This window comes from Miniopterus natalensis, chromosome 1 (genome assembly GCF_054644295.1).
Source record: "Miniopterus natalensis isolate mMinNat1 chromosome 1, mMinNat1.hap1, whole genome shotgun sequence".
NCBI lineage: Eukaryota > Metazoa > Chordata > Mammalia > Chiroptera > Miniopteridae > Miniopterus > Miniopterus natalensis.
This window is the reverse complement of record NC_142081.1, coordinates 19,483,145-19,544,092: the sequence shown is the minus strand read 5'-3', so window position 1 is coordinate 19,544,092 and position 60,948 is coordinate 19,483,145. Positions and strand designations below refer to the sequence as shown.

Below are 60,948 nucleotides of genomic sequence, written 5' to 3'. Positions count from 1 at the left end.
AAGCAGGTCAGCAAGCAGGGACCAGGCCTATGCCCCTCCCTAGCGCCCAATTTCCCGGCGAGAATAAAGCCAGCAAGGGGGCGCCCTTCCCCAGGCGGGCACCTCAGCCCCCCCGCCCCGCCCCGCCCTAACGCGGCCCCGCCTTGACCTCAGCGGGCTCCTTAAGCTTCCCCATGGCCCCGCCCTACTTGGGGCGGAAGTAGGTGCGGCCGCAGGCCGGAAGCGCTGCCTCTCAGGCAGGTAGCTCCTCCCACTCCACCGCCGCACCACCCCTCCGGCCCAGACCGGAAATGAGGTCAGACAGGGAAACCCCGGCGGGGAGACTCGGCCCCCAAAGCGGCGGCCGTTGGAGGTGCCTCTGGCAGCTGGTGAGGGGGAGATGCGGGTTGAGAGGGTCGGGGCCCAAGGGGCCGGCGGCAGCGGGGCTCCGTGCTCTGGGCCGTGACTGAGCCGCTAGAGGCTTCATGGGGCCGCGGCGGCCGGCGGGAGGGGCGAGGGTGACGGGGCCTTGTTTTTCAGGGCCCATCGCCTCCGACCCGGGGGTTGGTGGTCGGGTCGTGTCCTGGGCGACAGTCACCTCTTCTCTCTGGCTTTTTTGGGCTGGCGACAGCGTAAGGGCTTGGTGTCCCGAGCCGCGGTCGCTCTAGTCCTCGGGGGCGGGCCCGGGCGTAGGGGAGAGTCTTCGAAACACGCTTTTTTCATCACATATGTGGCCATGTTGCGACCCCTGATCGCGGAGAGAGCTTAGTCACCCGGACTTGCTTTTTCGCAGTTTCTCCGCTGGGGGGGACTGACCCCTTGCCCCCGGAGAGCAAGCAGGAAGGTCCCACCTTTCCCGCCGCCTCCGCCCCCAACCTCGTCTCCCCCTCGTCTCGTCGACCCTGCGCCTGCTTCTCTCCTTACTTCTACCAGTTCCCTCTTATTCCTTTGCCTAAATCAGACAGCCTTTCCTCTTCCCGAGCGCTTGCCTGAACCCGAGGGTCCTCCTGGACTGGAGGTGGAGTCCCAGGGTTCCTCGGTCACCCACTTTTCAAATTGCAATCTTGGAGGCAGGAAAGATTCTGAGCAGGCATTCGACTGCGAGTTGTTGGGTGACTTGGTTCCATGTTAAAGTTTGTGCAGTTTTGCCTGAGTTTTGAAAGCAGTAGTTCTTTATTTGGGAAGTAGGTGTAGACATGCCGTTGCCACTTGTTTATTTTGGTCTTTGGGACAGTCGCCTCCCAAACCCCAGTCTCAGCGTTTTAAACTACTTACTTTCTAAAGGGAAGTGATCCTTTTTGTGTGTGTGGCTTTTGACACTTTGAGAAGTTTTGTTTGGTTGGTAGTTTGGAACTACCGTAGATGTCTCCATTGCTCCCACCCGTGTGACAGAGAAGCCAGCCAACTGTTTTCCTGCCTTTGAGTTCGTTGGTCTTGGGACAGCATAAAAATAGGTTTTAGAAAGTCCTTTGTAGAATATAAACTACAAAAAGGGAAATATGGTCTGAGAGTGGCGCCACACAGAGATTTAAGCTCTAATTACGATCTTGAAATACTTTGGCCTTAACAAGGGCTAGGAAAAATGCTAATTTAATATGTATTTAATAGATGTACAAATTATATTAGACATTTCCGTTTAAAAGGGCATTTTGAAAATTGCTCTTACCACTTTCATCCCTTGGAAGGTTTGCCTTTGAAGTGATTCCTGAGGTGTGATGGTTTGATATTAATGAGTAGAAAAATAGGAAATTTTGGAAAGCAGTTAGCTAGAAATCTTAAGGACTCCCCATCCCTGTCATTTCAGTCTCAGTTATAGCCTGTTTCAGTGTGATGGTCTAGCGTGAAAGCACATAGTTAGGATGATCACTTATCTTCTAAAGGATGAGAGAAGAATTTAAAAGTTGCTAATTATTAAAAAATATATGATATACTCTTATAAGGTTCTTTACCTGGTAGCTTCCAGGTGGTAGTTGGGACCAGAATGGGTGTAAACTTAGTCTCTTTTTTCTGTTAAGAGTACAATCCTGGGTCACTGCAGATTCTTGGATCACTAAAACTGTAAGCAGTCTTCCTTAAAGTGGTCACTAAGGTTGTCTTTCTTTTCCCTTCCACAAGAATTCTTATCAGTGATGGCAGACCATAAAACAGTCCTTCATCTATGGTTTTGAAGTTGTTTTTCTGCTCCTGTCTGATGAGACCTCTTATCTTTTTAGATCTCGTCATCAGGTAATTTAGTGACAAGTTTAATTGGGGAAAACGGGGAAAGATTTACTCCCCTGAGTTTGCTTGTTTTTGCTAATATACTCGTCATTTGGTGAGTGAGTTTTTGTGCTTAAAAACATGTTGACTTCAGGCATTTAACAAGGGCCAACCAACTATTTTCAGTGGCCAAAGCGAGCATGGATGGTCGGATTCTAAGTGTAGCCAGATGAAAGGTGACTGTTTTCTATAGACAGGGTGGACTCTGCAGTGCCATTATCTATTTTGTACAATTATTCTAAAACAACAGATTCTATTCAAGCTCTCTTTTTCTTTTTGAATTTCCTTTTTTGCAGATGTGGCCTCATGGATGAGCTGGTACATGACTTAGCCTCAGCCTTGGAGCAGACATCTGAACAGAATAAGCTTGGTGAGCTGTGGGAAGAGATGGCCTTGAGCCCCCGGCAGCAGAGGCGGCAGCTTCGCAAACGGAGAGGCCGGAAGCGCCGTTCAGACTTCACTCACCTGACAGAGCATACCTGCTGCTACAGTGAGGCTTCTGAGTCCAGTCTGGATGAGGCCATTAAGGACTGTCGAGAAATGGCCCCAGTCACCAATTTTAGTGATTCTGATGACACAATGGTAGCCAAACGGCACTCAGCTCTCAACACCATTGTTAAGAGTAAGCAACATTCTTGGCATGAATCTGACTCCTTTACTGAAAATGCACCTTGCCGACCGCTCAGGCGCAGGCGGAAGGTGAAGCGAGTGACATCAGAGGTGGCTGCCAGCCTTCAGCAGAAGCTCAAGGTGTCAGATTGGAGCTATGAGAGAGGGTGTAGGTTCAAGTCTGCTAAGAAGCAGCGTCTGTCACGCTGGAAGGAGAATACTCCCTGGACCTCTTCAGGCCACGGATTGTGTGAATCAGTAGAAAACAGGACTTTTCTAAGCAAAACAGGAAGGAAAGAAAGGATGGAGTGTGAAGCAGATGAACAAAAACAGGGCTCTGATGAGAACATGTCAGAATGGTGAGATCTCTCTTACTTAGAGATTTTCCTGATTAATTTGGCCCAAAGTACAAATCCACAATCTTGATGAATTCAGCTTTCTTTCAAGCCAGCCACTGTAATATTGACTTTGTAGTTCTCATTTAACCAATCAGGTAGTGTTTATCTCGTTTTATTTATTTGTTTCTTATTGATTTTAGAGGGAGGAAGGGAGAGAGAGGGAAACATCAATCGGTTGCCTCCTGCATGCACCCTGAACGGGCATCGAACTGGCAACCTGGGTATGTGCCCTGATCGGGAATCAAACCCTCCACCTTTTGGTGTATGGGACGATGCTCCAGCCAACTGGGCCACACCGGCCAGGGCTATTTCTGGTTTTTTAAAGAACATTCATGATTCTATTTCCCTGTCAAGAAGGCTATAATGTAATAGAAACACATTTGTTTCTAAAATTGTTTAAAATGTGTGCCTCAAATATATAACCAGAATTTTAAGAACAGTTCGCTGCTGTTTATGCCGTGTAGTTCATACATAGGTATTGTTCTTTAGAACCAGGGTGTCTGCAGAGGCTGGTGTGTGTGTTTGTGTGTGTATTATTAATGCTGCCACCAGGCACATGGAGTTTGTAAATGTTAGTGGTACTGCCTTTACCCATTAAGAATCATGGCTTTAGATACTTCTGCTATAATTCTGTTCTCAGCTTCTTATAGTTTGACTGTACTGAGTTTATTTTTTATGGCTCATATACAAGTTGTCTGAACACATGGTAGGCTTTGAAAATAGTACTGAGCCCCATTAGTCTTATGCCAAATGTCACTGAGCCAGTATGTAATGGCTCAATTACATTAAGAATTTGTATGTAATGGGTGCATGTTTATAATATCAGCGTAGTTTTTATTTTTTAAAAACATCTCAGATAGGTAGTCCTAGGAACACTGAAACTCCCCTGCTTGATACTTTAACATTATTATTAATAATATGTGATATCTGTTTCTCCATGAGGATGCTGTTGGTGTTTTGGATGGGGCAGTCTTTGTGGTGAGGGATGGTCCTATGCCTTGCAGGATATTTGACATGTCTAGTTTGTTCCCACCTCTCACCCCCTCTTCATAGTACCAAGTTGTCTGAACACATGGTAGGCTTTGAAAATAACAGTACTGAATATGCCTCCATGGGTGTTCCCTAGGTGAGTTGAGTATATTCTGTTATTGATAACATTAGCTAGCATTTCTGAAGCACAGTGTGCCAGGCACTGTACTATTGTGCATAACATATATTCTTATTTGATGTTCACACCTCCACTGTATGGTCGCTACCACTATTTGTATTTTATAGAAGAAGAAATGGAGGTTAAGTGTGGTTAGATAATTTGCCCAAGGTGGCAAAACTGGAAATCAAACGTGATTCCTAAGCTCATACTTAACCACCATGTTTCCTACCCTTTGACTTTGCCTTTTCTGTGGCTTTTTTTCTCTCATCTTAACTTCTACAACCTTAGGATGTATGACCTTTCTTAGGACTTTGCTTCTTTTGAAGTTTGTCTGAAAAACAAAGACATAAATCTTGGGAACTCTGAGGTGAGGCTGTGTCAGTAACAGGAAAGGCTTTGTAGATCTGTATGCCGGTACCTTTTCCTGGATGTTTTTTAATCCAGCTGCACAACTAGGTAGGCTTATAATTTGGCCTTTTAAATATATCTTTATTGATTTCAGAGAGAGGAAAGGAGAGGGAGAGAGAGAGATAGAAACATCAATGATGAGAGAGTCATTGATCGAGCCTGCAACCCGGACATGTGCCCTGACTGGGAATCGAACCCTGATCGCCTGGATCCCAGGTCGACGCTCAGCCGCTGAGCCACGCTCGGCTGGGCTAATTTGGCCTTTTAATTTTCCTCCAATGTATTCTGAGGCCTATTTACCCAATTTATATGTAAATTTTGGATTATAAAGATTTCCCCCCCTCATCATGCTATTTTTAATTAAACAAGAAATACATAGACAATTTGTAACCTTTCACAATGTTGAAACCTTCAGTTGAGGTGTTCAAGTTTCTTTCAATGTTGAGCATACATACCAAATAGTAATCTTACTGTTGAGAATGGCTATTTAAAAAAGCAGCTTTTTGGTATGGTAGCTTGTGTATATTTATTCCCCAGAATTTCTTGTTAAACTATGGCATAATTGTGTGTGTGAGAGAGACTGTTAACTCTGTCTACTCTAACAGCTCATGTATGGTTCCAAATGTAGAGCCTATAATCCAGCAGTGAGGCACTTTGTTCTTTCTGGTTCCTTCTTACCCCATCTATTGCACATTACAGTCAGGTGGTGAGACTAAACCTTCTAGTTATCTGAGAGCCTGGACGTAGGCAGCAACTCTTAGAATTTCTTACTCTTTTCAGATTGAGTAGACCTTGTTTCCCCTTTTGGTCTGTCTCCCTAGTCCATGACTTGAGAGTTTTTCCAATAACGTGGACACCAAAGCTCTTGCAGCGGGCTATGAGGAAATAGTGGGTGGAGTAGTAGGAGAAATAGAAAAAAATCCTTTAGAATCTGATTATGTAGGAGGCTTAAATTTGCCTTGATTATGTTGATTCATCTGTAGTTATAAACAGAAGTGCTTTGTATTTCCCCCTTAAATTACTCTATGGGGAAAGAGGGCTGATTCTTGCTTATTCTTTGACTGCATTTTATGTTCATCCTCTCAGCAGTGAAGGTGAACTAAAATCTCCTGCCCTCAGTTGTTGAGCACACCTGATAGATGGGAGTAGCATTAGAATGTTTAAGTGATAATAGTGTATGGTTGGGATATTATACTGTCTGGGTGAGTTGGTTCTGTCAAAATTTTCTTAGTTTTTCTGTATTAAAAGAATTATTTCCAAGAATCCTCTTGGTTACTCTTTTCATAAATTTGTTTGGATGTGTCAGTTTATTCACAGATCAAAGTGTAGAACTTTACTTTTTATTGGTGGTATTGAGGGTTGTCAGAGTATATATGATCCAACTTTAAAATTATTAGGATGAATTGATCATTTAGCTTAGCCTAGTCAGTGGATAGAGTTCTTTTAAAAAGCATGCATTAGGTGTTTTAGGTTAGAAAATGTATGTTTCAATCAGAGATCTTTATTTCTAATTTCCTTAAATTCACTCTGCTAACTAAACATGGAGTCTTTTTAAGTGTAACCAATAATTCTTTTTACTTTTTCTCTTTCTATTCTTCAGCTCTATACCAACCGATAGCTTGAATTCTGAGGAACTGAAAGTGGTTATGATGTAATAGCTTTCTTATGCCTGCAAAAAGATCAACTGTTATTTTAATATTTTTCTGTGTATGTATGCTCCATTCTAAAAGGAGCAGCTCTTTTGTAACAGCTCTTTTCAGTACTTTCTACTGATCTTTATTCAAATTGCCTATATAGCAGTTATTAATTAGGTGATGCATAGCCTGATTTTGCTCTATTCTCCAATATGCCATTCATTTGTTCTCTTTGAATATAGTGTAGCTTCTTTTCTTTCATAAGTGAGTTGGTTTGGTGATGATCTGAGGTTGCAGTCAGGAACCTTCCTATGGTGATGTATTAGAGGCTGACCTTACAGGAGAGAAAATATTCCTTTCTCTTGGAAGGCAAGTGACAGAGATAGAGTGCTAAACCTTCCCCCTCCTTCTCCAGCCCGAGCTGACCTTCTGCGGCCCCTTGGTGCCTCTTGTTTTCTTATTTTTATAGAAAATCAATATCCCTTCTGACACAGACAATAGCTCAGAAGCAAGAATAAATGGCAGAAAGCTGAGATCTCTGTCTATCACCTCTCACTTTAACTCTCCCGAACTCTTTAATTATGAGTGGGCTTTGCTCCAGGTGTTTGTGACAGTGAAATTGCTAAATGAGGAGCATTTTAACCAAAGATTGGGTGATCAATAACACTCTATAGCAGTAGCTTGTTGGATCAATAGCATTCATTATTTCATGGTTAAGGTAAGTAGCCTCCTTTGCAAGTGGAGGTCATTAATCAGGGGTTACTGGAGCTGTGGAAAAGAATATATGTGGTAGGTTGAGGATGTTCTGTATTCTATTCTGTAAATAGGGATGCTGACCAACAGTATATTTACCATTGTTGCAAATGATACTCTTGCATTTGAGAGTATTGAATAGCTAGCATAGTGTGCTTATATGGATTTAGTCAAAGTTCTGCTAGCACAGCCTTAGGAACAACTGAAAAAGACAACTTGGAAGGTAGATTTGATACTGTTGAATTTGAGGATCTTGCTTGGAAAGAAATGTCTACCTCTTGAAAGAAATGCTAGGATTATTCTGTGTGGATCCAGAGAAAGGAACTTGGACTCATAGATGGAAAGTACAGAGAGTTAAATGTTGCCTCAGTATAAAATATAACATTCTAAACATTAGAACTGTATAAAAATGAAGTGAATTGTTTCACTAGGTATTGAGTTCTAGATCACTGGAGGGATTCAAGCCTGGACTTGGTGACCACTTACTATGTTATTGTAAAGTTGGAGAGTTTGAACTGAATGATGTCTAAAGTCCTTGCAACACTGAATCTATAATTCTTTTTAGTTACAACCTTCTTCCTATTACTTTAACTTCATTTTTAAAATAAAGCATCTGATAAGCAGTCTCCACTGCCCACTAAAATACTTACAAAGGCATAAAATATTGTAAACTCACATCACCAGAAACTAGGACTTACATTTGGCCTGTTGCCAAGGTTTCCCCAGACCATAACACTGATAGAGCTCCACTGGAGAGTGCAATTGGAAACCCTCCTCAGCAGTGCTGAACCTGCTCTGAAGCTGGACACTGAGGCCTTGCATCCTTTCTCTGTAGTCAGCTCTTGGTTCAGAAATGCAAGGTTAATTTTGGTCAGAAAATTGAGCAGCTGTAGTTTGAGCCAGTGTTGTTCTATCCTTTACTTCCCAAGCATTTTCCAGTTTCTTTGGAGGCTGTAACTCCCAGAATATACTTGAATAGGGAATCTTAGTGTTTTCTGTGTTTATATTTTTATTTGAGGGTAGAGGGAGGCAGTCATAGCATATCAAGTCGTAGGAAATACAGTCTCCAAAAATAAAGTTTACTGTTGGCATGGGCAGAGAAGAAAAAAGCACTCATAGTGTAGAGCGTTGTGGGAATTGTAGTGTTTTATATGCATTCATTTATTTCAGACTCCTAAAAATGGGGTCTGAGTCAGGCAGTGAGTGTTAGAAGATCCTGTCTCAGTCCAACATAGCTATATGAGCTAAAAGCCTGCCAGTGACACTGGCAATTAGTCTAGTGGCTCTGCACATCCTCTTGGCCAATTGTAGATGAGGTGAGAAGAGCATATTACTACCCATATCCAAGGGAATACAGAATGGGAAGGTAATTTACACACCCTTTCTGTTGGCAAATATCAGATTCTAGGTAAAGAAGTTGTCAGAAAGAGGTCATTGAACAAGTTCTGCAGAAGAAAGAAAAGAGAACGTCATCCTAAAAATTCAGAAGAAGAACACATCTTTGAAAGTGATTGCCAGTGGAAACCAGGAGAGCATTTTAGAAAATCTTCATTAGGATTCAAGGAGGTTAATCACCTTGGAACAGGAGCAGTAAGTCATAAGGATAGAAAGGTGGCTATTTGAAAACCCAGTGCTATGGGAGGAAAAATTGTAGGGAAATTTGAAATGTAATTTGAAATGTTAAAAGACAGTTTATCCTGCTGAACACTGAGTTGATGATGTGGAGAACTTCAGAAGCCCTCCCAAAATGCAGAGAGAAGCTAGAAGTGAGAGAGAAGATGATAGATCTGGAGGACAGAGAAGAGAGGTCCAGTCTGTGAGTATGTAATATTCCCAAGGAAGAAACCAAAGCATTGGAATAGAAGAATGATTTAAAAAATAGAACTGAAGAGAAAAAGTATTCCTTAAAAAAAAAAATTAAGTATAAAGATTAAAAGGGAAAACTAATGAAAAGAGACTTGTACCTAGATAGATCCTGGCAATACTTTTTGCATTCTGCGTTGGTGGTAGGGGCGGAACAAGTATAAAGAAAAAAGAGGGATGCAGAAAGGCTGGCATTCATTTCCACAGCACTAAATGCAAGGGGCCACATTTGTTTAGAGAGTCTAAGGTCGATTTCATACAGAAAGGAGCACAAAGACATCCTCAGATATGCAGGTCTCAGAAAGAATGTATGCCCTTTAAAAATTTACTCTGAAAAGATGTTTCATCTAACCAAAGATGAATCGCTATTAGCTCTAAGAAACGGTAAGTCTTAAAAGGATGGGTGGGCTTCTCTGAGGCACAGCCCCCAGCTCAGTAGCAGAGTCCTGAGCAAAATTATTATCTCTGCAAAGCATATCTGATTGCAGTGGCTGTAGTAATGAACCTGTGAAACTGGAGTGGTTGCTGCTTTCGTGGCTCCATCGGAATGAAAGTGAAAAACTCCATTATACATTCTCATAATTTATTATGGGAATAATTTTACAATTGATGTGAGATATTTCTCTGAAAAACCTCTCAGTCACGTTACTTTCATTCTCAGAAGTCTGATTACGTATGGTTACAAATGAATCACCTTGACCCAGGGAAAAGTTTAGCAAAGATGTCTTTGGACAGTGGATCTAGGAGTGATATTTTTTCATTCTGTTTTTCTGAATTCTAAGGTAATTTAAAATTTTTATTAAATACATCATTATTTAATTAAAAAATTAAAATTAAAACTCATTTTTTATTATGATGATGTAAGCTATAAACTATCCTGCTTATTTCTTTTAAAATTAGATGTAAGAGGCACCTTTTATTTGAGCTACTTGGTAACAATAATCTTAAATGAGTAAGAAACCTGGGTGCTAACTTATTGATACCAACTTTTGATTATAGATGATAAGCTTATTTGTACCTCCTTATTGTAATTGAGACAGGTTAAACTATTCTCATTCAGTTCTAAATTTATAGTCTTCTGTAGTTAGGAATATGAAAGAACTAGCAAGCTCTCAGGTTAGAGGACAGGCTGTTTTTTTCTCTCCCAGTTTGTGGGAATTTACTGAGATTTGTCATATTGAAAATAGAAGCTTCTCATTAGGGCTAGAAAGTAGGGAATTATTTTCAAAAAAGAATTCATAAAGATGCTGTATTATTTATTGCTGCAGAAAAATTGCCCTAAAGCATAGCAGCTTTAAATAACAAACATGTACAGTCTTATAGTTCCTGAAGTCAGGAATTGGGGAGCAGCTTAGCTGGGTGGTTCTGGTTCAGAGCCTCTCATACTGTTGCAGTCAAATTGTTAGCTTTCAACTGCTGAGGCTGCAGTTGCCTCAAGGCTCAACTAGAGCTGAAGGCTTTACTTCAAAGTTCAGCCACAGGACTGTTGGCAGATCTCATTTTCTTACATGCTGATAGGCCAAGAGTCTCAGTATCTTTCCACTTCCAAGCTTACTCACAGGGCTGTTCACAAGGGAGAGGTGGAGTGGGAGGGAATCTCCAGAGTGCCCAAGATGGAAGCCACAGTCTCTTATTAAACCTGTTCTCAGAAGTGAATAGGTTACTTCTGCCTATGCTGTTGGTTACACAGACCAACCAGGGTGTGAAATACCAGGAAGTGAGCCATCTGTGAGTTCAGATACCACAGATGGCTCTTGGTCTTCTGAATTTTTTTTCCTAACTTAGTGCGAAGCTAAATTTAGGAATAATTCAGACTAATATTTCCCCAGAACTTATCAGGAGAAGGTTTTTACTTCTATTTCAAAGAAAGGGCCTTCAGGAACTGTAAGTTATGCAAACAGGTATAGATCCCTGAGAGTATATTTTATTGTGTTTTAAGTAAGTATACTGAAGATGAATGTTTATTTTTTAGACTCAAGATATGGCATGAAGGGGGAGAGCCTTTCTCCTAAGTGAGTATGATGCATTTTTAGCTGATAAGCAGTAGTCAAAGCACAGCTAGAATTTCAGCCATGTCTGAATGTTTTAAGTAGCAAAATGCAAGGGACCACTCTTTTCTTAGTTCATTTAATCAGTTTGCATTTTCAGGAGAATGAAAATGAGAAGTGCTGAAATTCAAAAGAATCTTAATAGGATTGACATTTATTAAGTGAGGTGACTCTCTGTGCATCAGCCATGTTTTAGTGGCCATTCAGGGAGGACATGGGCTTAGGAGATACACCACCCTCGCTCTGATATTTGTTCACTGTGTAATGTTGGGCAAGTGCTTAACTTCTCTTAAGTATCATTCGTTTATCTGTGATACGACATTGACATAATTACCTCATAGAGTTTTGGGGCGGAACAAATGTAATAATGAATATATGGCACTTAGTACTTTGCCTGGCTGGTAGTAGAACTCCATAAATGATATTACTGGTATCAATAATTAATCGTAACCTTCTATATTAATAATTTCCCTAATAAACTCAATTCAAGTACCAAACCCTTTCTTGAGACATTTGAAGTTTAGATAATCTGTTGAGAGCAGTGTCTCTCTCTGTCTCTTGGATGAAATCCAGGTGCAGGTAAAATACTAGATTTCATAGGCTACATTTTATTTTCCATTTAAAATGAAAATAGATTGGAGACCCATAGAATTTTTTAAATTGAGGCATAATTGAGAGCCCTGTAGAATTTAGATTACTATTTTAATAAGAATGTCAGTGAGAAAATTACTACTATTAGCTTCTAAAATAATAATGTTTGGGTACATATAAGAAATAGCACCCTAGAAGTAGCTTTCTAATCTTTCATCCTTTGCCTTTGCATAGTGCTCTAGTGTTCACAAAGTGGGTTCACATGCCTTATATCATCACATCCTCAGAATAGTCCATCCACATTTGATGTGCAGGGAAATAGGATTAGAGAGGTAAAATGACATACCACAAAGGCCATGCAAGGGGAAACAACAGAGCTGGTTTGAATGAGTTCATTCCATTTATGTAACTTGTATTGAATGTTGGTCATGAGCCAGGTGCTATGCTAGGCATTGGGGACGTTGAGATGACCAAAGTATTTCCTTTCCAGCCTGGATCTCTCTCTTCTGTGGCTATAGGATCTCCTTTCTGCCTGGGCTAGGCAGAGAAGGAGGATCTGTACAACACTTGAGTAATTTCAGTTCTACCAGTTTGCCTGGAGTTCCAGTTGCCTTCTCTTGGTTCCTGGGATCTGGAGGCCTGAGACTGTTTGAGGCCTTGCTCGGCCCTGGCAAGGGAGTGACAACTCTGCCCCTGAAGGCTGGTTCTATCCAGCAAAGTACACAGTTTCCTCTCCACTGAAGTGGTTTCCCTTAACATGACATCCCTCCATCCTTCTACTTTGTTCATCACTCTTGATGGGGGTTCTTAACTTTGGCAGTACTGATATTTGGGGCCAGATAACTATGTTATGAGGGCTGTCCTGTGCGTTGTAGGGTGTTTAGAAGCATCCCTGGTTTCTACACAGTAGATGCCAGTAGGACATAAACTCCCTTTTCCCCTCTCCAATTCTCACAAAAATGGTTCCAGACTTGCCAAATGACCCACAGAGTCTGTGAGGGCCAAAATTGCCTCTGAGCCAGAAATGAAGGAAGGCCACAGGACTGGACAACTTTGGCCTATAACTTGAAAGGGGAAATATTTGATTCTACTTTATAGCTAGCACTACATATGGCATGCTGCTTCATAATGTTTATGTTATTTTTCTTTTTGGTTAATTATGCTAACAGTTTCTTACATATTAGATTTCTACAGTGCAAGTTCTGAGGAAATAAATTTAGCAGGTGCTGTCAGATGAAATAGTCATTTCCAGATACTGGTAGAATGATGATACTTTTATGTAATAAGTGTTCTGTAAGACATAAATCATTTTCTCAATGAAGAAAATACATATCTTCCTTGACCATAACCTTAAAACCTTGGTGATAGTCCTATGACATCATTACTATGACTCTGATTAACTGTATATAGAAATTCATAGAAGAGATTAGTTCAAGCTCTTTCAAGAACAGTGAGTCTCCTTAAATGCTGTTGACAAAAATAGGAAATGTATAGTGACAAGAAGGTTTTAGGTTACGAACACCTTTCTTGATCCAACACTTTGAGCTTGCCTCCTTTATTTAGAATATGAGGAGAGAATGGAATCCATGCAAAGAAGGAACAAGGAAGCGCTGTATCTGTAGTACTTACCAGTGGCTGGAGATGAATGGGGAAAAGAATTGATAGACTTTATAAAAAAGCAGCAGTTTTAATTGGGAATGTTCAGATAGAGGGGACCATAGACATTGCAGAGTCAAACTTATAATACATGTAGAGCAGGGATCAGCAAGCTTTGTTGGTAAAGAGCCAGGTAGTAAATAGTTTAGGGCTTTGTGGGCAGTATGTTCTCTGTTGCAACTACTACGCATTTGTGTGAAAGAAGACATAGACGATATGTAAATGAATGAGTGTGGCTGTATTCCAATAAAAATGTACTTATGGACACTGAAATTTGGATTTCATATCTTTTCCACATGTCACAAATGTTCTTTTGACCCCCCCCCCCCCCCCCCCCCCCCGGCACAGACAGGGATTTAAAGCTAAAAACCATTCTTAGCTCACAGGCCATACAAAAATAGGTAACTGGCTGTTGTTTGCTGACCCCTAAATCTCAGTTAGTGATACTGTTAGCCAATAAAGAATATAACACGATGGGGGAGCAGAATATCTATCCCATGGCCCACCCTCCTTCATATCAAGAGAAGTTAAAAATATAAAATTTGCTTTATTTTGGAGGTTAAGATGAGAATAATAAAGTAGTAATATGAAAGGATGTGTAGTTAATACTCAATGGAGTTAGACCAGTAATATTCTTAAGAATTTGCTAAAAATATAAAAACAAAACCATTCAGCAGGCAGTCAGAAGTAGGAAGAATGCAGTAGTTTGTGAGGATGTCTTCTGGATTTAACTGCAGAGCTCTTTGAAGATTCTAAATCCATCAGAATTCATTGGTATAGTTTTGTAAGACCTTTCTTACAATGACACCTGAGAATGTTCCCACTTGTAAGCACAGAAGAAAAATAAAATGAAAGGACCTTTAAAGAAAGTGGATATGTTTTATTGACTCTTGCTGCAACAAATCTCTTAGGTCTGTTATTCAGAGACAAGCTTAAGTGAGGAGAGCATTGCTACTTAATTTAACCAACTTTTTTTCTTTTTAATATATCTTTTTATTGATTTTAGAGAGAGGAAAGGAGAGGGAGAGAGTGAGAGAGGGAGACTGAAACATCAATGATGAGAGTGTCATTGATCGGCTGCCTCCTGCACGCCCCGACTGGGGATGGAGCCCTCAACCCGGGCATGTGCCCTGTCCGGGAATCAAACGCTGATCGCCTGGATCCTAGGTCGACGCTCAGCCGCTGAGCCACGTCCGGCCAGGCTAACCTACCTTTTTAGGGCTTAGTGTTGGCAAGATATTTGGAAATATTGCTAAATACAAAATATTTTCAGATTTTTGATCCAGAAATGTAAGGTGGGATTTTGCCATGCCTTATGCAGCATGGTGAGAATGTTTCTTCCTTGCTTTGGTTTCTTCCATCTTCTAGAGCAGGTGAAAAAAATGAATTCCCTCGGAAGGAAATATTCCCAGTTAAGGAAACAGCTAATAGAAAGAATAGAGAAATTTTTCTTGAACCACATATATCAAATTTGATGATTACATGAAAGAAATACAGCCTCTCAAAAGAAGCAGAATCAACTGTTAGCAATAACTCAGAAAATGAAACTTATTGGATGGAATTCTATGGGGCAAAAGTTTTATTTCAATGAGTTCAAATGAAGTTTGTTTTTACATTTTTATATCTTTTTGAAAATGAGTTTTTTTGTATATGCTTGATACGAAGGAAGACATTAAATTTAGAAAATACAACTTTTGCCATACTGATTTCCCCTCCCCGTTTATGGAGCTTTGTTTGCTGCTTTGTAAATGGGAGAAGAAACTTGAGAGATGCTGGATATCTTAAATTTGGACAACTTCATTTGAAACTGATAGTTGGTAATACTGAAAAATAAAATTAGTTGGTAAATTTGTAAATTTATGTTGTTTAATATACCAAAACAGGTTGAGGTAATTTCTATGAGCCTTAATAAAGAACTTTCTAATGATAAGTTAACAAAGTGATTTTAGATATTTTTAAAGTACTTTGAAATGTAAATAAAAGTTACAGAATTCTTCTTAGTAAACTTTCCCCTATGACTTAACGATGAAATTTACATTTCTGATTGACTAATGAGATTAGGGAAACTTTTGATTTGTAAACCAGGATATTGGACAGTGCTTTGTATTTAACTGGAGCTGATGTGTTCTCTTGTGTTTTACTCTTTTTTCAGTGAAACCAGCAGTGTGTGTAGCAGCAGTGACACAGGGCTCTTTACCAACGATGAAGGACGGCAAGGTAATCTTGATCCCAGCTTTAGGAAGATTTTAATGATTATAGGAGTGAGTCACTGAGAATATGATAGTTGTCTATAGCAGTGGTTCTCAGACTTTAGGGCATATAAGAATTGTTAAGACTGGGGAATTGTTAAGACTCCAAATTCTTGAACTCCTAGAAATCAAATAGGTCTAGAATTGGCCCTTAGAATCTGCATTTTTCATAAGCACCTGCGGTGATTTTTATGCAGAAAGTTCAGTCTTTGAGAATCATTGATCCAGGGGGATTATGGTGTCAAGGATGGCACTCTGGGAAGTTGCTTTTTATTAAAACCAAAAAATAGCCTCATGTATTACTTTCTTTTTTTGGATGTTAAAGCATTCTTGTTTTCACATAGAGAGAATTTATTTTTATAACCTTATTTATAAATGAGCACAGTGTTCTGGGTGAATATATTATAGAAAACACCTTTCTAATGTTAAAACTCCTAAAGTTTAGCATAGAACACTGAATAAGGCTGATGTATGTTAATTATCAGTTCTTTATTTTTACTACCTAAACAGTAACCTGAAACTGTTTAAAAAAGACTTTGTTCTTGTCCTGAACACTTGCTTAGGACCACAATAATTGGGTACCAATAAGAATTTCATATTGAAATTCCTTTGGACTAGTTTTCTTACTCTAAATAATGGATTTGTAGATCTCTAATGTCCCTTCTAGCTCTGAAATCCAGAGATTTTTCTACAAGGGCTAAGTGATTGAAGGACAGAGAGGCACGGTGGCTACATGTCTTGGTTGATACAAATAGGTTGCCTAGTAACTGAAGGGATCCGGGAGCTGTGAGACTGGAGACCCAAGTCCTGATTTTGGAAAGAGAGACCATGGAGGGGGTGGTGTCTCACCCATGCCTCAGAGTTAATAAGCATGGATGGAGTTGTTAAGCTTCCTGCTATATGGGAGTTGTGAGTACATTTCCGTGTCTTTCTGATTCTGAGGGAGCTAGGGGTTGTTTGAGGTTGTGTGTGTGTATATTCCCTGGTAGGTTCTAGTCAGGATTTTGATTCTTCTATCTTCTACCAGGAAGGTGTGGTTGTCTTTCCGTGAATGAGCTGGTGCATACTGTTCAGAATTACTAATATTTACTCTTTTTCTTTGCTTTTACTGCAATGCTATGAATTGTCATAATGCATCTCTTAAAGATTATGCTGTGAAATTATAAAGAGGAGGAAGAAAGTGAGGACCTATTACAACAGATTAGGTTTTGGGCATTTGAAAAACCTTTCCACTGATAAAAAATCCTTTATCACAGAAGATTGTGGAATATTCTACAGCCCCACCTTTCTTCTTTGCCTCTCTCTCAACTTTACATATTCTGGTGATAATTTAGATGCCTAGAGTTCTCAGAACAAAGCTATGTTATTTCCTGCTTCCATGTCTTTGTTTATGCTGGTCTCCGCCTGAAATCTCATCCTCACTTTTCCTTGAATGGCTGCTTATCCACTAAGACACAGTCCTTTTGCTTCTCTGGGGCATATTTATGGACTACATCTGTGGGTTTTCTTACCTTCATAGGTTGGGCCAGTAAGAGGCATCAGCAGAAGAGTGGAGGGAGAAAGGGAGATGGATGAGATTGGGTGTAATAGTCAAGTTTTTATTAAGATAATACTGTTTAACAATTCCAAAATTTCAGTGGTTTTTCACATTTATTTCTTACTATGGGACTGGAGGTTATCTGAGGTTCAGTTTATCTGGCTCAGCTGGTCTCCAGGCTTCAAGTTAGGTTTGTATCTACTCAGTGTGTCTTATTCTGGGCACTAGGCTAAAGAAGCAATGGCTATATGACTCACGGGCTTCTCATGGTAGAGGACATGAATGCCAAGTGACCAGGTCAGACCATGCACGAATATTTAAAGCTTTTGCTTAAATCACATTTGTTAATGTTCTACCACCTAAAGCAAGTCATATGACCAAACCCGCTGCCTGTGGGATGGGGAAGTGTGCTCTGCCTCAAGGGGAAGGCTCTGTGGAATCCCATGGCAAAAGTCACGGGCACATCATTCTATCATGGGGAGGCAATGATGAGGTGGCAACAATAATGCACTCTACTGCTTGGAGTATGGCTTCCCCGAGTCCCTTTCTGTTGCACTGCTGGTTGACTGGTGCATTCGGTGCAGAAGGCCACCACTCCTGTTGGGCAGCCTTCTCCGATAACCACAGTTATCTCTCTGGGCTCTGGTAACCCTTCTTTCCCCTTGCTCCTTCAGGTCTAGTAATGGTAAAGATCCTCACTGTGCTGGCTCCAGGGTGCTTCACCGTCCCTTGTTGGTTTCTTTCTCTTAATACTGTCTTACACCTTTGTAGGTAGTCACTTTATTAAAGTCTCAGTTACTCCATTTAAATGTGCATGTTTCCTAAAGGAATTCTGGCTGATACTCTCAGTGTAGGCACCATCTTCTAGAACCTGTACTCTTTTCTTTCCCTGTACTTGTTGCTTTCTTACATCTTACCATATTACATTATTGTTTATAGATGTGTGTTTTCTCCATTGAGGTTTTTCAAAGACAGAAACTTTTTTAAAATTATTTGCAACCACAATAGGTGACACATTGCCTGACATATATTGAGCGCTTAATAAGTAATTGGAAGCCCAGTTGAGGGGGAAAATTCTCCTTTTTCCCCTCAAACAGAATTGTACATAGAACCTCAAATTGTAAAACAGCTAAACCTATTTTGGTTAAAGCAAGATCCTAAAGGAGCAGGGTTTCAGGAGCCTGATCCACTCAGACTCTTCCTTATCTCTGGCAGCACTCTCTTGAGGAGCTCCTGCATCAGGCATCCTAGTAAACCCAGGGTGAAGACTGCGAGTCTAGATGATCTCACAGGTTGCTTCCAGTTCAGTGAGTCTCTTTTCATATTATTAAAAATCATGAGTGAATGCTTGAGAACCAAAAAAGTTCATGATAGTTTGCCATTTGTTATCAGAAAACCGACCTAGCTAAGTACACTGTTTTACTAAATGGTCTAAGGAATGCTTATGAATAAGAAAAGAATTACTATATTGAAGTACAGATAACCAAATTATCATTCATTCTAATGCCTGTCTTTAATTTATCTATGTACATGGTTTGATGAGATACTTTTAGAGTAGTGAGTCGCAAATTGTGGTCCCCAGACCAGCTTAGCATCACTAGGGAACTTGTTAGAAATGCAGATTTTTGGTCCTTCCCAGACCTGAATCAGAAACTTTGGGAATAGGGCCCAGTAGTCGGTGTTTTAACACCCCCTGCCCCCACCGTGTTCTCTGATGCACACTAAAGGTTGAAAACTATTGATTAAGAGAAACAGCTGTTGGTGGTATGTTTTTTTAAGAGAACACTTCAAGTAACTTCTTTAGTGGCAATATCTGCTGCTGTTCACCAGTATGCAGCTTTCATTTCCCCTTTTAGTGATCTCCACAGTGATTTAAGAGTTATCATCATCTTGAGTGTTAGTAGCCCATGAATCTGCTATTTCATGTGATTGACATGCCTCGAGCAGCTTCCTTGGGATCCCCAGTATACATTAGAGAATGAATGCATGAATGCATTATGAACTCTTTAGATGTTCTTGTAATAATTTACTTCATCCTTGCTATTTTGAAAGGGGGGGAAGGTTGGCAGGAATAAACTATTGGAAACTGAGATGCTATCATTGTAGACAATAGAAAGAAGTTTGAATCAAGAGCCTGGATATATGGGTCTAGTCTTGACTTTGTCATTATTGAAGAGTATGTAGCCTTGGGCAAATGATATAACTTCTTGACACAAACCTTGGGGGATTATATTATTTGTCTCTGGTTAGTTTTTTCCTGGTAGCTTGGATTGCTAGTGTCAAGATGATTTTCTGTCCCATTAATGAGGTACCAAGGAAAAGACAAGGTATGGATATACATTCTTTATTCACCTATGATGAGAAATGCAACTATAGCAAGAAATCCCTCAGGAACAGCTAGTTTTGAATTGAGAAACGTTTGTGGGCTTTGAATCCCCAAGTTCATTTATACTGCTGAGAATGGTACACAGGAGGCAGTTTATTTTTGTGGTAAAGGCTTTGGAGTTGGTCAGGCTTTGAGTTCAAATCCTGTCTTCATCATATACTACCTTGATCGTGGACCTCTTTGGGCTTTAGTTGCCTCATTTGTAAGTTGGAGTTAGTGTAAGGTTTGGAAGAGAACATATTTATAGATTTTTTAGCATGGGCGCTGGTAGGTGGTAAAGGCTTAGTAAATGGTAGCTTTATTTTTTTACTATGAAAAGCAATCCAGCATAACACAGCGTGACATTTAAATGAAGCAGGTGTGGTGTTCCAGTTGTCATAATATGGATCAAGAAGAAGAATCAAAACGATTTTTTGGACTTGGACTTCATTTTAAAGCATACTCAGACCTATAGAGCTGAGAAGTCCTCCTCCCATGTGGTTTTTGACAGAGATGTTAAAATCCCAGCTTATGAAAATGATCTCTCTACTTCAGGGGATGACGAGCAGAGTGATTGGTTCTATGAAGGAGAATGTGTCCCCGGATTCACTGTCCCTAATCTTCTGCCCAAATGGGCTCCTGACCATTGCTCTGAAGTAGAAAGAATGGATTCTGGACTGGATAAGCTTTCAGATTCCACGTTCCTTTTACCTTCTCGGCCAGCTCAAAGAGGTGAGTTCTGAGGAGACCAAACTATACTTCACGTTTTCATGGTTCTTCTGGGGGAGAATCGTCCCATGGTATGCATACTCCTTTCTTTAAGCACGCATTAACTATCTGATTTTTGGAGCTATTCCAGGGATTTTTCTAGACGATTCAAGGGTGAGTCTCAAAGTTTGAGGTTCTCTTTACCTAAATCAATACTTAGAGACTCTTGGGAGATATATTAGCAGGGCATTCTTTCAGCTTGCCATTGCCATTTGTGCCAGATTTAGGAAGCGTCTCACAGCTGTTTATCCTGCTGTGACTGATGGGCTATTGAGTACTCACTGGAAGCCTGAAGCATTGGATCTTGGAAGAGAACAGATTTCAGTAAGAACATTCACATACAAGTTACAATGGCATTTTTTGAATGGATGATTTAAAAATAGTCTTTAAATTTTAATAATTCTGTTGTGGACTTGAGCACAAATATACATCCCTTCCCTTCAGTGATGATATAGCAAGGTGGGGTGGAAAGACCTAGGACAGGGAGAAGGAAATGTGATAATACTGTCTGGGAGTGTCTGTGTAGCTCTGTGACTGTGACAGTCACTTCATTTTCTTGGGACGTCAGGGTCATTTAAGATATTGTGACATTGAACAAAAGTGTTTCAGAGGTTTCTTTTAGCTCTGTAAATGTATGATTCTAGGATTCCCAGTAATTAATAATCAACTAGTTAGTTATCAAGTATTTGTTGAGCATCTGTGTATGATCAGAATTTCAGTAAGAGCTGTAAACTGTAACATTTCATTATGATGAATTTGGGTTATTGAGGACTTCTCAAATAAGTTGGTTCTTGGTAAAGACTGTTCTCTGGCTGAGGGACATTGTTTGCTACCTTAATAATGTTTATCGAACATTTTAATGACCCTGTGTATAAGTTCTTCATGGACTAGTTAAAATACACACAAATAAGTAAGAACAGGAAGAAGAAACTTAAAGTGGCCTGTAACCCGTACTCTAAGACAATGTCATTGACAACATTTTGGTGTGGTTCTTCCAGTTGTCTCTTCTGTGTGTAGAACACATACAACAGTTAGGAAAATGGGATTATATTACACATGCTATTTTTACCATTATTTCATGAATTAGAATGGCTCTGAGTAATAACTAGCATTTAACTTATAATTAGAAATTGCTGATAATATCTTATATTTGTCTAGTTTTTTCAGTTTATTAGTACCTTCCATGTGCTATTTCATTTGGTTTCAAAACACCTGTATAAGATAGGACTAAGCAAGTGGTTATCCCTTTTTTATAGAGGAGGATGCCTAGGTGAGAGGTAAATGAGATGCCTGAGATCATAGTGCTGGTGTCAAAGACATGGGAATAGTAAGTCCTTGACAAATATCCTACTGATACTAGTTTAAGGATCAGTTTAGTAGATCCTGGGCTGGAAGACCTCTGGTGTACTAGAAGCATGCCATTGCTAATGAATCTTTTGCATCTCAGTAGAGAACTGCCTTTTTGTTTTGTTTTAGGGTACCATGCTCGCTTGAATCGTCTGCCTGGAGCTGCAGCTCGATGCCTCAGAAAGGGGAGAAGGAGGCTTGTTGGGAAGGTGATAGCTCTTATTGTTTACCAGGCTCAGTGGGAGGATAATATTCTCTATGGGATTTGTGTACCCTCTTGATAATCAGAGGTGCTGCAGAACACCCTGGAGTGAATTAAGCCAACTGGAATAGTTTGCAAGTTCATAAGAATGAACATTATATGGGATATGAATGGATACACACATAAAGGATGAAGTTTAATTCATATGGAAGTTCTTACAAAGTGTACACTGTCATGACAGTATCTGTTGTCTAAATCTACAGGCCTGATTGCTGTCTCTTCTATTCTTTTGATTAATATTATGTTATTATTATATAAGTTAAAATACTCTTGGCTTCTTTATGATTCCTCATGAATTCATGGATGCTTCTTTTGTCCTATATTTGGTCTTTTATTTTAGAATTCATTAAAAAGAAAAAACTGGTACCTGGCTGGTGTTGCGCAGTGGTTGAGCATCGACCCATGAACCAAGAGATCACCAGTTCAATTTCCGGCCAGGGCACGTGCCCAGGTTGCAGGCTTGATCTCTGGTAGGGGGTGTGCAGGAGGCAACTGATGGATGTTTCTCTCTTATTGATGTTTCTATCTCTCTCTCCCTTTCCCTTCCTCTCTCTAAAAATCAATAAAAATATATTTTAAAAAAGAAAAAACTGAAGAAAAACTTGTTACCAAATTTCAAAACCCCTCACTAGCCGTGAGGGAGGAATATCTACCACTTACTCAGTTCTGCCTTTTCCAGGGACTGTGCTGGGCACTCAGTTCATTTAATTCTCCTACAATCTTGAAAAAAGGTGATACTCCTCTTTAGCAGGTGGGAAAAACTTGGGTTTAAAAAAGTTCAGTAATGTTTGATGTTATCCAGATACAAGTGGCAGAGTAGAGAATTGAACCCAGGTCTACTTCTTCTTTCTTTCAAATTTAAAAAAATACTTATTTTTCACTTTACCTTTGAGATTGAATATAGGTTAAGATTGGGGCTCATACCCAGTCAGAGAAGGTGGTGGTCAGCAAAGAGTGAAGAAAGGAGAGGCATTTTAGAGCATCGATTAATTGGTTTACTCAATAAGCATTTATAATGCCTACTGTGTGGCAGGCTCTGTGCCAAGCCAGATGTGTAATAGTCAGAACCAAAGTATGGATGCCCTCAGAGAGCTACTGCTTTATAATTAGGGAACTGGTTTTTGAAGTTTTAACCATACAGAAAGAAATAAGGCTGTTTATTTCCAGATGAACTTAGATTCTTTTTATCTTTAAATTCAACTTCAAATGTTTAATTAGAAAGACAGTTGATTATTGGAAGAATGATACCTTATTCTTATTGTCACTCATTTTCCTGACAATAAAAGGCTGCTTTTGCTATTCTGGGTGCTTATTTTTGACAGCTAGCAGGTTAGGACTGAGTGCATGGGGTGGAGGGCAGCAGGAGGCTGGGAGTGGGAAACAGAGATGGTTTGATTTTTTTCTCTTTATTGGTTAAGCTTGACAGACAGTGTTCTCCCTATTATCTACCTTACTTTGTTTCAGCTCCTATAAAATAAGAGCCTTTCACTTCCATGGAAGTAAATCAGTTCATCTTGAAGGCTCCCTTTAGCTTGCCTGGAAGAAAACTGGGGCCTATTGGACATCTCTAAGGATTGCAAATGAATAGAATAATATTTACTTGTTTAATTCATCTTCATCACCTTAAAGGGATATTTGTCATTTCTAGCAGAGGTCACTGTTCTGCCCCCTTTTCCCCCCTCCCCCATCCCTCTTCTTTTTTTCTAAATTGTAATCATAAATAATGAGTTTCATTCACAGCTCCCTGCCAGCGAGCTGCTAATTACGCAAAGTACTGCTTGTAATTTACACAGTAATAAACTGTAAATTTAAACATTACGGCACTTTAAGTTAATAATTTTTTTGCTGTAACAAATAGCTCATTTTTCATCCATCTTTTCCCTTGGCACTGCTACCACGGCTGTGTCTGTGACCAGAAGGCATAGGTGTAGGGATGACGAATATGAACAATACAGTATGTGAAACCTTTCCATCTAGCTCCACTCCTGCCCAGAATCTGACCTCAAATTAATTTTTCTCTAGCCAGTTCTGCTAAAATGTGTATCCTAATATTTAAGCTAATTATACACATAGATGAATACAGATAATAATATTTGCCCAGAAACAAATGTGTTTTAGTAACAAGCTTGACATTCTTGACATTCATGCCCTGTGACTTATGCTCTCTCATCTTAGCACTTGCTCGTATGTGCATAACTCTTATTCATATATTGTTGGTATGCTTCCCTGGGCACTGTGATAGATATTCATTGTAAATATGCTCATGTTAAATGAAGGGTGAGTGCCTTCTGCCATTTTCCAATTTTTTGGAGATGATTAGTTTCTGAATTACTTGTGGTGTTATGGTAAGATTTCATATTGCAATCTTGAGAACCCCAAATTTAAGAACCAATTTATACAAACTTCTATTATTACTTTAAGAGATGACATTTGACAGACAAAATACAGGTGACAGTTTTTGTATGTTGCAAAATTCCTTTGCGGTGTATACATCTACTCAGTAGGTATTTAGGTGTTACCAGTGAGGACTCTGTAAATGCCCCATTATGAAGGCTGTTGGACTATAATTGTATGACTCTAGGGAGCTTGATGTGCTGCTGGCCTGTTAAAAATTAGCTGCTGTTGGATTTTTTAAAAAAGTGTTTTTATTTCTATATACTTTAATAATTTCAGGAGGTATTACTTTAATAAGATTATATATATAGTAAACAATGTTTATAATGACTTTTTTTGAAACACTAGAGAAAAGTAAGTCTAGGGTAACATGAGATACTTAAAAATTTTTTTAAATTGATTTTAGAGAGAGGGGAAGGGAGAGACACATCAATGGGAGAGAGAAACATGCCTCCTACATGTGCCCTGACTGGGGGGTCAAACCCACAACCTAGGTATGTGCCCTGACCGGGAATCGAACCACAACCCTTTGGTGCCTGGGATGATGTTCCAACCAACTGAACCACACCAGCCAGGGCAACATGAAATACTTCTAAGTTAGATTCCCATAAAAAGAAATATAGTTGCTGTTAGATATTAAGATTGACATTTGACATGTGCCTTTGAAGTCGCAGGCGTAGTTATGGGAAAGTGTGAACTTGATGACAGGTTGTGCTTTATATATTTGTTTCTGTGGTTAGGTGACACTCTTGTCTTTATTGTCTTTTCAGGAGACCAGCATAAGCACTTTGGGTACTGAGAGGATAGGCCACATCATTAGTGACTCTCGGCAGAAAGAGTAAGTGCTTTATATTTGCTGTCTAATCTAGTCTGTTCCTTGGAGAAGGAGGCAGAGGAAAGTTTTATACAGGAATCTAGAAATCCAACTTTCGAGCTGAAAGAGGCGATCGTAAAGATTTGTACTTTATAGCAGTCAACATTGCTAATACTCTAAATCTATGGGTGACTATTTTTTCCTTTCTAGACTAGTTCTTATTTCTTTGCTTTTTATATCTATAGGTGCTGCATTTTGAAAGTAGCCTCCAGTAAAGATGTTACATTTTAAACTCATTTTTCTGTCTCTCAAAATTTTTTTTGTTCAAAATGGGTGATTGCCTCTACATTCGCTTAGATTCCCTTCCTTTTTTTTAGAGCTCTATATAGAGAAATATCTTTTTGTCCTAACTCCTGTGATGAGTACAGCTAAAAAGCCCATGTGTAGCTCTGGGAAACATTCCTCCCCTTCTTGTACAGCCTGGTCCCCTAACATGATTGGTTCTTTGATGTCTCCTGAACACGTCGTGGTCAGTACCCAGTTATGCTCCTATACCTATCCAACCTGGGTGAATTTTTAATTTACAACATAGGCAAGATTGAGTGTAGTTTATGCCTTTGTTGAATTGGGGATCCTGTTGTCACTGCACAGCAGAGAGAGCACTGATGTCACAGCATAATCTGGGGCTTATTTGTAGAGTGTCTAGTCTTTTACATTCCATTACAAGGCTTTTTCCTTCGAAGAGTTATTTTCTGCAAGAAAGTTCAGCCAAATTAGCATCTCTTTTCTTCTCCAAGTCCATCTTTTCCCATTTCTTTCTTGTCTTCACTTCATTATGCCAACATCCTTCTGTCTTCTCCTCCTCTCTATAATTTTCTTATCAATTCTTTTATTGTTTCCTTTACTGTTATTCTCTCTTTTTCTTTAGTGTCTGGTTACCATCAGCTGGGAAAAGGGAACGAAATCAGGTAAGGTCTTTCCTTCATCATCTTTATTTTATCACTTGATTTCCTTTTCTTTAGAAAGAATAAAGTGTTGGCTTCTGATTTTCCTCACATTTCTGCTTGTGCACATGAGGTAAGGTTCCTGTTCCCTATGCTGTTCTCATTTTCCTGGAGGACTCTTCCCCAAAATAGATATTCACTGATAAGAACTGTAGCTAATTCCCCTTGTTGGGTTCAGTGATCTTTAGTTTATTACCTGTAACACATATTCATTAGGAACCCTGTTCTTATATTAGTTTTGAACTTGGCAGTAAGAAATCATAATGAACCTCATCTGCTTATGGTTTAGTTCAGCAGCAGAATCTTGTGCTGAGAAGTATACCATTGAAGCCTACGTGTATGAGACAGAAGGAGGTAGAGCTGCTTTGGGTGAAGTGGGGTCAAGGGCTTAGAGCCTTGCCCTCTTAGTCTTGTCCCTAGCTACCCCATGAGGGAGCCCTTGGCACACCTAGTCCTTTGTAGGGGTCATCATTTAAAAATTACTGACAGTGGCTATTGTTCCTTTATATTGGAAGCTTTTGATTTTGGAGGGGAGAGAGGTTGCTTTATCTTGGTGATTAGTTATAAAATAGATGTAATCATTATATCAAACTCATTTCATAGAAATAGAGTAAGGACAAGGCTGAGTAATAATTTGATATAAAAATATTAAGTAACTAGTGCAGGTGGTGAGCAGATAAGGGGAAAGTCATTAAGGTAGCATATGAGAAACTGCCGCTTGGGGAACTCCAAGCTAGAGTACTCGTCGGGTTTGCATCAGAGGACCTAAAGGTAGAGGGGACCTTTGGGGATCACCTTGTCCAGATGTGTTATTTACAGATGAGGTTTAAGCTATTTGTCCAAAGTCATAGAGCTCATAGAACTGCGACTGGAACCTCTGACATAGACAACAATTCCGTAGTTTGTATTCTTCTAAGTTCTTTTGAAATGACCACTTGGAGTTCTTTTAGTCTTAAAATATATTTAGTTCTGAAATTTTAGGGGAGGTTTATTTATTGTTGAAAAAGTCTAAAGAAAGTTAGCAAACATAAAATGAGGTACTTTTATGTATACTATCCCATTTGATCCTCGCAACCACTTTTTGAGGTCCGTGTAATTACTTTATATATTACTGAGATGTTTTATAGATGAGAAACTGAAATTATTTTATAAACTGAAAGCAATGTTTCATTCAGTTCTCATAATCTGTAAAATAGGTAAGACAGAGATACATCCATTTCACAGGTGAGGATAGTAAAGCTCAAAGAGATTATGTGGTTTGTAATATATGGCAACTCAGTGGTAGACTGGAACTAAACATAGTTATCCTACTTCTTAATGTAGTTCTGTTTTCACTGTTCTATGCTGCTGGTATGTGCTAACCAGTTATTCCCTGGAAACATTTCCAGGATAAGGAAGTGAAAAGGTAATTTCATGCTAGTCTTCTTAGGTCCAAGGGGCGATAATCAGTAGGCATAAGTTCTGGTTATGTCAGTTGCAAAGTACAGTTGACCCTTGAACAACATGGGTTTCAACTGTGCAGGTCCACTTACACACAGATTTTTAAAAAAATAAATACTGAAATGTATTTTCTCTCATTTATGATTTTCTTAGTAACATTTCCTTTTTCCTAGCTTTCTTGTAGGAATACAGTATATAATACATGTAACATACACAATATGTGTCAATTGACTGTTTATATTATCAGCAAGGCTTCCGGTCAACAGTAGGCTATTAGTAGTTAAGTTTTTGGGAAGTCAAAAGTTGTACATGGATATGCGATTGTGTTGCGGGTTGGTGCCCCTAAACCCCGTGTTTATTTAAGGGTCCACAGTACTGTCATCTGCCATTTAAGTAATTACTGTTTATCAGAAGTTTTTGAAAAAGAATAGTCTTCTTGCTGAGGTGTGGTAAATGAGGTATGTTAGGGTACAGTACTGGATGTGTGCAACCTTCCTGAGTGGTGTCTGCGGGACAGCAAAGGAGTTGAACGGTCAAAGGGAAAAAGTAATCAAATAGCAGGTTACCCATTATGATCAGGTCTGTTTCACATAAGCCTTACTAAAATATTCTTATTTATTTTTGCAGTTTAATCCCCTTTCTCCCCTTTACTCTCTGGATGTTCTTGCTGATGCTTCTCACCGAAGGTGTTCGCCAGCACACTGCTCTGCCAGGTAATTGTCTTCTAGTGGCTTTTTCTCCCATATGGTATCATTTTCCTTTTTATAACACTTTTTAAATTATAAAGTATGTTTGTGTGTAGTATCCAATTTGATCTTTCCAACAACCTTTTGAGGTCAATGGATGTTTTACAGATGTAGAAACTGAGGCAGAGTAGTGCTGTATCTTTCATGTGGTCATGTGACTAGTATGTGATTTAAGTTTCAACTTTGACCTAAGTCTTCTAGCTCATATTTCATATTTCTTCTGCCACAAGCCCTGTCTTCCGAGAACATTATTAATGGTCCTTGCCATGGCCTGCAAAATACTGCGTAATCTGATTTCTGCCTGTATGTCCAAATCCCTTTCATAAACTTCTTTCTCCTCACTGGGGGAGGGATCCAGCTGCACCAGGGAGCTCCATTTTTGTTCTTCAAAAATAGCAGCCCTTTCCTGCCTCTGAAGCTTCACACGTGCTCTCTGTGCCTGGACTACCGTCTTAGAGTATTCCCAGGATTGGCTCCTTCTCTTTTCAACTTGGGCTTTCTCCTCAGGGAGTTCCTCTCAGACCATCCTATTTAAAGGGACCATCTCTACCACTTTCCACTTATTGTCTCTTTTTTTTAGAGCTTTAACACAGTCATAATGACTTTGTTTACTGGGCTCCTCCTCCCTCCCAACCCCCTCACTAGAATATAAGCTTCAAAGTGTGGGGGCCTTGCCTTGTTCACTGGTACATCCCCAGCATCTAATGCAGTGTCTGGCACTTACTAGGCATTTAGTATACATTTGTCAGAATGAATCCTGAGCCCACATAGGAGAATGAGTTTAGCGCCTCTCAATATAAATTCTCTTAAGTTAGGTGACATGCAAAGTAAATACGTTTTTATTGTAGCATCTCCTAGCAGGACTATTGTGCATGAAAGAGCAGTTAATAGGCTGAACCAAAGGACTTTTGTTATTCTAGTAGCACAATTTCTTTCCAAGGTTCTGATTTTTTTTCTTACTAATATGTTCTTAAATGGATATGTTCATAGGATTTGGGGCACAGAGTGCACAAAGATATTCTTTCGTGGATACAATTAGAATTTCCACTGTGGGCTATAACAATAAACTCTGTACCATAAATGCTGCCAGACCTAGGAGAAATAGTATATAAGTGGGAAAGTCTTTTGAAAAGAGAGACCATCACAAATGGTGTTACTAGGAAAGTGGGAAATTGTGGGATGATGATAAACTACTGTAAGGCCTTCTCTTCAGTAGATTGCAATTTATTCATCATTCATTCACTCATTCAACATTTGCTGGCTCCCTACTATGTGGAAGGGTCTTTGTTTAGGTACTACCTTAAGGAGCTCCCATTCTCATGGGGAAGTCAGGCGTGGAAATCGCCAGTTAACAATACGGAGTGATAAGTGCATAAAGGTTTGCACCAGAATGACATGAAGCACAGAGGAGGGTCTTCTAGCTTAGAGACCCAGGGAGGTTTTCTTAGAGGAGGTGGTGTTCAAGCTGTCTTGGAAGACACAGGATTTCAGTCCACAGGAAAGCAGTCCTCAGACTTTTTGTCTTAATACCAAATAAAGTAAAGGCCATATATATTCTTTGGGAAGACTGTAAGTGGCACGGTATCATGTCAGATGCTGAAAGTGAATTATTAGCCTTCCCTCCTTTACCTCTCTACCTAGAGTTGTGCTTTGCTCCGTATCCATGCTTTTGTCTGGTTTCCTTTTGCCTTTAAAGCCTGGAGTGGGTGTCAACTTCTTGTTTCATTGTATATCTTATTATTCACATCATTATTTTCATTTTCTTGCTGGCAGTGCTTATGGCTGGACTTGGAAACATAAGGAAGTGTGGACTATGCTTCTGGTACACTCAGCTCTAGGGAAATATTGCTTATTGCTTTAGACCATTGCTAAAAGCAAAGCTAGAGAATGGACAATTATAGCTCATAGCTTGTCCTTCTACACATCATTTCTAGGGTGGGTACAAAGTGGGTTGCACATATGCGATTCTTTGGGAAAGGGGAAGAAAAATTTTTAAATTTACATTTATTTTCTTCTTATTAAATTTTTTGTTTTAAATTGTTCATATATTAGTCTAGCAGCACATATTTTTTTGTGTTGCGTGTATTACATATATATGGAGTGTTCGTTCAAATTTTTTACTCATGAGGGTGCACACTCAATAAAGTTTGGTGACTACTAATCTGTGGGGATGGTCAGCACAAGTGACCTCTATGCAGTGTTTAGAAAATGTGGATGATGAAACACTGAGCCCCCAGGGCTCCCTCTCATTCCTTTGAAATAGTGGGATCCCTGCCCGGCACAGGGTCAGTAGAGAAGAAGCAGTCTAGTTTCAGTGTGGCTGATGGATGAGGTTGGAATCAGAACTGGAAGGTGGATTATGAAGAGTGGACAATTTAACAAAGCCTGGCACCTAGGACGGGGAATGTTAAAGATTGGTGGTGGCAGGGAAGAGGCAGGTGAATGACTGTATCAAAAACTGTTTCGAATGGAAATTTTATCTTTTTCTCGTTCCATTTTATCTGTAGTAGGAGAAATTTCTTTCAAAGCATCTGGGCAGCACTGGGAATTTCACACCCATCATTAGAACGATTTGTGTGTGTGTGGTGACTATGTTATCATTAGTGGTATAATTTTATTTTGCGAAGAGAGAAGTGTTTCCTGTTTTATCACAGCTTTCCCCGAGGAGGGCTGGTGTATTAATTTGCTGTATTGCCTCCTGGCTGTTCCCAGGCTGTTTTTCCTCTTCATCATGGAATTTTTAATGGCCCTGGTGCCTCTTGGGAAGCATGTGAGGAAGAGTTCCTCGGGGAGCGCTTTTCTTTTTTCACATGCCTATAATTACTCTCCTTTAAGAGCACAAAGAGTTTGATAATCATGCCTGAACTGTGAAGGTTTCCTCCTGTCTGTTGGTTATTGAGCTGAGGCTGCTTCCTGCCTGGATGTGGCCAGTCCCACAGTCCCCCACACTCAACTGCATGAGAGTGAGGACCCCTTAACCACCTCGTCACTGCTACAGCATTATACAGCTCTGGTTATCACTGTGAGGCCTGGGTGCTGCTGGGGCCATGAGTGACCTTAAGGCACTTTCTTGTTTAGTATTTCATTGGTATAAACAAAGAAATAATAGGATCGTGAGTTTAAGAGGTCGTTTTATTGATGCTTCATTTTAATATAGCCCAGATGGCACGTGCAATGGATGGGAGAGGGAGTCTTTGTGGTGATTGTGCCACCTAATAGATTTGTGGGTTAAGAGGTTTTCAAAAATACCACTCTAGAAGTACTTAAGTTGGTGGTTTTCAACCCTGGCTGCACTTTGGAATCACCTGAGGAGCTTTAAAAAATATATCCATGCAGTGTCCCACTTCCCATGATTATGATTAATTGGTCTGGGATGAGGCCCAGGCACTGGCATTATTTTAAAGCCCCAGGTAACTCTAATATGCAGCCAGGGTTAAGAACTACTGCCCTAAATGCATATGGTTTTATGATTGGTGCTTTGTAATTTGCTTAACAGGAAAACTCATTTCATAATTGGCGTGAGCTCTGTACTTTGATACTGTGAGCATGATTTTTTGTGGGAGGTAGAACACTGGACTTCTCTTAGCTTTGGAGAACTGTGTAGGTGAGAATAGAGTGTTAGTTAGGGTTTACCTCAGTGTCCTGCATGTAGTGATTAACAAATGGGAGGAGTTGCTGGGTGGGTGTATGGATGGTTGGATAGTTGGCAGGGTGCATGGATGAAATTCTTAAACCAGCTGTTTTGGTTTGGTGGTTTTGGTTGCTAGTATTGGGATGCTGCTATTAAAATAGTATACTTGGTGTTAAGAGTTGCTGCTGCATAAACAGCAGATGGTGTGATTGGTGTTCTGGTAGAGGCTGTAGAATTGCTGTCAAGAATGGTAATAAGGAGCTAGTGCTGTAGGCAGCTTTTCCCCAAATGAGAGATTTATTGATTATCCAGGATAGCTTTTCTTACCATTATTGCCTTAGGAAACCATAACTAGAACTTATCAATTGCTACATCTCTCTGTATGATGCACAGGTCACCAGTTGTAGTTTTTGAATGTCTCATGGCAGCTTTGAGTTTTCTCCAACTTCCCTGACCTTTCTTCTTTTTGGGTAGCGATTTGGTAATGTATTACCATTTCCATTTATTTTTTCTTGTGACGTTCTTAATCTCATATTAGTGGATGCTAGACCCAGGTAAGAATCTTGGTTTTACCTGGGCAAATGACTTAACCTCCCCGTACCTCAATTTCCTTATCTTTAAAATAGAAATATCAGTATTTATTGGGCTAGTGGTGGTCAGAATATTTGTATTTGTATTCAAATACAAAATATTTTTATTTGAATATTTCACATACTGATGGTTAATATTATTAGCTTTGTTATATAGTTACTACCCTACCTGTCCTTAGGATAATGTAGTTTTACAAACTTTGAGTTGGCTTCCATAGCTGTTTGCTAATGAGATGTAGTACAGATTCTTGAGGTGCTTAAATGGCCTCAAATGGGCTATAAGAGGAGGCAGTTGGACAGTGGGTAAAAAAGGGAGACTGTCCTGCTTGTTAGAGATTTGAAATATGATAGGCTGTGCTCATTGGAATTCATTTTATCTGTTCACAAACGTAGAGATCTGCATATCAGAGTTGTGTGCCCAGCTGGCTGTGCCACTTGACAAGGAGTTTCAAAGAGCAAGAAGAAGACTCAATTCGAGCTGTTAATTTTGACCTTTGGAGCCTTAGTAAACAGCCTGAGGTTTTACCTCAGGGCTTGGGGGAAAGAACCTTTTGTTAGTTCTCAGTCTGCTGGGGATGCTGTGATGCCCAGCAGCTCATGCTCACCTCTTTAGTGCCTTAGTTTCGGCCATATGTGAGAAAGTGGTTCTGCTGTAATACTGTCCTGAAGGCTGCCAGTTCTACCGGAACTTTCCATTATATAGTACACAGTTCTTGAATCTTTTGTCCTCTGTTGGAGGGTCTCGTTTATAGCAGCTCTCAGCCAGCTGGCATCTTACTGCTTAAGTGGAGTGATGAAAGCATTTTCTCTCTCTGTTTTGCCATTGTAATGTACCCAACTTTCCAACTGATGTGAAGCTGTTCTGCTCCTGTGGGTGGCATGAAACAGCTTCTGGATGTGTCATCCCTGGCCCAGCCAAGGGAAGTAGATTACAGAGTTTTCAGGTGTTCGTGAGCAGTTTGTCACATACCGCTCACTGAGGGTTCATTTTGAGTGAAAACACTAGTGGAATTGCCAGGATCTCTTCCTTTTGGATAAACCTCCACGGTGTCTGTAATTATGAAGTGGTTTTCTCTCCCTAGCTACTTCTAGTGTCAGAGGCCTGGATCCTTTTCTATACGCAAGTCTGTGAAAATAGTTCCCCTACTGGGTGTTTAATAAATGCCAGTTAACCCTGAAGATAAAACACATGTAAGGAAGGGGGTATCTCTTCTTCCCTAGTTTAATTCTGTTTGCCCTCATTTTACCTTGGCACTGTGCTTGTTCCTTAATTATATCGCAGTGTCTGTTTCTGTTAGTTCTTTATGCATCGGCCTCCCTCACTATGTTGTGAGCTCCCTGTGGAAGGACCTTGGGCTCAGTCATCTTGTGTATACCCTCTCCATACCCAGCATAGTGCTTTACATAGAGTAGGCCTTCATACATTTTTGTTAAAAATAATTGAGGTGAATAGATTAGTAATTAAAGAGAATAATTGGAATATATGATATATATGAACTTTGGTCCTTAGAAATATCAGTAATTTTTTCTTGATGTTACTGATTTGTAGGTGCTTAAGGAAGAGTAAATACATACCTTGTCACAATAAATTTTATTTTATGCAAAAATAATGAACTTTCCATTGGGTTTTAAAAATCAGTGATTTTTGAAGGTGAACTATTCCTTAAATTAGCTCGCCGTTGGCAGACAAAGACTGTTATCTCTCCTTAGGAGTGATTCTAAACATCTTTGTTCTAAATCTAAAGCAGCCACTTCAGTTATTTTTTGCCAGCATTGGCTCTATTAAACATGCATGTTTTTCTCAAAGTAATTTTTTCCCCCTAAAAGTACATTCCTGCCCCAGGGACATAGTGATCTGCCCAGTTTCCTAAGTAACACTGCAGTTTTAACAATTCACCTGATCTTTTGGTTACCTGCAGTAAAAAATAAAATAGAAATGCTGTGTTTATGCATAGATATACAGAATACTCTTTCATTTAATTGTTCATCCTCAGCATTCACCTTCACACTTACTTTTCCTGAAGAATTTTTAAAGACTGTATCTGTTGCTTTTAATGTGCATTTCCCCCATAAATTCTTTTTGGCAAATGCTGCTGAATGTGACGCATTGAGGGGAAGTACTGACCTGGCTCCCGTGCTGTGACAGGTAGTGCCAAGGAAGACTGAGCCCCCATCAGATGAAACAGAACAAGCCTAGCCTGTCTTTTCTGTAGGTTAATTGCTTATATACTGGGGAACGATATTTTCATCTAAATTGATATTCATTTTAATCATTCTGTTAATCTTCAAGTTAAATATTTAGATCTCTTTTATTGACTAGCTTACTTAGCTTCTGGAATTTGGTATATTTTTTAACTCAGTTTTCACAGTAGGTAGAAGCTCATCATTATTACTTGAGGAGAAATTTCAAAATAATCATGTTACTGATCCCTCTCCCACCCCATTATGGCGGGGGATGTGTATTTTGTAAAGGCCCCTACATCTTTCTGATAAACGTTTGCCACTTTAATTGAGAAGAAAGTTTTAATAACTTTGTAGAGATTTTAGCTTAACTTAAACTTAGCTTTTTTTGCCCCCTACATAATTGAAAGGTCCCCTCCTCCCACATATAGTACATAGCTACAACACAAAAACAACTGTACACTGCTCTTGAAAGAGTTTTTAAAAAATCTAGTTAAGTCTTCTACCTTTTCTATCTATAGTGAGGGGCTCTGTTTGTTGAGAAGCGGAAGCTCAGACTCTCTTTTCCTGTCCTTGGTGATACCTCACTTGTTCAGTGTCCTTTTCAGTTTATGCCTTGTGAGCAGACAATGATATTGTCAGAGTAAAATAACACAAATTAAAGAAATAACACATTAAAAAGAAAAGAAGCCAAGGTGGTTAAGTACTTCATGTGTGCAATTGACTGATGTGCAGTTATTTTGAGATAAATGAGGAATTGGAACTACCTCTTGAATAGGAAGCTGAGGGTCCAGTAGTTGGCTGCCCCATGCTCAGGTTCCGGCCCCACACAGATTATTCATTACTCCTGAACAGGGCTATCCTCTGTTCTGAATGTGCTCTGCAGCATGGTGGGTTCCAGTCCTGTCTTCTTAAACTCCTCTTGCTCCAAGCACCCGGCTTCCTCCTTGCTTTTCCCAGGCTGGTCTGGGTTCTCTTCCTTATTTGTCCGCTAAGGTTTTTCCCAAGCAGACAGAGCCCTCAAAGGGAGAATAGATTTTCCCAAGCTGTAAACTCCACCATTACTAGTGTTCACTTAAAACCAAATGCAAGGACAGTGTCTTACTGTCCTTCTATAACACTTTGTTTCCTTTCCTCCCTCCCCAGATCTTAACTAGGAAGGGACAGAGAGAGACAGACAGACAGACAGACAGACAGCCCCAAGGTGTGATTTTATTCTATTTCTTATGAAATAGCCCTCCAACCTGGAAATGATCTTAAGAGAAATGTTTTAAGAAGGAATAGACGTTAAATTGAGCTTTAGGAATGAACAAGACTTTTCTTTATCCCTGCCTCAGTTTCTCTGTGACTCAGATTCTGTAACTAGAAAAGCTGTGCAGCTGGAATTGGGACTGGGCTACAGGTCCATTAGGGAAAAAACTGGCTCACCACTGTATCCCAGTGCTTACTAACAACCTGATGAGCAATGGAAGAAGTAGAAAACCTGCTGAGTAGGAAGGAAATAGTCCACACAAAATACATACTTTTACAACAAAATAAGGTTATTGACTTAAAAAGTTTCGTTACCTGGTTTCCTTGGAAAGCCTTCATTTCTTTCCTAAGTTATAACCAGAGAAAATATACAAAATATGAAGGATGTAGAATGTTCAAGGTAACCATTAGAAGTGGGAATGAGGTGGTAGAAGTAGAACATTTACTGCAGAGAGAAGTAACAGGCTGGAAGCTTAGCAGTTGGGGGCATTTAATGTAGGGACAGTTAACCCCGAAGCCCATGCCATCACTGAGCAGGGAAGAGTGGGGATCCAAGAAACATGGCCCAGAGGGACAGGACATCGTAAGGACCACCTGAACCTTTGCATTCACAGTGGCCCCCTAAGGACATTGCAGAATAGAGTGCAGTCTAATAACTTACATGCATAGCAGTAAGTAATACTTATTTTCATTTTAACTAGAATAAACATTTTTTTAAAGCACTGTATTTCTATTTAAAATGGTTAAAAATTTAAACATTGGTACATAACTGGCTTCATCTTTTTACTCCAAAATGTGTATTCCTTGAAAAGTGTGAGATAAATGATACTGACTAGGTTCGTAAAGGAGTGATAGAATAGGTGCCCTTAACCATCTTACTGACATATATCAAACGTGCAATGCTGTGAAAATCAAGATGGTGTGTAAATAAAAGGCAGTATTTATTCAGATGAGCCCAAGTTGATACTCTGAGAATATCTTAAAGTCCTTTTGAGTACTTTTCTTAGGCTTTTCATTTTGCATCTATTTCCTAAAACTCAGCATTTTATAAACATTGATCTTGAAGAAGCAGTGTTTTTAAATTAATTGAAGGACAATGTACATGTAGAGGAGTTTACAAGGAAATATATACTTGATGAATTTTCAGCATCCAGAAACAGAACATTACCAGAGAGAACCCCAGAAGCTCCTAGTCACTGACCCCTCTTCCCTACACCCCGCAGCTCAAAGGTTGCCACTGTCCTGATGTCTAATAAGAGAGTTTAGTTTGAAGAAATGGTGTTAGCACTTAACCTGAGAAGTTTTGGAGAGTCCTTTAATGAAGTCAGGTAAAGAAGGAAGAGCATGAATATAGACTGTTACCCTTTGTTTGACTAATTTCTCTTTCTGAAGTACTTTAGGAGAAGCAGGATTGAATTAGAACAAAGTGCCTGGATAGTTTGAGTTTGGGCCTAAATGTACTTAAGTACCTTGTTTGTAGAAAAGATGGAAACTCTGCTCTGTACATTTCTCTGTTTTGAGGAGAAACAAAATTTTGTAGCGTCAGTTTCTTTTCTGCCTGTGTCTGGCTTCAAAAGGAATGACACCTCTGCTTTTAGACTAAAGGCTGTCTACTTTTGACATTCTGTCATCTGTCTTTCTTAATATTATTGTCAGCATGCTGATTTAGGCTTATTCCCAGGACTTGTGTAAGGTATGAAAAATGAATTGTTTCCCCTTTTTTGTGCACTTATATTTACATTTCACATTGGAATTAACTATTCATGGAATACTTAAAGTTGATTCTTTTTTCCATCCGGAAGAGAGTGATCAATAAAAGGTGATTTGTACAGACTTTGCCAAACCACAGGCTTTATAGTGTAAATCTTTGCCTATTTTGGTGTTCTTTGAATTCTAAAAAAATTCTTACGATTACGGTCAAATTTTTATCTTTCCTTGTTTATAAATTGAATGGCCTCTCAAGCTTTTACTATTTGGTGAAAAGAGCATGAGAGAAGAGAGAGGGATGGAGGGAGGGAGAAGGGAGGCAGAGAGATAGAACACATATATGTATTTTTAAACTGAAAGTTGCCAGATTGGGGCCCCCTGATAGGAAAAGTCACTTTAACCATTTTAAATGTACAGTTGGCTATTTGGTTTTTAGAACTTTTATTCATTCATATCAGTTCTAGTCAACAGATATTTAATGGGGACTCAGATATGTGCCTTCCGCTAAGGTTGGTAATCATTGGAGAATTATGAAAGAAATATAAATATGATCCCTGTTCTCAAGAAGATTAAGCCTCATTAGGGCAACAAGATATATTTACAGCAGTTAAATAATTTATGGAAGATAAGGCCTTGAATGTTCGAGGAAACTTTGTGTAAAGGTGAAGCTCAGTTTGGTCCTTAATCAGGGGTAGTATCTGTCTAGTTTGAGAGGAAGGAGGAAGTGGGGAACTAAAATAGCATACCTGTTATTTCAGTGTTAAGCCCATTGCCTTTCAGAGAATCTTTTGCTTTCCTAGTGTTGAAGCTCTCACTGTTTTGTTTTTAAAATAAGCTGAACATTCAGAAAAGGGGACATATTATCAGCACATAATTTATATTTTTAAAAATCACAGAAACTTAACTTGCTGTGCAGACACTATTAAAATCTAGATGTATAGTGATAGAAGAGTTAAACTTCCTATTAAAATTCTATGCAAATATCTGTGTTCATGCAGCGTTAAACTTTTCAATATAGTACTGCTTGGGAGTAGTTATTTCATTAGCAAATTTAGAACAATTGAGGTTATAGTTTTTATGAAAAATGTACAAAAAAATCAGCATGTAATGAAACAGATTTACTGAAATTAATCTTGAATGTCTGCTATTTTGCTAATCAGGTAAAAAGTTTAGAATGGGTATATTTTGTGAGTATAGAGTGAGTTATGATTAATTGTGAATAATCTTATACTTGCACTTGATGGCAAAAGATGATACTGCCTTTGTTAGTAATATCTATAATGGGTCAAGGATTTTATCTGGGCTGAACATAATGTTTTAAACAATGAGAATTACAAAGTTGCAACAGTATGTTTTCTGTTACCTCTGCAGACAGGCAAGCATACACTTGGGACCCCCATGCTCACATGACATCAAGAGGAAACGGAAGCCTGTGGCCACAGCATCTCTGTCTAGCCCAAATGCAGGTAATTACACATAGCTGTTATTTATTGAGCACCTACTGTGTGTCAGACACTAAATTATGTATTTTATATACCTTTTCATCTAACTCTTATGATAAGGTAGGTCATTTTATTTCCATTTTATATGGGAAAACTGAGAATATAAGAAGTAATTTCCCAAGGTTACAGATATTTTACGTATTTAAACCTAGTTCTGTCTGACTCTGAAGTCTGTTTTTTTGCTGTGTCACACAGCTTTCTTGAGTTTGAATCCCTATGTTTCACGAAAAACAATCTTCAGTCATCTGCGCTTTTATTCTAGTACAGATAGAAAATTAGGTCTCTGTTAATGAAAATCCCACTGGGGTGGTGGTTTAGTCAGTAGCCAAGGAGCCACATGGGCTTATTTACTTTTTAATTTAGTATATAATACAATACATTCTCACTGTTTTTATGTATAGTAGAGTGCTAATATTTTACCAGTCATGAAGTTTCTAATTAAAAACAGTTTTTCAAGTTAAAACCTTTTAGTTTTCTGAGCAAAACTAGTTGATAGAAACCAAAATAGAGATTATCACTGGTGATCAGGAGAGGAAAAAGAAACCTCTGTGATGCTGGAAATGTCCTATGTCATGAATTAGGTGGGGATTACATGAGTATATACATATGTAAAAGTCACTGAACTATACATTTATGGTTTATGTACTTAACCATATGTATGTTGTCCTTAAATGAAAACAAAGGGGGATATTTATTTATATCAGCAAGAATATTGGGTGTTTATAGATCTTTTTCTTTGGAGTTAAGAGAAGATAGCTAAACATAATTAGTAATCATAGAAAATCCTTTGTGTTATTTCAATACAGTATAGGGTGGATTGCGCTGAATAAAAAGACCATATCTGGTTGTAGGACCTAGCAGAAATTTCCCTCCCTCCCTCCCCCCTCCTTTTCTGTAAGTTTCAGGTGTACAATAATATAATTCAATATCTATATACAATACAAAGTGTTCACCCCAAAAAAGTCTAGTTATTATCTATCACCATACAATTGGCTCCCCTCCCCTCTTTCACCCACCCTCAATCCCCTTCTCTGGTAACCACTGATCCCTACAGTTAATTTCTTGATGATAGTGAATTCATTCTTTGGAAATTGAGTATATCATAGGTTACTTTTTCCTTTGGAAAATACTATATATTATAATAAAATACTATATATTTCTATATATTACACATAGATTAGAACAATTGATAGCTGAGTAGAGAGTAGACCTCTGGCAGATAGGGAACCCTTTCTCCTGCCTTTACTTAGTAAGTTTCAGCATGCTCTGAAATTGATCTCTTTAAGCTTCTGCTTGAGAAGACTGCTTGATAATGGATAAGACCATCATGATAATGGACAATCTTAATCACAGGTCTGATGACTATAGTACATTTTTTTAGTGATTTCCACATGACCATGCCCTGAGCTAAACCCTCTGCCACAACCTTATAAGGTGGATGCTGTTTTTATTCCCAATACACATGAGATATTAGAGGCTTAGAGAGGTTAATCAGTTCCCCAAGGTCACATGGTTGATACATTGCAGAGCCAAGGTCATACCGGTGTCCCAGTGACTCTAGAGCTGTACTCTTAAACACTGCAGGTGGTCTGTCTTCTGTATGATAGGACTGGTTCCAAACTATGGCTCCGCTCAAAACCCAGATCCTCATTCAGCCTGTGGTATTAGAAACATTGAAGCACAGTCTCCATTCTTTTATCTTTTTGTTCTTTTTTTTCTCTTTAATATCTAACTTCTGTTTTTTGCTTTTAATTGTTTATAAGGAAGAACTGTTGAAAAGAGTTTAAAATTCTTTTTCTGTATTCAAATGGGGAAATGTCCTGGGAGGTATTAAACAAGATTTGAGCATTAAACCTTTCCCCTACTGATCGAACTCCTCCCCTCACTTGTTGACTAAGGCTTGCTTCACTGAACGTTTTCTTTTTTTTCTATCCACAACCTGAGTGCCCCATGGAGGTGAAGGACATAGCCTCAGCCCGTGCCATCAGTCAGTAGAACAAATGGGCTTGCTCTGCCTAACATTGGGCCATCTCGGATTCCACCTCTTTTATAGAAATGACTGATGAAGAGAGGTGCGTTCCGCTTTGCCGCTGTATTAATACACATCAGGGGCCAGCTCCTGGCACTAAATCACGCTGCTGCATACATCTGTTATCGGGTTCTTCACCAGTGTGATGAACAAGACTGCAGATAGAGGCTTCCTTGTGTCATTCTTTATAGGATTTTCCTAAAAGAATAAATAGCTCAGATCTCTGCCAACACTCTCCCTGTCACTGTGATGAATTCAGCTTCTTTCTTAAACATGCAGCCACAAATCTTTTCTCCTTCCCCCTCCCCCACTGGTGGAAAGTTTTGAGTTGAAATTGACTGAATTTAAAGATATTAATAAGGCTAGAAAGGTGCAGAGCAGAAAGGAAGAGCCTGCCTTGTCTTTTTGACCTAATATTAACAAAAGGCCAAGGAAAAGGACCTTTTCATAGGGCCATTGAATAGATCCTTCTTCAAAGTGTAGCACTTTTATTTTCTTCTTTTTATGTCCACTCCCCTTCTCCTTATGGCTTTATAGACACAGGTGTGTGGCACACAGAGTCACTGGATCTGAGTGAGTAACCATGTAAACCTGTTCATAATGCCCGATACACCAGAACATGGAATGCCCAGCAAGTCATTACCTCGTCCCAAAGTGAATTTGCTGTATATGCTCTTAAAGAATGTAACTGGAAAAGAAAAAAATGGGTTATTTTCTCCAAAACTTGAGATTAAGTAGCTATAAAAAACATGAGGAACTCAGACGAAAACCAGGCTTCATTTCCTTGAGATGCTTTTCTTCATCAGAGTAGGAGAGCCTTTGGTGTACAAACCCCATTCCTTCAGAAAGTAGACCAATGGCCCTCGGTAAAGGAGAATAGGAGGTGAGGTGTTCAAAGCCCTTCCAAATGCCTTTTCTGACTTGTCTCTCTGAGATAGGGTACGTGTTCTTAGAGCATCAGTCGGAAGGGCACCAAACAGTTAACCTTTTGATTAGCTACATCAGATTCTGAATATCAGGCCAGTGATTCGAGAGATGCAGTTGCAAGGGCAGGAATTCTCATCTGTTTTGCTGCTGCTATACCCCCGGCCACTAAAATAATACTCGTCACAGGGAACAATCTCACTAGATACTTGTATGAATATATGAATAGAATCTTAAAGTTGAAACAGAGTTGTTCTCAATATTATTCTCGTTTGTTGGATTCAGTAGTTCCATTTTAGGTTCACCCTTGTCTTGGGGGCTGTAGAGCAGATTCTTACTGCCCCCTACGCCTTTTTAAAGTTTAAATGGTTTTTAAAGTTAAAAAAAAATTTTTAGTAAATATTGAATGGTTATAAAAGAGTATTTGTAGGAGATATATGTGGAGTAAAGAAAAATGATACAGTGAATATCCATTACTCACCATCCACTTTAAGAAAAAGAACACCTTTAAAATCTTTTTTCTACTCTCCTCAGAGGTAACCATTATCCTGATACTTATTTTTTGTTAATCACTTAGCATTCTCTGTTTGTTTTAAATGTGTTTTTATTGATTTTAGAGAGAGACAGGGAGAGAGATAGAGAGAGAGACATTGATGAGAGAGAGACATCGATCGGCTGCCTCCTGCACACCCCTTCCTGGGGATCGAGTCTGAAACTCAGGCATGTGCCCTGCCCGGGAATGGAACCAGTGAACTCTTGGTTTATGGGTCAGTGCTCAACCACTGGGCAACACTGGCTGGGCATCATTCTTTGTTTTTTAAAATAGTTTTTAAGACCTATGGATCTCTTAGCAATATGTTATCTAGTTTTGCATGCTTTTGAACCTTGTATAAATGGAATGTCGTATTTTATACGTTACAAGTTTTACCCAGTTATTTCTTGAGATTCATTCATGTTTCATCCTGCCAAATCCTCTTTTTGCTGCCATATATATGTTGTTCTATTGTATGAATATGATGAATATACTACAATTAAACATTCTTGATGGACATTTGGATGGTATCCCATTTTATGCTATTGTGAAAAATACTGTGTTGTTCTGTGGGAGAACATGTGCAAGAGTTTTTTCTGGGCCACTTCATGCTCTTTAGGATAGCTATATCAAAAAACAGGAACCAGCAAGTGTTGGGAAGGATGTGGAGAGACTGGAACCATTGTGCGTTGCTGATGGGAATGCAAAATAGTGCAGCCGCTGTGGAAAACAATATGGCGGTTCCTCAAAAACCTAAACAAAGCTTTTTCGGCTAGAACCACCATCTTCCAGTAATTCGCCGCAATTACTGTCCCAAAGGGAAAGAGGAGAGGCACGCCCTCTATGTTCTCTAGGCCTTTTAGAAAACCCAGAGCTGTTCCTCTAGCCACATACATGCACATCTACAAGGAAGGTGCAATTGTAGGCATCACTGGAAGGGGCACTGTTCAAAAAGGAGTGCCCCACAAGCGTTGCCATGGCAAAACCGGAGGAGTCCACAGTGTCACCCAGCCTGCAGTGGGCATTGTTGCAAATAAACAAGTTAAGGGCAAGATTCTTGCCAAGGAAATTAATGTACGTATTGAGCATATGAAGCGCTCTGAGAGCCGAGACAGCTTCCTGAACGTGGGAAGGAAAATGATCAGAGTAAGAAGGAAGCGGAGAGAAAGGTGCCCGGGCGCAGCGGACGCGCCAGCCTGCGCCCCCCAGGGAAGCACGCTTTGTGGGGGCCACGGAAAGGGGCCCGGGCTGCTGGAACCCGTTCCCCGTGAATCCAGGGCATGACGGGTGTACCAAAATAAAAGACCTCTGTACTGTTAAAGAAAGAAATCTAAACAAAACTACCATATGATCCAGCAATTTTGCTTCTGGGTATAGACCCAAAAAAATTCAAAGCAGGGATTCAGGCATATTTGCACACCCACATTCTAGCAGCTTTATTCACAGTAGCCAAAAGGTGGGAACAACTCAGATGTTCATTGCTGGATAAATGGATAAGCAAAATGTGTATACTGTAAAGAATGGAATATTCAGCCTGAGCGCCTTCATGATTCAGAATGGAATTCTGTTGCCTGCTGCAGCGTGGATGAAGACATTATGCTAAGTGAAATAAGCTGGACCCAAAAGGACAAATATTGTATGATTCCAGTTATATGAGGTACCTAGAATAGTCAAGTTTATGGAAGCGGAAAGTAGAATGGTAGTGGCTAGGGACTGTGGGAGGGAGAGTAGAGGGTTTGCATTTGGGAAGATGAAAGTTCTGGAGATAGGTGGTGGTGATGGTTGTGAAACAGTGTAAATGTACTTAATGCCACCGAGCAGTACGCTTGAAAGTTATTAAAATGATAAGTTTTATGTTATGTATATTTTGCCGTAATAAAAAACATAGCAAAAAAATAAGTTTTTCTCGGGTAGAGTTTTTCACTGTGGTTAATGACCATATAGTAATGATAAATACAGTTTTGTGAAATTTCAGTTAAATGAGTGAAATTTCAGTTAAATGAGTGAGTGTGTGTGTGTGTAAGCATGAGAAAGAGAGTTTAGATTGATTTGGGTTGTGATGGCAGATGCATTTCTTGCTGTTGTGGTTTGAGGTTCCAAAACATTTGAAAGCCAGTTCCCTCAAGAAACTCTTGTACATGTGCCATAGAGTAATAGCTTTCAAAATTACTTTTACTCACTGTAAGAAATTCATACTTGAATATATGTGTGGATATACGTGTAAATCTGAAATAAATCCTTGGGTACACTCTGATATTCTTTATTCCTTTCCATTAAGAAGAAAAAGTACTGGTCATAACCCCCTAAATTGATTTTGTGACCCATAATTTTAAAATTACTGTTCTAGATTACATTCTTAAAGTGGAATTACTGAGTGACGGGGTAACAATGAAACCTTCTAGATTTTGCTATGTATTAGTGTGTATTTGCTATCAACAAACAGAGTGGGTGTGATGGTGGTTTGTGCTACTCTGCTAGGGGGCATTTGGAAATGTGAGGACAGTGTTTGGTTGTCCCAGTGACTAGGGAGTACTTTCGGCATTCAGTAGATGAGGTCCAGAATGGTAAGTGTCCTAAAATATACAGGACAGCCCTACATAAGCAATTACTATTCTGTCTAGAATTTGTTTAGTGTTCTTGTTGAAAAACTGGGCCTGATTTTCTGCCATTTTCCTTATTATCCACTCTGTTGGTGACACTGTCATATTGGAGGTATGGGGTGTGATAGCAGGAACGTAGGGCTTGGAGTCCAGTATCTGAGTTTGAATCTTGCTGCTTAATCAGGTCTGTTTTGTCCCTGGAGAATTTATCTGCTCTCTTTGTGGCTCAGTTTTCTGACCTGGAAAATGGAGATGACAATACCTACATATGAGAGTTTGCATTAGGAAATGAGATTATGAATGCAGTGTTTACATAGCGTAGTGCCTAGCACATAAGTGCTTAAGAAGTGATAGTTACTACATTTTGAATTCCTATTACTGACTTTGTTTATTTGTTCATTTAAACCCATTTTCTCAGATAGAAAAATACTTATCTTACTTAAATCTTGCCTTTATTTCTTTGCAAAGATAAAAGAAAAACCTTTTGTGGCCTCTTGGGTTGATAGAACATAAGATATAAGGATTCAGAATATTTTGGGTCGAAGTGTCTCCCATCCTAATTTGCCTCCCTTTGATTTTTCCCTTTTTCTTTTATCGTAGCAGTCTCATCAGCTCATGCAGATGCGATGGAGCCAGCCACACCAGCACCGCAGGCTCCGAAATCTCCAAATGCCGAGTGGTTGGTCAGGACCTCTGCCACAGAGAAAACCGCTGATTCAGCTGCAGCTGTGTTTTTTAAAACACCACAAGAAAAGAGCCCTGGATGCAGCTAGAGAGCAGTAGTTCACCCACCAGGAGCCAATGGGTGTTGTGAAACAAATGTTAGATTTTGTATTATATAGTCTTGTATAGCTTAATTGATATTTCCAGTCTATCACCAGGACTGGCTCTTTCCTCTTCAAACAAAACAGTGGACTCTCTCTTAGAAAATCATATTGTGGAAATCTGTGTGTTTTTTTTTAAAAAAAGTGAAGTATCGGGGCAGCAGTTTTAAAAAAAAAAAATCATCATATGCTATATTTGTTACACTGCTATTGCTGTCTCAGCAGTTACCTACAGCTTCATTTACAGAGCTGTTGCTTTTTTGCAGGTGTGTCTTTTTTCTTGAAAACTAGTAACTGCTTTTGCATACTTTTTGTGTAGAGCTTTTAGTATTATTTGAGGAAGTTCCAAATTTGCAGTCAGTTATAGACAAATTTAAGCACCGAGTTAAGACCAGTGTGTGGAATTGTGTTTGCAGGAGGTAAGACCTTGCTTTCAGCCTGGCCTTGCTCCACTCAGAGTGCCAATAAGATAAATCTACCAGGGTCTCAGTTTGGAGCCTCAGAAGCGACTCTAGCAGCATGGGACTTGGGGACTCCGTCCAGTCTTCTAGATGGCCTACTGGGATCGCCGGCAGCTGCATTGCCCTTTGCTTCATCTCCAAAGTTCGTGTTCTACCAAGAGGACATTTTAGACACACACACAGACACACACAGACACAGACACACAGACTCAGACACACACACACTCTGGTGTAATGAAGATGGTTTACCTGTACAGCACACTTAGAGTAGTCAGTGGATTATGTCTTAATACTTCATGTTGCAGTGTAGGCCTTTATGTACTCAATGGGATTTTATCGTTAGTTTACAGGTCAATAACCTGCAGCAGATATTCATTATCTATTATAATAATGGCTTCTTGGGGTTATACTTTGGGGAGGAAACATGTCTTTTGACATGCTTTATACTTGGAGTGTTTGTGACAGCTCACTGCGTGTAGAGTTATGTACACAGCCATGCCTGAAGTTGGATGCTCTTTTGTCAAAATGAGGAATAAGCGACTGCCTAGAGCTGCCGGAGGAAAGCCACCCTCTCTAAAGAAAGTGTTACCCAGTGTTTTTCTTTCAGGGGCCCGGTTGTTAGAAGGGTTCTTTTTTGGTACAAATGGAGTACATTTACTCAGAAATATACAGAAACTTCTCCAAGTGCCCACTGCTCTGGCACTGCTCTGGAGGCGCTCCCCCTCACACCGGGAGAGTTTTTGTGCTTAAATAAGTGCGGAGTGGGGCAGCCTCCTCCCTGGAGGGCCGGTGTCCCTTCTCACACAGAACATGACTGGGCTGCTTTATCCTGTTCCCTTTAAAAAGTATAGCCTTTATCAGTAATAGCTCTAGAATGTCCTTCTGTGGGGTTGGTGTGAATCTAGGAGGAGGGGGGACTGAAGCTAAGTTATGTGGCGCTTTATGTAAGACTGAGAACATCAGTTGTCCCTAACAAGGAGTATGGTGAAGGGAGGGCCAAATGGAGATTATGGGGTGAGGAGGAAAGCTAAAACCATCCCAGCATCCCTGGGAGTCACCCCGGTTCCCATGTGGTAGAGTGTACTGCCCTTCCCCGTAAGCCACACCCATAGCAGTAGACAAGATGGAATGTCTGTTGAATACAAAATGGCACTGCTGAATTGTGTAGTGATGAAGGTAGGCTTCATTGTCTTATATGCATTCTTAACCTAGCTCCATCGTGTCCTGAGGCACACATTTCTAACATACTTTGTTGGATTTGAGAGAGAAAGCGGTGAACATAATTTTATTTTCTTTGCACTAAGCTCTGTGGCTCATGCAGAGATTGGTCCTGTGATCATAACCTATTAAGGCCTCCATAGTTCAGGTAGAATCTTTTCTTCATGGCATGTTGCCTGACAGTTCTTTTTACCTGTGATTAAAAGTAGTCTATGTATATAGCTTTACATTTTAAACATCTCTATGATGTAAAGGTAGGTGACCCCTGCCATTTTCAGAGACAAGTTAAGTGACTTGCTCAAAAGCACGTAATCAAGCCAGGATTAAAATCCAGACTTTCAGACTTTCTCTGCCCTGGGTTAAAATCTCTTGTTTTTCATTGATAGACCTGAGTTGCTCTGAGGCCCATGGTTTTGAAATAGGATGCTATGAATGTTTATCATCTTTCTTGGGCATGCTTTTCTACATATTTTGAATAGTTTCAACAGGGATCACCCAAAAATGCCATATCTACGTATAATAATAAGGGGAAAAAATTAATTGCCTAAGAAAATAGCAATTAAGTACACAAGTACTTTGCAAAACAGGTTTTTAAATTGTTCTTGTAAGCTGCTGCGTGAGCCTGCTTACAGAATTATTAACTTATTCTGCTGGTTTTCTTTATGAATCAATTGCAGAGGAACCGTAGAATCGAGTATATTTTGAATCTTAATATGGCAAATTATATAATGTCATAAATTAAGAGAAGTCTTTTACCTTTCAACAAAAGGTATAATTTCAAAATCAGGTTTTGTAATATGTTAAAGAAATCTCTAATGGCATTACTTCCTTTGAGGATAATCCTTGAGCTTACATGTATTTGATCTTCTCAAAAGTAATAACAGACTGAGTTCCATAGTTCTTATTTCAGGGTTCTGGGTTATCCCAACTGGCTACACAGTCTGCCTGTCTGAATCCTAATCTTGTGTGTTTTTCACAATAGGCAAAAGTCAAGACATTATCTGCTACTGTCATTCATAAAAGTTAGTTTTGCTTATGAATTTAAGGGAATTTGAGATTATTTTTCAGATGCAATATTTCAAAGGGAACAACTTCATTTGCATCAGAACTCTTATGTTGCTTTTTGATAAGAACTTTTTAGAAGAGGAAAGTAGTAACTGTTTACATGGTGCCAAATTTGGGAGGGGCAGAATATGGTCTTTATTGACTGGTGTGTGTTTTTAAACTTGAACTTTTTAGAAAGCAAATGCAATTAAAAATTTTAGATGACATTGTTTTGCTGGGATATGAAACAGGCCGCAAAACAAGGCCATTTGGGCACCAAATTACCAAAAGCTGAAATCTAATCTGCACTGCTTATGGCATCTTATGCTAAGTAAAATGCCACACCTAGAACAGGTAATGAAACTCTATAAATGGCAAATAGATTAATTTGATGTATCTTTGAATTTTGGAGTTAGAAACACAATTTAGACCACAGCAGTGGAAGTTCTGACTCTGCAAAGTAAAGGAGCAGAGTTATCACAGAAGTCTCTTAGAGAAGGGAGCTGGCTGGTGCTATCACTGTTGATGTGATGGCTTCTCCACTTTGGCCCTGGGCTGCTGATGGTGTGTGATTCATTTCAGGTCTTTGCTGTGTTTTGACTTCTTACTGTGCTCCTGAGCCATACACTTTTTGTTTCATGGGCTCTGTAAAAACCTCAGCATTAGAAGCCATGCTCAGTATTCTGTATGTTGGGTGAGCCTTATCTGAGCCGGGTTGAGAGCAGAGTGGCTTACCTGGCAGCTGTGGAGGCAGCCTGCTTAGGGGTGCATAGCTTGTAGGACGTGTCATGGTTTGTGGGGTGGCAGGAGGGACGATAGAAGCAGTTTGCGCTTGCTGTCGGCTGCTCCTTTGTTAGTGCTCGAGCTGTCCCTTTTACTTGTCAGGATTTCCTTATCTCCCCCTCCAGCCATGACAGTTAGTGGAGTTACTGATGGCAGTGACCGAGGGGCTCCTACCCATCAGGACACCCGTACAGAGGGAAGAGGTGAGGAAATTGGGTTCCACTATTAGCACCAAACACAGTGGCCTAGAGATGCTTTCGCCTACATTAAGGCCACAGCAGATGAACATCAGATGTTGGGGAACAGCAACATTGAAAAGAAACGAGGAAGATGAGTAATACTGCTCAAGAGTGGATTATAAGGTTTTTAACAAGCCCAGCCAGACAAACATGACTGAAGAATTAATTCCCTGCCACTGCAGACAGACATAGGCTCTCCGTAAAAGTGCCAAATTTGGGGAATAAAACAATTTAAAGCACAGTATTGAAGAGGGCATATCCTGAAGGTGTTCACAAAGGAAAGCAGTCTTGGCCAGGGGAAGAGATGGGGAGATGCTTACAAGATACTAGGATGGCTAGACCAATGGCATCAGCACCCTTGGCCCCACCAGACCTACTGAATCTGAAACACTGAGGGAGGGTGGAGGGGTGGCTCAGTTTGTTGGAGTGTTGTCCTGTACACCGAAAGGTTGCAGGTTCGATTCCTGGTCAGGACATATGCCCAGGTTGAGGGTTCAGTCCTCAGCTGGGGTGGATATGGGAGGTAACTGATGAATATTTCTCACATTGATGTTTCTCAAATCAATAATATATCCTCTGTAGGATTTTTAAAAGTATAGAGATGTTTTGTGTATGATATTTTGCAGTTGCTATTAATGTCTTTGCTTCCCATTCCCTTTCCCTCAAGCCCCTGAAAAGTCACCTGGAAATATTGAGAAAGGGTAACGTAGAGAGAAATGCCATCAAGGCCAAGGTTAGGTGGATGGAGACCGTTTTAAAAATCAATTAAAGTAGAACCGTGAACTTTTAGTCCGTGAGTCGTTTTTCATAATTGACAGGAAAACATTTGTGTGCAATACTGCCATCCATGACTTTATGACATTTGTTCATTGAATCTTAGTTTCATGGGAAAATGTTATGTATTTTCTAGCATTACAATGATGAAGCCTTTAAAGTGTGACTTACAAATGTGAAAAAAAAAAAAGAAAGGAAACCAACCTGAGTACACAGCTTTTGTAGTAAATGTCTGTCGAGTAATTGGTAATCTTTTGCTAGGACTTAATCTCAGTATTCACAGCATGTAAAGATCAATTTTCAGTTATCCCACTTAATCATATCCTATTTGTTTTATGTTTCAAGTCGTGTGTCTGCAGGGGTCGGGGACCAACAGAAACAGCACATTACGTGTATTTTTTTTTGTCTGACTCGAGTTCAGTATTTCAGAATATGGTACTCTAACCTTCAAGTTTTGGAATGAAATCCTGACTGTTTTTCCCCTTAGATTTTATTTGTATGAATTGGGCCAGGCCCTAACTGACTACCAAAGCCTACGAACCCAGGTTCTCTCTCTCTGGGAATATGTGTGGCTAAGAAGGAGTACTCTAGTATCATTTCCCCAGATGCTCATGTGATTTTGTGCCCGGTCTTAATTTATAAAGGTCACTGAGTGAGGACATGGAGAGATCAGTGCCATTGAAAGAAAAGTTTAACGTGACAGTTTCTCTAGGAACACGAGGCACGGCTTGCCACGCAGGGCCACAGGACGAATACCAGGTTTGCATCAGGAGCAGAAGACAGGAGCAAGTGGTAGGTTTTAAGCCAGAGTTTTTATGGGGGTTTCCTTCTGAAAGGCAGGGCAGGGAGGGCGAAAAGTTTAGGAATGGCTAGTTTGAGTAATTTCGAGTCCTTTGGACTATAGTGTGGTTTCTAGTTGCCTGGTACCTGGCTCTGGGATGTTTGCTTCCCGGGGTGTACAGGCCAGTTGGAAGTATGGCTCCATCACCCTTGGTAAGCTTGTACATCAGAATCGTGCTGCTGGCTGAATCCTTTGCTCTTTCTAAGAATTGGTAACCTTGGGAGGAGCAGTGTCTCCTCAGCCAGAAAGGCTTCTTAAGATGTTGAAACATAATTTACAGAAAATTAAAGACCATAGTTAATACACATATTTACCTCTCATTTCAATTTTTTTCAGTCTTCAAGCAACATATAACTTTACTTTTCTATCTTGAAAACCATTTAAAAGGACCTCTAGCCAAAAAATGATGTTGTTACTAGATATTATCAAGGTATGGGAATATAAAACGATTAAGATGTAAATTATGAAAATCAATGATTTCTCTAGAAGTGAGTCCTGTCCCTTGCAGATCTCATTCAGATTATTCAGATGTTTTTCATTGGAAAAGGAAAGAAAAAATTAGAGAACTTACAAATAGCCTTGGCGGCTTTGACTTAAATCAGCCCATTTCATTGAGTAGATTCTATGTCTTGCTCCTTCCAGTGGGCCATGTATTTCTCCATGAAAAATTGTCCTGACTGTGCAAGCTTCTTCCACCCCAAAATCTTGCTGACATTTTGGATTGCATTCAGTATTAAGCTCACTCTACCTCCCGCCTGTTGTCAGCAGCTATTGCAAACTGTGGCCTTTCAAAAATTTTCTATCCCCTCCCCTTGATGTCAGCAGCTCTTCTCCCCCTCCCCTTATAGATAATAGAGCATTAGGAGTCCCCATTTAGGCACCTTCACATACACCCTTCCTCACCTTTTCTTCTTGCAAGTGCCTGCCCTGCTCAAGGCGAATCCCTTCTCCAGTGCCCTAGGTCCCCCTCTCTGGGTCAATCTAGCTACAGCTTCTCACTCCTGGCACATACAGCTTTGCATTTAAACAGTTCAAAGACTCCCGTCTTCAAACAAAAGTGCCCTTCCTTAACCCTTTGACCCCCTTGACTATCACTCAAGTACTGCCCTCACTTGCAGTTTCTGCCCCTTTGTTCTAGTTAACTGAAGCAGTGGTTTTTAGCCCTGGCTGCACATTAGGATCACCCAGGTGTATTTTTAAAACTATTTCCCCAACTGAATCACAGCCCAGTTACATCAGGATGGGGAGGTGGGACAGGCTTGTCTTTTCAAAGCAATGTTCAGATGGGGCTGAGAGCAGCATGCTCAAGCCTGGCCACTGTCCTCATCACTATTAAAATTGTTCTTACTGCCCAGTGGGGCGGGGCTCAGCGGTTGAGCATCGACCTAGGATCCAGGAATCGCGGTTTGACTCCCGGTCAGGGCACATGCCCGGGTTGCGGGCTCAGTCTCCAGTTGGGGGCGTGCAGGAGGCAGCCAGTCAGTGACTCTCTCATCATTGATGTTTCTTTCTCTCCCTCTCCTTTCCTCTCTCTGAAATAAATAAAGATATATATATTTTTTAAATTGTTCTTACTGGGTCCGCCAGTGACTTCTAATTTCCAAGTTTTAGTCCGTAGGTTGATCTTCATGGCTTGATACTGTAGAACCAATTCCTTCTGGAACTCTCTTTTCTGCCCCTGCTCTCCTGGTTTTTCTCCACCCCTCTGCTCTGTGTCAGTCTCCAGAGGTGGGCAGGTTGGTGGGTGGGTTAGTGCAGCGCCGAATGTCTGTCTCTGCCTCACCGCCAGTACTTCAGTTAGCGCCTGTGTGCTCATGAGCTCCTTTGCCAAAGCGCCTGAGTGCACCGACTTAAAGCACGGGCTTAGGGTGAGACAGCCTCCTTCATTAATAATTACCGGGACTTTCTAGGCTGGCATACTCAAGGTTTCTGCTCCTTCCCCCACTTCTTTCTGTTCCTCCTCCGAGCCCACTGAGGTAGGGAGACTTGCTAATCACTAGATCCTAAGATGGATCACCCCGTTTACTAGTGGGTGGAGTTGAAAAGTCTGCCTTGAACAGTGGTCCCGCTTCTGCTTTCTCCTTTCCAGGGTCTTGGACTGGTCAGGAGGCCCGGGCCCACTTCTGCCTGCGAGGAGCCTACCCCCATCTAGTGCTCTCTCCAGTTTTTTACTTTCTGCTGCTGGTAAGACTTTAGTTTGGGTTTAGAGAGTGAGACAGACCCATTTCCTCACCACTTTTTAACCTTGAGTATCATGTTGGATCTTTGTCAGAGAACTTTTTATTGGGGTTCCAGGCACGAGTAAGAGCTCTACTAATAAAAAAGCGGAACATGATTTCCTGCCTCACTACCATCACTGCTTCTGGGACTGGCCCCACCCTCACCAGAAAGGACCCGGTGTGTTCCTGGCTTCTTTGACTCTCTAGTTTCTGATTCAAAATCAGGGATAGGTGAGTCTGACATAGTCAGGCACCTGTGCCTTAGCTGTGGGACATGAGAACGAGGTTATCTGGAATGTTTCATTGGGATGAAGAAACATAAGAGGGCGGGTCAGATGCTTGACAGCTGATAATAACAAAAAGGTCCATGAGAGCCATTGTACTAATCACTGATTCAGAAAAACATTTATTGGGCGCTCACTAAGCCAGCCTTCCTCAGGTCTCTTGGGGAAAAGGGTGGCTGCCCCAAAGCAGGATATTTTGAGGTTCCTTAGATATATTCTGTGAATTCTTGAAACCAGTAGAACCCTTCTCAGAGCTAATAACAACAAAAACAACCATTTACTGAGGGATTATTATATGCCTTAATATAATCTCACTTAATCTTAAATAATCTCAATCCTCAACTACTCTAAGATAGATACTTTTATCTCTGTTTTAAAGCAATGAAATATGATTACAGTTAAAGATTAACTTGCTCAAGTCATAGAGCTAATCATTGTCAGACTGCATTCAAACTGCAAATCTGTTTAATGCTAGAGTTTACATTACCAGCCAATGCCCTGTGCTGCCCCTTTTCACAATAGAAATGAACTGTTGGTGGTCATGTATGTCTGAAATAAACTGTGCCCCTAGGCCTAGGGCTGGATACCTAGTGACACCCTTTTACTCCATTTGCCTGTTGCTCCTGATGGGCTGTTTCTGTGTCAAAGCAACTGTGAATGTGCACAACTCTTCTCTATGCCTCCAGCACTGGAAGAAGATAGGCAATTCCTGTGGCATCCTCTTAAAACAACCTGTTCTTGTTTTTGAAAGTAACCAGAGCAAAAGTCAATAAAATCTTCCAAACCCATGGTATTGTCCTTTGTGTGCCAAAGCAGCACTGATCCATAAGCCAGGAGTGCATGTGCTTTGAGTTGTTAATGGCAGTGAAGGACTGTCCTGAACATCTCATATGTTCAGACTGTTGCTAAACATCTCATAGAACTGCTAGCAAAAGAGCTGTCTTAACAGCCTTGGCCTTTCTAAATGTCCCTTCATTCAGTAGATGTGTATGGAACACTTTTTGTGCCAAGCACTCTGCCAGCTGCTGAGTGTACAAAGAGGAAAGGCATTCCTGATACCACGAAGTTCATGGTCTTCTGAGGCAGAGTCAAGGAAAGTAAATATTACTCTGTAAAGTGGGAAGTTTTGAGATAAGACTATCAGGGTATTTTGGCAAGAAAGAAGGCGCCCTAACTTACACTGAGCAGGAGGATTACAAAAATACTGACCTGAAGGACAGCCAGGGGTTGAGCGAAGAGAGGATGAGGCCATGCTGTGTCCAGAGCATGGTTTGTCCAAGGGTTGGTAAGGCTGGCGTGTGGCGATACGGAGGAGCAGGCAGAGGCAGGGGACAAGGGGCAGGAGCCGTGCGCTCGGCCGTGGGAGCGCGGCTACAGCAAAGCTGGGACTGAGACGCGAACGGGGCTGCGTCTCCTTGACCACGTCTCTGAGATATGTAACCAAGTCCACCTGTTTGTAGGAGCGGCTGTCATGCTTAGGAGTAGATGAAACTGAATTGGAAATATCACTTCTTCCCGTGGCTGACTGGTTCCCTTGTGTGTTCTAGCATGAGGCCGGTCTGAAGTTACTCCCCTCGAACCACCTTATCTTGATAGGATTTAATGTACAATGTGATAGTCCTAATTGCTAGCACTGTTCTTCTGGGACAAAGTTGTCACTGTCAGCTACCAGTTGTGCATTTGGGGCTCTGTTTCTCAGGAGTGACAGTAAATTTGTGTTGATCTATTTGCACCTTTTGGATATTAGAGGTTTTTGCAACCTTTGCTATTTCAAGGCTGCAGAAAGCATCCATAGGATAAAACCAGTGCAGCTTGGCCCACAGTGAGCTCTGATCCCATGATTTTGGTCTCATTAATACCATGCTCTAAGTAACTAAAGTTAGCTAAACCCTTTGAAACTGTGTAAAGTGGAACCAATTAAGTGTTTTGGGCCAACAGTGGTGACTAATGGCCCTTTTTCTAGTGCTCCACATTAGTGTGACTCAGAACCTCCTCTCCATATTCGTCGGAGCTCTTGATTAAAAAAATAATAATAATCTTTTACTTTGAAATAATTTTAGGCTTATAGGAAAATTGCAAAAATTGTACAGAGATTTGCCCTATGCCCCTTTCCCAGCTTCTAATGTTAACAGCTTACATAACCATGGTACAATTATTGAAACCAGGAGATTAACATCGACATAATCCTATTAAGCTACACACTTTGTTTGAATTTCACCAGTTTTCCCAGTAATGTCCGTTTTCCGGTTAAAGGTTTAATCCAGGATCCATATGTACCTGGGACTGTTGCCAGGCTTTCTATCCAATTGCACTGGCCTATTTGTTTACTTGTGCACAGCACCACACTGTTTCAATGATAGAAACTTTATGGTATGTTTTAAAATCTGGTAGAGCTAGTCCCTTCATAAATGTTCTTATTTGGTACTTTTCTGGCTATTTTTATGTGTTTGTTTTTCCATAGAAACTTTAGTATCAATTTGTCTAACTCCATAAAAAGAGTGTATTGATATTTTTATTGAGATCGTATCACATTTATTAACTAAGGGAGGCAGATATCCTTACAATGTTGAGTCATTCTATCCAAGAACAGGGGATGTATTTCCACTTGTTCCAGTCTATTTTTGTGCCTTTTTAGGACTGTTAACATTTTCCTTGTGTAGGTTTTGCATATTTCTTGAGTTTCTCCCTAAGTATTTCATCTTCCTTGTTGCTGGTAAATGGGTTTTTTTCTGCCATTATGCCTTCTACTCTGTCATTGCTCTTACCTGTGGAGGCTGTTGATTGCTGTCTGCTAATTTTATATCCTGCTACCTTACTGAATTCTTTCACTTTTGGGGTTAGTTTTGTCATTGGTCCTCAAGACGCAAAATATATCTTTCTAAATGTACAAAGCAGTGGTAAAAAATGAATCTTTTGAGGTCAAAAGTAACACGAAATCTCAAACCTTGGGGGGCCTGGTCCCCTTGAGCCCCTGTCGTGATGGGTACAGGAGGTAAAGCAGAGCCTGCTCCAGGCAGGGGTTTAATCTGAGGTCTCCCACAAATCGAGGACCCTCCCCGCGCTATACTTATGGTGAAAGCGTAAACAGTAAATAAACCCAGCAAGCATAAATAGCGGTAAGGAAGTGAGCTTATGTCGACCTTGGCTCTGGGTGGAAGAAAAGTTTTTTTTCACCTAAAAATGTTTAACAAGTTGTCCTTATCTCTGTAAGATAAGGCTCAAGTTTATTCTACTTGTGTGGTTCAAAATACTACAAATGGGAATTTGATTTTCTGACTCAGGTCATTAATAATCCCAGATGACTAGCAGAAGCACACAGCGTCTCTGTAGGGCTTAGACAAAACAATTAGACAAGAGAAATAAACTAAAGGTATAGAAACCAGAATGGAAGAGAGGATCACATTTAATTTGCAGGTGATACGGTTGAACTATTCTCCTAGAAACTATAAAGAGGACTAACCGAAAACTTACAAATAAAAAAAGAATTTAATAAATCAGATGGCTACAAAATTGGTTTTCAGAAATCAATAGACTTTGTGTACACAATGTCCAATTACATGCATAAGGAAAGAAAAGACCCATTTTATAGAAGCAGCAGCAAACATAAAATATGAGATACTTAGGAAAAAACTTAAGACATATTATTTGTAGAAAACTTTAAAATGTTAATGAGAAACACAAAACAAGACCCGAAGAAATGGGAAGACATACCACGTTCTGGCATAGGAACAATCAGCATCATAAAGATGGTAGCTCTCCTTAATAAACCTATAAATTTAATGTGACATCCAATAAAAATACCAATAGGATTTTAAAAAATGATTTACACAAGCTGATTCTGAAGTCCAGATGGAAAAATAGATTAGCAAGAATAGCAGTAACGAAAGGGATAGTGATAGAGGCAGGTGGACTTTAAATATTTTAAAATTTAAATATCTACAGCAATTAAAACAGTGTAGTAAGAATTTGTGAGTAGTCAGCTCGGTATAACAGAACAATTCAGAAATAGATCTAAATACATATGGAAATTGAATATATGATAAAAGTGGCTTTTCCATCAGTGGGAAAAAGATTATTCATGAAATGAGGACTAGGGGGTGGTCTGTAAAAAAAATTAGTTTAGATACATCCTTACTTCAGGACAAATTTAAACATAAAAAAATGAAACTGATATGTAAACTATAATTTAAAACAAATTTTAAAAAATGAAATTCTAGGTGTATAAAAAAAATGAAAGAAAAGAAAATTTTTTATAGCTTAAGAGTGAAGGACTTTTAAAATATGTCAGAAAACCCAGAAGCCATAAAAGAAAAGATTGCTAAAAAAAAAAAAAGAAAAAAAAAAAAAAAAGGATTGCTAGATTAATCTTTGTAGAGATAAAATTTTTCTTCATGACAATAGGACCATAAACAAATACAAATGAGAACCTAGGTAAGATATTTGTAACTCCCCTAAGATGAGGGCTAATTTATCTTATATAAAAAGAGCCCCTCAAATAAAAAAGGAATAGATCAGCAATCTAATATAAATATAGGCAAAGGAAATTAACAGAGATACTTCATAGAAGAGAAAATACAAATGACTCTTAAGCCTATGAAAATATGCTAAATTTCACTTGTAATAAGATAAAATGTTCACTTATCAAAAATAATATAGTTTCATAACACTATAATGGCAAGCATGCGGTTAAGTGGACACATGCGCATATATATTAGTATGAACTATGAAGGTTGGCAGCATCTATCAAAATCACAGGGGCACATTACAGCTTGTAGTCCAGCAGCTGTAGGAACTTTCCCTAGACACGCTTGTATTTATGGGCAGTGGCTTACGCGCAGGGCTGATCGTTAGGATTCACTGAAGAGATTACGGGGCTTGACCACCCGGAGGTGCGGGTCATTTGGGATCATCTTAAAGAGGCTGCTTACCTTAGGGAACAATCTTTTAAAAACTTAACTATATATTGCTTTCAAAAGGCACACTCTTCATGTGTAAAGACAAAGAAAGGTTGAAAGTAAAATTTTCGGGTGGGAAAAGCTACAACAAGCAAAGGCTGACCAAAAGGAGGCTGATCAGTCGAGGGAAATGTAAGTCAGGAAGCGTTGCTAAAGATACAGAGGGACGCTTCATGAACAGAGAAGGGTGAATCTGCCAGGAGGATATAATAGTGCTGTATTTTGATGCACCTAATAGTATAGTTTCAAAATATAGAAAGCAAAGTTACAGAAGAATAAGTGACTGAGAGTATAGAGAAGCGATCGTTATGAATATGGAAGATTTTGATAAGATGAGAAATAAATTTAATCTAATTGATGTATGTAGAATACCACCACCACCACCATCATAATATGTGTTTTTCCAAGTACCCATAGAACGTTTATCAAAATTTACTATATGCTGGTCCTTAAAGCAAGTCTCAACAAATCACAGAGGGTTAAATTATCAAAAATATGTTCTCTGCCCTAGCCAGTGGTTAGTGTCGGCCCTCGGACTGAAGGGTCTCGGGTTCGATTCTGGCGAAGGGCACATACCTCGTCTGCAGGCTCATCCCCACGGCCCGGGTTGGGGCACCTGTGGGAGGCAACCAATTGAAGTGTCTCTCTCACATTGATGTTTCTCTCTCCCTCTCTCCCTTCCACTCTGAAAAGTAATGGGAAAAAATATCCTCTAGCGAGGATTAAAAAAAGAAATGTTCTCTGACCAAAGTGGCATTAATCTAGGAAACAATAACAAAAAGTTAACTAGAAAGTCCTCAGATATTTGGAAATTAAGTAATATATTTCTAAATAACTGAGAGTTCAAAAAGAAATTACAATGGACATTAGATGATATTTTGAACTAAATGACAAAAATATGACATATCAAAACTTGAAGAACAGAGCTAAATTTGTAGTTAAGAGAAATTTGTTTCTTTAAATATGCATCTATTATAAGAAAGGCTAAGAATCAATCTAAGTCTCCATGTCAAGAAGTAGGTGGAAAAGTATTAAATCTGGAAATAGAAGAATGAAGAAAATAATAAAGGTAATAGCAGAAATTAATGAAACAGAAAAATAGTTTAAGATAGAAATTCAACAAATCTGGAGATTGGTTCTTTGAAAAAATTACTATAATTGATAAACTGCTAGCAAGACAGATCAAGAAAAAAAAGGGGGGCGGGCGAAGAAGACAGTTACCCGTATCAGATATTATGAAAATATTATGAAGAACTTCATGCCATTAAGTCTAAAAATCCACATGAACTAGAATTTCCCCTTGAGATTAGGGATGCCTCCTAATACTGCTTCTATTCAACATTGTACTGGAGATCCTAACCATGGCAATAAGGCAAAATAAACTAAAATAAAGTTATAAAGACTGGAAAGGAAGAAATAAAGCTACCCTTATTTACAGATGCTATGATTGTTTATGTAGAGAAATCTTTAAAAATCTACAGTTTATTAGAATTATTAGAAATACATATAGTAAGCTCACTAGATTCAAAGTACATATACATATGGCATGTATATGTACATGTGGCATTTCTATATATCTGGAGTGAATAGAAAATGGAGATTTTAAGTATAATTTACAGTAGCATGAAAAACATAAATACCTGGAATAAATGAAAGATGTGCAAGACCTTTACAGAGAAAACATTATTGACAGACCTAAGTGAAGATTCACTGTGTGTGAATGAAAGGCTCAAATGTCCGCTTTTTCCAAATTAGTGTATAGAGGGAATGCAGTCCCGTTCAGAATCACAGCAGATTTGTTCTTGGAAATTAACAAGCTAATTCTAAAATTTATATGAAAATGTTACGGACCAAGAATAAAGACAGTTTTAAAGAAACAAAGCTGGAAGACACCGCCAGGCATCAAGACGTCTTATAAAGCTGTCACACAGGGTGGCAGCGGTGCACAGGCCGACGGCGGAATAAAGACCAGGAGCGGACCACGCGTAGTGTCGTCGGTGTGTGCAGGCCCAGGGCAGGTCACGTGTGGGCCCCCCCTTCCACGTCAGGGCGGACAGGGGCCCTCCTCCCTGCGCTGCCGAAGTT

At 39.7% G+C, this 60,948-nt stretch overlaps 1 protein-coding gene across 2 annotated transcripts; it reads left to right on the top strand.

Annotated features, from left to right (window-relative positions):
* Window positions 1-297: 297 nt before the first annotated feature.
* GPATCH2L (G-patch domain containing 2 like) lies at window positions 298-50,579 on the top strand. 2 transcript variants are annotated; one of them, XM_016208700.2, is made up of 10 exons: window positions 298-368; window positions 2,535-3,206; window positions 15,501-15,565; window positions 20,055-20,231; window positions 21,744-21,823; window positions 25,041-25,108; window positions 26,107-26,161; window positions 28,156-28,241; window positions 39,006-39,100; window positions 45,822-50,579. In XM_016208700.2, the coding sequence occupies exons 2-10, from the start codon at window positions 2,545-2,547 to the stop codon at window positions 45,992-45,994; spliced, it is 1,461 nt and encodes a 486-aa protein (XP_016064186.2). In that variant the 5' UTR covers window positions 298-368; window positions 2,535-2,544; the 3' UTR covers window positions 45,995-50,579. The 2 variants fall into 2 exon arrangements, with proteins under 2 accessions (XP_016064186.2, XP_016064188.2); XM_016208702.2 differs by lacking the exon at window positions 26,107-26,161 and adding an exon at window positions 26,013-26,052.
* Window positions 50,580-60,948: the final 10,369 nt, after the last annotated feature.

Bases quoted from the DNA above. Each gene is read 5' to 3' on its own strand.
- GPATCH2L (XM_016208700.2), top strand. From the start codon at position 2,545: ATGGATGAGCTGGTACATGACTTAGCCTCAGCCTTGGAGCAGACATCT. The intron at 15,566-20,054 runs GTAATCTTGATC...TCTCTACTTCAG, and splicing joins CAACGATGAAGGACGGCAAG to GGGATGACGAGCAGAGTGAT. The intron at 21,824-25,040 runs GTGATAGCTCTT...TTGTCTTTTCAG, and splicing joins GAAGGAGGCTTGTTGGGAAG to GAGACCAGCATAAGCACTTT.